The sequence below is a fragment of the Capra hircus genome, chromosome 13 (genome assembly GCF_001704415.2).
Source record: "Capra hircus breed San Clemente chromosome 13, ASM170441v1, whole genome shotgun sequence".
NCBI classification, from domain to species: domain Eukaryota; kingdom Metazoa; phylum Chordata; class Mammalia; order Artiodactyla; family Bovidae; genus Capra; species Capra hircus.
The window spans coordinates 54,251,654-54,321,486 of NC_030820.1; the positions used below are offsets into that span (position 1 = coordinate 54,251,654).

At 53.8% G+C, this 69,833-nt stretch overlaps 3 protein-coding genes across 3 annotated transcripts; 1 reads left to right on the top strand and 2 right to left on the bottom strand.

The window, feature by feature from the left end:
- On the top strand, positions 1,320-7,933 carry LOC108637403 (laminin subunit alpha-5-like; the record flags this gene model as incomplete). Its single annotated transcript, XM_018057586.1, is given in 23 exon segments — positions 1,320-1,389; positions 2,135-2,314; positions 2,409-2,557; positions 2,635-2,805; positions 2,903-3,039; positions 3,123-3,276; positions 3,395-3,528; positions 3,603-3,765; positions 3,904-4,029; positions 4,122-4,270; positions 4,358-4,490; positions 4,571-4,717; positions 4,816-4,946; positions 5,058-5,222; positions 5,326-5,464; positions 5,555-5,700; positions 5,790-5,982; positions 6,070-6,234; positions 6,336-6,498; positions 6,617-6,750; positions 6,826-6,919; positions 7,133-7,252; positions 7,400-7,933. Coding segments are annotated over 23 exon segments (3,240 nt in total). The 3' UTR covers positions 7,528-7,933.
- ADRM1 (adhesion regulating molecule 1) lies at positions 7,819-13,877 on the bottom strand. Its single transcript, XM_018057587.1, has 10 exons — positions 13,701-13,877; positions 12,760-12,973; positions 11,990-12,106; positions 10,600-10,723; positions 10,174-10,260; positions 9,533-9,614; positions 9,073-9,305; positions 8,770-8,927; positions 8,521-8,623; positions 7,819-8,325 (listed from the first exon to the last, which is right to left on the bottom strand). Exons 2-10 carry the CDS (start codon positions 12,970-12,972, stop codon positions 8,219-8,221), a joined length of 1,224 nt encoding a protein of 407 aa, XP_017913076.1. The 5' UTR covers position 12,973; positions 13,701-13,877; the 3' UTR covers positions 7,819-8,218.
- Positions 21,585-58,036, bottom strand: OSBPL2 (oxysterol binding protein like 2). The gene is made up of 14 exons (XM_018057588.1): positions 57,944-58,036; positions 39,330-39,500; positions 35,980-36,124; positions 33,926-34,001; positions 33,653-33,787; positions 33,007-33,104; positions 30,424-30,606; positions 28,780-28,887; positions 27,929-28,018; positions 26,439-26,562; positions 25,048-25,176; positions 23,701-23,824; positions 23,050-23,140; positions 21,585-22,810 (listed from the first exon to the last, which is right to left on the bottom strand). The coding sequence occupies exons 2-14, from the start codon at positions 39,364-39,366 to the stop codon at positions 22,708-22,710; spliced, it is 1,443 nt and encodes a 480-aa protein (XP_017913077.1). The 5' UTR covers positions 39,367-39,500; positions 57,944-58,036; the 3' UTR covers positions 21,585-22,707.

Here is a 69,833-nt window from a genome sequence, read left to right on the forward strand (position 1 = left end):
CGCATGGCAGCTGGACCAGCTGGCGCTCAACCTTTCCAGGTATGGGGACCCAAACAGGATGCCGTGGGTGGGGCAGAGCTGGTTTGCAAGGGCTCTTCAGCGGAGGCAGCCGTTGTTCCTTTAGGGGCTGGGCAGAAGTTGGGGCCCAGGTTGGCAGATAGGAGCAGAAAAGGTACACTGGGTGGTGGAGGGTCATGACCTAGGCCGGGAGTCTGGGGCCAGCAGGCAGGCAGGCCTAGCAGCTGTGATGGGGAGGCCCGTGAGCTGGGCTGAGCTCCTACTCCAGCCTCAGACCTTCCCCCGCCTCCCCTCACAGCATCATCCAAGGAGTCAACCAGGACCGCTTTATCCAGAGGGCCATTGAGGCCGCCAACGCCTACAGCAGCATTCTGCAAGCTGTGCAGGCTGCCGAGGGCGCTGCTGACCAGGCCCGGCAGCAGGCGAGCCACACGTGGGCGGTGAGGCCCGGACCCTCCCACCCCCACCCCCACCCGCAGCCCTGGCTGCAGCCCCTGTTCCTGGCAGCCCCTCCAGGCAGGGCTAAACCATATCCTATCCCCGCGTCTGCAGATGGTGGTGCAGCGGGGCCTGGCGCCCCGGGCCCGGGAACTGCTGGCTAACAGCAGTGCCCTGGAGGAGGCCATCCTGGGGGAGCAGCGGAGACTGGACCTCGGTGAGAGTCATGTCCCGAGGGGCGTCCCAGCTCTGTGGGACTCTTGCCCTCCAGCTACGTTGTGTGGGGGTTCATGGATTGTCACTGTGAGAGTCAGGCTGGCAGCTGCCATGGGTGTGAATTTTCCCCACTGCCCGGGCGAGTCCGCTCCTGGAGCCCAGCAGAGGCCCACCCACCCTGACTTTGTGACCAGGCCCCAGGACGTGGAAGGGCCTGGGGAGAAGACACAAGGACCAGCTGATGGTTCTGCTGTCCTGGCTGAGGGCCGTGTTTGTGCCAGGCCAGTGGGGAGGGCCAGGCGGGGGTGAGCACCTCTGCTGTGAGCACCTCAGGGTGCTGGTTGCCATGCACAGTGGCTTAGCTTTTCTGAGTCTCCATTGTTTCACCTATAAAATGGGGACGGTTGCATTTACTGTGGGCCTAGGAGGCTGCTCTGAGACTTGGGGTGCAGTGCTTTCCCCCAAGCCGATGGCTCTTGTGTCCAAGTGTCTCCCTCTGACTGTGTGTGTGTGAGCCTTAGCGCTCCCTGGTCAGGAGAACTGAAGTGGCAGTGCCTGTACTGTGGGGGCGGGGGCTCCTCAGGATTGAAGCTGTCTCCCCCACAGCACGGGCCACCCTCCAGGACACTGGGACCCAGCTCCGCGATGCCCGGGCCAGAAAGGAACAGCTGGCGGCCCGTGTCCGGGAGGTGCAAGCCATGCTGGCTATGGACACAGGTAGGGTGGGGCTCCTCCCTGCACTTCCCCCACCTCTTGTCCCCAGAGCTGAAGGGGCACCTGCCCACACGGGCATCACCCCACCAGCCCTGCCTGTCCAGTGGGGTCACCATCCAGGAGGGAGGCCAGAGTGGTTCCAACCCTGGGGACTCTCCCCAATCCTAAGGACTTGCTTCTGGTCGGGAACCAGACACCAAACAAACGTCACCCCCAACGTCAGCCTGGGTAGCAAGCGAAACCAGGAGGAAGGGGGAGCATTTGGAGAGAGAGGACGCGGGGCGGGTGGGGAGGGTACAGGTGTTCAGTGGGCTCAGAGGTGGCGGCAGCAGCAGAGGTCAGTGTGGCTGGAGCTGGACGCCCAGGAGACACTTCAAGGGTCCGGGAGGGCTCAGGGCACAGGAAGGATCCCTGCTGACTCGAGAGGGACCCTGCCTACCTGGGGGCCATGGGGACTCTGGAAGGACCTCAGGAGAGATGGAGTGGTGGGGCGGGGGACCCACCAGGGGGAGATGAGGCGGAGCTGACTCAAGCAGGCCTCAGGGGACTCCACTCAGGCACGTGGCTGGCACAGGAGGGCTGTCTATCTGGGAGAGGGTGGCAGGTGAGTCTCCACCACCCTGAGGTTCTTACAAGGCAGGGGGGCGGGAGTTAATTCCCTGCTGCTGGTTCTGTCAGGGGGTCTTAGTGGTCTCCCCAGATGGGGATGAGGGCCCCCCTCACTGAGCCTGCACACGGTCCACTGCAGACGAGACAAGCAAGAAGATAGCCCATGCCAAGGCTGTGGCCGCTGAGGCCCAGGACACAGCTGCCCGCGTGCAGGCCCGGCTTCAGGACATGCACCGGAATGTGGAGCAGTGGCAGGGCCAGTACAAGGGCCTGCAGAGCCAGGACCTGGGCCGTGTGGTGCTTGATGCTGGCCGCTCAGGTGCGTCCTGGGGCACAGTGCCCCGATAGTGGGTGGGCCAGGGTGGGCAGGCCAGGCACGCAGGACCTCCTTCCCCTCTGTTCCCTGCCTGCAGTGTCCACCCTGGAAAAGACGCTGCCACAGCTGCTGGCCAAGCTGAACCTCCTGCAGGACCGCGGGGCACACAACGCCAGCCTGGCTCTGTCAGCCAGTATCGGCCGTGTGCGGGAACTCATTGCCCAGGCCCGTGGTGCAGCCAGCAAGGTGGGTGCGAGTGCCAGGGCCAGGTGAGCATCTGGGAGACCAGGAGGCGGACACTGACAGGCCGTGTGTCGCCACAGGTCAAGGTGCCCATGAAGTTCAATGGGAGCTCAGGGGTGCAGCTGCGTACCCCTCGGGACCTCACCAACCTCGCCTCCTACACTGCCCTCAAGTTCTACCTGCAGAGCCCAGAGCCCACAGCTGGCCAAGTCACGGGGGACCAGTTTGTGCTGTACATGGGCGGCCGCCAGGTAGCAGGCAGGCTCTGCGGGCTGGGTGGAGCTGGGCCCCAGGCTGGCGCAGGTGGGGTGCCTGAGGCCCTGCCCCACTGGGTCTCCTGTCGCCCAGGCCACTGGAGACTACATGGGTGTGGCTTTGCGGGGCCAGAGGATACACTGGGTGTACCGCCTTGGTGGGGCAGGGCCTGTGACCCTCAGCATTGACGAGGACATTGGGGAGCAGTTCGCGGCCATCAGCATTGACAGGTAGGACGCCCAGTCCCCACAGCACTCCGCCACCTCCGAGTGTGGCCACGTGTCCACACCTCACCTCCCACCTCTGCCCTCAGGATCCTCCAGTTCGGCCGCATGTCTGTCACGGTGGAGAATCGGATGGTCCAAGAGACCAAGGGCGACACGGTGGCCCCTGGGGCTGAGGGGCTGCTCAGTGTCCAGCCGGACGATTTCGTCTTCTACGTGGGGGGCTACCCCAGCAACTTCACGGTGAGCCTGGCCAGCCTGGGTGCGCAAGCCACCCTGCCCACCTGTCCCATGAAGTCCTACTTAATGTCTGGCCCGAGCTCCCCCTGGGGTCTGCCCTGACCACGCACTGTGCCCACAGCCCCCCGAACCCCTACGCTTCCCCGGCTACCGGGGCTGCATTGAACTGGACACACTCAATGAGGAGGTGGTCAGTCTCTACAACTTCGAGAAAACCTTCCAGCTGGACACAGCTGTGGACAAGCCTTGTGCCCGGTATGTGTGGTCTGAGCCGACCCTCACTTTGACTCTGCCCACCCTCAACTGACCCTCCCACTTCTGACCGGCAGCTCCAAGTCGACCGGGGACCCGTGGCTCACAGATGGCTCCTACCTGGACGGCTCTGGTTTTGCCCGCATCAGCATGGAGAGCCAGCTCAGCAACACCAAGCGCTTCGACCAGGAGCTGCGGCTCGTGTCCTACAGCGGCATCATCTTCTTCCTGCAGTATCAGGCATGTCTGCTGTCCATGCCCCTATCCTACCCCCACCATCCACGCCCCCTGCCTGCCAGCTGTCCATGCCCCTGCCTGCCTGCTGCCTGCGACACCTCCCCTGCCCACCTGGCTGTGCTGACCCTCCCCTTTCCCCAGGACCAGTTCCTGTGCCTGGCTGTGCAGGAAGGCAAACTTGCGCTCCTCTATGATTTTGGCACGGGCCTGAAGGAGGCCGACCCGCTGCAGCGACCTCCGCCACAGCTGACTGCAACCAGCAAGGCGGTAAGGCCAGGTCCAGAGGAGGCCCTGGGTGGGGAGGGACAGTGGGGGTCGCAGCTCCTCTGAAGGCGCCCACCTATGCCGGCGCCTCCCAGATCCAGCTGTTCCTGCTGGGGGGCAACCGGAAGCGCGTGCTGGTGCGCGTGGAGAGGACCACGGTGTTCAGCGTGGAGCAGGAGAACATGCTGGAGCTGGCCGACGCCTACTACCTAGGAGGCGTGCCGCCCAGCCAACTGCCTGCCAGGTGAGCACTGGCCTGGGGTGGGGGTGGGGCGGTAGGGCCTGGGGAGGCCACGACTGCGGCTCATCCCATGGACACTGGTGCCTGCAGCCTGCGGCAGCTCTTCCCCTCTGGAGGCTCCGTGCGAGGATGCATCAAGGGCATCAAGGCCCTGGGCAAGTACGTGGATCTCAAGAGGCTGAACACCACGGGCATCAGCGCTGGCTGCACCACTGACCTGCTGGTGAGCCCCCTCCCACCCCCGGCCATGTGCATGCCCTTTCCGGCTGCCACCGCAGGCCCTCACGGTCGCCCTGCCCACAGGTGGGACGGGCCATGACTTTCCATGGCCACGGCTTCCTGCGCCTGGCACTCCCCAGCGATGCCGTGCCCCTCACGGGTGACGTCTACTCTGGCTTTGGCTTCCGCAGCAGCCAGGACAGCGCTCTGCTCTTCCAACGAGAGTCCCCGGTGCGTCTGCCCCACCTCCAGGGCACCAGGGTGGGGGCGTGTGGCCAGAGGGAGTCTGGGCCCCCAGCCTGGCTCACTGACCCAGCCATGCTCCATAGGGTGGGCCATGCGAGGTGACCCTGCAGCAGGGTCACGTGACCCTTCGGCTGGCCAGGACTGAGCTGAAGACACAAGAACGTTTTGATGATGGGGCCCCCCACTACGTCACTTTCTACAGCAACAGCACGGGGTGAGCCTGGCTTACCTGGCCTCTTTAGGGAGGGGGTGCAGAGCTGAGGGTTTAGGGACAATACTCTGCGGGTTGGGCGGCAGGGTGGGGAAATACCACTCTCCCCACCAGGGTCTGGCTCTACGTGGACGACCAGCTTCAGGAGATGAAGCCCTACCGGGGGCCACGGCCCCAGCCTCAGCCCGAGGGGCCCCCTCAGCTCCTCCTGGGGGGCTCGCCCAAGTCCAGTGACATTCGTAACTTCAGTGGCTGCATCAGCAATGTTTTTGTGCTGCGGTGAGTGGAGTGGGCATGGGGCGGGGGAGGGGGGGCGGTGTTTGCTGGCAAGAACCTGCTGACTTGGCCCCAGCCACTGACCTGCACCCCTCACCCTCTGCAGGCTCCTGGGGCCTCAGCGCGTGTTTGACCTGCAAGAGAACCTGGGCAGCCTCAATGTGAGCTCAGGCTGCGCCCCAGCCCCTCACGCCCAGCTCCTGGAGCAGGTCCCGCAAGGGCTGCGGGCCACCGTGTCTCGGAAGGTAGGGTACAGGAGGGGTGTGGGCGGCGGGGCTGGGGTGGGCAGAAAGCCACCTCCTCATGTTCCTGCACCCCCATCCGACTCTCCCCAGGCTGCCCGCCGAAGCCGGCAGCCTGCCCAGGACTCTGCCTGCTTGCCACCTGGGTCCCTCAGGACCATCCGAGACGCCTACCAGTTTGGGGGTCCCCTGACCAGTTACTTAGAGTTTGCACATGTTCCAGCCTCCCCCAGTGACTGGTAAGCCTGGGTGGGGACCAGGGTGGGGGGTGCCACGGTGGGGTGGAAGTAGGTAGGGTACAAGGCTGATGCCCGTGCTTGGCTTCCAGGTCACAGCTCTCCATGCTCGTCCGCCCACATGCCCCCCGAGGGCTCCTGCTCCTTGCTGTCCCCCAGACAGCCAGCAGCCCCTCCCTAGTTCTCTTCCTGAACCACAGACGTTTTGTAGCTCAGACCGAAGGCCCTGGGCCCCAGCTCCGAGTTCAGAGCCGCCAGCGTTCACGCACTGGCCAGTGGCATACGGTGAGGGACTGGGAGAGGGGACACAGGGCGGGAGGTAGGGGGGACATCTGGGAACTCCCACCCTGATGTGCCTCTCTCCACCCCCAGGTGTCCGTGCGCTGGGAGAAAAGTCGGATCCAGCTGGTGACAGACAGGGTCTGGGCCCAGAGCCAGGAGGGGCCGGGCTGGCAGCACCAGGGACAGCAGGGCCCCCAGCCACACACGCTCTTTGTGGGGGGCCTTCCTGCCGGCAGCCACAGCCCCAGGCTCCCAGTGAGCACCACCTTGCCCAGCCTCCCACCCCTCCCCAGCCAGATGCTATCCATCTTCCTAGCACCCCAAGGGCCTGACCCCAGCTCACTCTCTTCCCACAGGTGGCCATCAGCAGCCCTGGGTTCAGGGGTTGTGTGAAGAGGCTGAGGCTGGATGGGCGGCTCCTGGGGTCCCCCACGCGGATGGTGGGGGTCACACCCTGCTTCTCAGGGCCCCTGGAGAAGGGCCTGTTCTTCACAGGCAGCGGGGGAGCCGTCACTCTAGGTCTGTCCCTGATTAGTGCCCTCTCAGTCCTCTTGGGGTGGCCAGGGGGCAGAATAGTGACACCAGAAAGGGTGGGGCCTGGGACCGAAGCTCTCCCCCTCACGGCCACTCCTTGCAGACACCCTGGGGGCCACACTGCCCGACGTGGCCCTGGAGCTGGAGGTACGGCCCCAGACAGCCACCGGCCTAGTTTTCCACTTGGGCCAGGGCCAGACGCCCCCATACCTAGAGCTGCAGGTGCTGGGGAAACAGGTAAGACAGGTGTGAGCTGCAGCCTCAGGGTGGGATCGGGGCTGGCAGGGCCCTCCTGACTTCTCCCACCCCTAGGTCCTGCTGTGGGCAAACGACGGCGCTGGTGAGTTCTCCACGCTGGTAACACGCCCTGCAGCACTGTGTGATGGGCGCTGGCACCGACTGGCAGGTGAGCCGGGGCCTCTCCCAGTGGGAGGTTGGAGACACTCCTGACCCCCACCTGCTGCAGAGTCAAGCCTGGAGGGACTCGGCAGGGGTCAGCCGCAGGCCCCCAGCAGGGAGGGTGGCAGGGATTTAAAGCCAAAGAAACAGGGTGAATAGCCCCTGGCTCTGTGGCTGGCGAGATCCTTCTGGCCTGGTCACAAGGAAGCTGTGCTTGCAGTGACCAAAGGCGGGAACGTGCTCCGGCTGGAGGTGGACCAGCAGAGCAACCACACCCTGGGCCCGGCGCTGGCCACCTGGGCCAACACCCTGGTGCCACTACATCTCGGGGGCCTGCCGGGTGAGTGCGGCCTCGGCCTGGGGGCAGGGAAGGGGGAAGGCTGCCCTGGGCACCAGGCGCTGAGGTTGAGAGCGGGGAGCCCAGGCCTGATGAGACACAAGCCTCTGCTCCAACCGGGCCCTATCCCCCCCCACCCCCCCCGCTCAGAACCCTGGAAACGGCCTCCCTACAACGGCTGCGTGCGGAATCTGGTGCTGAACCAGGTGTCGGTCACCTGGCCTCGAACTGCGGGCGTGCAGGGGGCAGTGGGGGCCAGCGGCTGCCCAGCCACGTAGCACAGCCACCCCCGGAACCCCAGCTGACAGCTCCAGCAGCCGCACGAGGGGGTCTCCTGGAGTCAACAGGTGGTCTGCCTCATCAGGCAGGGTCTTGCCCCCCAGAACCCTCAGCCCCTCCACCCAGGGTGCAGACACCACCACCCTCAGCTGGCTTCTTAGATGAAGTCTGTGTGTATTTATCTAGACTCCAGATTCTATGGGTAATAAAGTCTTATTTCTGGGAGTGGTTTTAAGTTATGTCTGACTTCCTAAAGGAAAGGGTAAATAACACTGTAAAATGGGTGTTTGTATTTTTTATCTTTCAATTTAATTATGAAATTTCCCTTCCACCAATATTCAATAGGAAAGCTATAAATCACTGGCCCCCCTGCTTCTTGAAACAAAAATTAAAAAGTAACTTGTGTAACTGAGTGTCGACTTTAAATGTAGAAAAAGAAAAGCAGCCCAGCGGGTCTGGAGGCCCGAGCCCAGCACGACTGTCCCTCTGAGTCGGAACGCAGGCGCAGAGGAGCTTCTTGCACCCAACTCCCGTCAGCCCACCCTGGCACGCAGACAATCCAGAGTTGGCAGATAAAAGAAAAGACTTTTACTGATTAGCACGTTGGGGCAGAGGTGAGAGGGTGTGATCACAAACGCCACTACTGAGGCCAGATGACCTAGGGGTTGAGCCCTCGTGGCTGCAGGCAACCTAATCCAGGCTCATGTCCTCTTCTTCGTCCTTCTTGTCCTTCCCATCGCCCTCCTGCTGCTCGGGGCTGGCGCTATTCTGCATGGCTTTGGCAAATGCTTCCACGTCTAAAACGCATTAAAAAGCCTGACGTGACCTTTCCAGCCCCGGGCCCAGCACTGCTGACCAGGGGACGGGAGGTGAAAGCTAGATGGAGGCCAGGGTCATCGGACTAGGCATCCTCTGCACATGGGGGAAGCCTTTCAACTACAAGACAATCTCTGCCTCACCTGTGGCCGAGGGGTGGGGGCGCAGGTACTTACCACCCTTGTTGGCGGCCTCCACAGCCTCCGCGGGCAGCCCAAACTGGCACATGAGGGGGCCCAGCTGCCCTGAGGCCAAGGCCGCACTGAACATGCCGAGGGCCTGTGGGAAGAGCCAGGCACCTGAGTCCATGAGAGCGCTGAAGGGGACCTCAGGAACCAAGATGCTTGATGCCAGGGGCTGTGCTGCAGGCAGGCCAGTGTCCCCTACACCAAGCTTCCCGCAGGACACCTGGGCCATGTGTCTACCTGCTGGAACTGGGGTGAGGTCAGCGTGTTCTGGATCTCCTCCGCAGTCTGCGGCAGGGACTCCCCTGATGGCAGGTAGGGCAGCAGGCGCTCCTGGACATCCGCGTTGGCAAGGATGGGGGCCATGATCTCAGGTGTCAGCACACTGGCCAGGTCAACTAGGGCACAAGCAGTGGCCGTCAGCGGCTGGAGGCCAGCCAGAATGCCCATGAGGGAGGACAGTGACACTCAGCTGTGAAACTTCCAGGCGTGGTGTGGTGAGGTGAGGTGAGGCGAGAAGCAGGGGCAGAGGCTCAGTGTTACCTTGTTGGCCGCCTCCTGGCCCAGCCGGCACACTCATGGTGGCCAGGATGCTCTGCAGGTCGCTGAGCTGGATGGGCTGGGCGGGGCTGGCTGCTGTGCTGGCTCCGTCACCTGAGCTGGGCGCAGGGCTCGGGCTGGTCGCTGAGGCAGCTGCTGGAGCGGAAGGGGCTGGGGTGGCGCGAGTGGAGGAGGTGGTGGAGGACGGGGTGACCGCTGCTGACTGGCTCCGGGAGCTGGGGAGAGCGAGGGAACACTGGAGGGCGACATGCCCACAAACGCACCACAACACATCCATCCTGCCCCAGACCTCCTTGCGCTGCCACGTCTCTGGGAGAAGTCTGAACCATGAAAAGGACAGAGCCTCCCCAGGTGCCTACTCTGTCCTTCAGCATCTCCTACGTCCAGCCTCTGTGAAGGAGGCAACACCTGGTGAAACCAGAGAGCCAGGGGTGAGGCTCACCTGGATGAAGAGCTGCTTGCCGGAGGCCCTCCGCTCCCCAGTAAGCTGGCCAGGCCCGGCCCGGTCAGGGCCCCCAGGCCACCTGCAAGGAGCAAGGACACGCAGTTCAACACTCACGCCTGGCTGGAGGCCCCATCCCCCACCACAGAGCAGACCCCCCAGCACTACAGCCCAGGGACAAGCAGGGGAAGGAGCAGAGAGAGCCTGTCCGCGGGGGCCCAGGGCCGGACTCCTCAGGCGTGTTCTGGCAGCTTAACCCACTAAATCTATCACTTCTCCATCCCATGACACTACCAACGCACACACCCTGGTTCAAGGACAGAGTCCAAATTCAGTACAAAGTAACAAGCATTTCCCCAACAGACAAGCCAACCTGGGAGACCAGGGGACCTAGGCAGGATCCCTGTAGCACGTTCGTAGGCCCTGCTCCTCAGCCAGCTGTGCTCCCCTGAAGTATGGAATTGTGTCCTCCCTGGGGGCCCTGGAAGGCCTTGCCTGCCTGGTGCCAGGTCAATCCCTAAGGCAAACCAGGTCCCTGCCCAGGGAAGCCAGCACACAGACATGGCTCAGACAGAGCTGACTAGAAGCTGCAAGCTGCCCGACTCTGTTACTAAGAGGCTCCCAAGCCCGCGGCGTGTTACCCAGTCCTCCGAGGCCGGCGGGTCCGATGAGCTGCATGAGCTGGCTGTGGCTCATGTTCCCCAGCAGGCTCTGCAGGCCACCCTCCCCTGCAGGACAGAAAGTGCTCAGATAGGGGCTGCGGTGGCCAGGGGCCTCCAGCTGGGTCTGCCCCTACCCCTCTGCCGCCACCAGGGTTCTGGAGGCGGCCCCCATCTCAGCTGCCCCTGAGCTGTGCGCTGAGTGTCTCCTGCCAGGAGCCAGCGCAACAGGGCTCACAGATGGGTCACCAACTGAAGACAGGAGCAAGGACCAACTCCGGAACCGCCCCAGGGGGCTCCTAACCTGGATCCTCCACCTCCACTTAGCCACCGGCCCGCACCACCCAGGGTCCACGTCAGCGGAAACCGACTCCAACCTCACAGCACATCCGGGAAGGTGACCATTACCGCCCAGCGCAGACAGCTCGTGGCCTCCACTCCCACTCGCCCCCAGGGCTCCGGGCATCGGCGGGTTGTTCAGATACTCGTTGACTTTCCGGCAGTGCTCCTCATCCTGGTCTGTCTTGGGCTCCTGTAGGGAGGACACAGCAACAGGCACAACTGAGCAGCCCACCCATCTTACAGGGAGGAGACTGACGCTCTAGGAGCACCTGGCACACAAGCAACCCTATCTTCCAGGATGAGGCTCTTCGTGTGACCATCTGAAACCACAAATCCCGGATGTCCCTGGTGGTCCAGTGGTTAGGACTTCACCTTCCACTGCAGGGAGTGAGGGTTCAAGCTCTAGTCAGGGACCTAAGATCCCACATGCCTCAGGGCCAAAAAAGCAAAATATAAAACAGGAAGCAATATTGTAACAAATTCAATAAAGACTTTAAAAATGGTTGTCAAACTTTTTTTTTAATTAATTAATTTTTTACTGAAGGATAATTGCTTTACAGAATTTTGCTGTTTTCTATCAAACCCCAAGTCCAAATTTGTTTTTTTTTTTTTTTTAATAAAACCTCAAATCCTTCAACGCATGTAATGCTGTAAAATAACCGTTATCACACCACTGTCACCAACCAGCCCTGGCCTGCAGCCCTCCAGAGTTAGCTGGGCGCTGACAATGAGCACTTGGGCATGCAGGGGGTCATCAGGCAGCATCCCCCTGAGGGCATCCCCAGAACTTCGAGACAGAGCACCCATGATGGGTGCACTGCCACCCAGAGAAGCTTCCGGCCTGGGCTTATGACCCTAGAGGGGGCACTGGGAGACCAGCAAACCACAGGCAGAGATGGGACCCAGCCCAGAAATCACTCCTGTAAGTGACCCAGGGACTTGCAGCCTCGAAAAGGTCCCCAAAGCCAAGCTACACACTCTGGACTCTGGCAGAGCCCGCTACAACAACCCCCACCCCACACACGGTGACACTCTTAAATCTTTTGGTTCCATGGCAAGCAGGGTCAGCACCAGCTGGTAAGTGAAAGCAAATTCTACCATTAGAACAGCTAATTCTGATAAGCTGGCACTTTTCAAAAATTGCGTTTGAAAATAAAGTAACATAGGTCAATCAAACAATATTTTCTGGGTACCTACTATATGCTAAGCATTGAGCCTGGGTCTCCTGCATTGCAGGCAGATTCTTTAGCACCTGTGCTACCAGGCAAATCCTTTATTTTATACACTGAATAGAATTAGAAAACAGACCTAATTACTGCCTTCGTGGAATACGACTTGTATATGAAGGGGTTTGGGGGGAAGAAAACCCCAGAGAAACCCAAAGGCCCCATGAGCAAATTTCTAACCTAAGTTTATGACAAGATTTTAAGAGAAAAAGTAAACAAAACCTGCATACCTGCATCCAGAAGAAGAGTCGTTTGGACCCTGCCTTAAACTTGAGCACGTAGACCCTCCCGCTGGGGCACTGTGGCACGCGCTTGAACTCACAGTCATCGGGGAAGATGATCAGATCCTAAAGAGAGGCACTGCTGGGCCCCAGGACCTCCAGAAACACAGGCCAGGCCAGGGCCTGGGGCTGTGTGGCGGGCTGGGCAGAGGCCCCGGGACACAGAGACCAAGCCTCTCACCAGCAGGGTCTGTGCAGGGCAGACAAACGAGGGTCACAGGCACCCCAGGAAGGTCGTGAGGGCCAGGAGAGGGGCCCGGTACTAAACAGGGAAGGGGGGTTTCCGGCTCCTGGAGGATTTTTGATAGAGATGTTTTGGGAGCAACATTCCAAGATGAGCTAAAAAGTCAGCCCTGACCTGCTCCTGAACTTAACAAAAGAAGATACTGTCTGAATAAAATGACCGCTAAAGAAAGCTTTCTAGAGGGCTGTGATCAAGGTCAGGATTTTTACACGATTTCTCCAATTTTAGGCACCTGATCTTCAGAGCTTTACATGTACACCCGGTGTAAAGACAGACGAGATGGACATAATCGTTAAGACCAGAAAGCCCACAAACAGATCCACATACCCCACCAACACACTCCAAGTTGTCAACCAGTGGTTTCAAGCCCAGAGTGCGGTGTCCTACTGTGAAGACCACGATGCCCTGACCGTTGGGGGGCGGCGGGGGGGCAGGGTAGATGTCCTCAAGACAAGGTTCACTCCCAGACACTTACATCTTCCACGTTCCCCGATGTCCTGTCTTTCCAGCAAAAGTGAATGAGGGAGTCATCCGTCTGCTGAATGTACACAAGCCCTTTCCGTTTATCTGGGGTGACGGTAGTTCCTTTTAATGACATTTTTCCGGCCCGAAACTCCACCAAATACTTGTTGGAGGACCCACGGGAGCCTGGCACCAGGCTTGGAAACAGAGCTCCTGAAGTCGTCATCCTAAAAGAAGCACCACCGCGCAGGCCCGGTCACGACCGCGGACACCCTAACGTCCTCCTCCAATGCTGCGCTCAAAGAGCAAAAGGAAAGCGCTTCTCGCAGCCAGGCCAGGCCAGGCCTCGCCTCAGACGCCCGACACCTGCAGCCAACTCATTCCGGGGTGGGCCGGCCCACGGGGCCAGGTTCTCAGCTTCTGCTCCCGTTTCTCAAACCCCGAAATTTACCTGTGTATCTAAAGCGCATGGCAGCTGGGGACCCTCGTCAACACCACGTTCCGTACATTTTAAATAATCTATTAACCTGCGGCTCCGAAAGATTTAAAACCTCGAGCTGGGCAGACAGGCCGCTAACACGCTGGATGGCAAGCCAGAATTAGGCCTAACCCTCGCTGCTACCGGACACACGGCCGGTAAACTGCAGCGCGGCAGGTTCGCTTCCCTCGGAGAGAAAACCCGAGCGAGCACCTGGGGAAACGCGAGCCCGGCGGCCGGCGAGGACTTTGCGCGGGTGAACACCCGCTCCCACCCGCAGGCCCCACCGCCCGGCACTCTCGGCTGCGGGGGCCGCGGGCCCGGGGCGGCGGCCGGGGTGCCCGAGAGCCCCAGTCCGCGCTTGCCCCCGGCCTCTGCAGCCCGAGCCGACCCGGCGCCAGCCCGGGGACCGCCGACGTCGCAGGCCCCGCCCCCGACCACCCCCATAACCGTCCCCGCCCCCGACGACCCCGCACCTGGCCCGCGCCGAGACTCCGCCGAGAGGCGCCGTCCGGGTTCGCTCTTCCTCCTCAGCGCCTGCCGGGCCCCGCCGGAAGACCCTGCTCACCCCGCCCCTCCCGCCGCTCTCGCCGTTGATTGGGCTCCGTCAGGAGCGGGGCGGGCGCTAGTCTGCGGGCGATTGGCGAGGGCCGCCGCCCGTCTCGCCACCAGGCCCGCCCCCGCGCCGGCGGCTCTCTTCCGGAGGAAGCGCGGGCCGGGGGCCCGCGGGCCAGAGCGGCCCCTATTGTTGCTGTGTCATAGGGGAGCGGCGGCGGCCCCTGGCGGCGACGCCGGGAACGGCGAAGCGGTCGTAGGCAGAGCGGCTGGCGTTGGATCTGGGACCGCGAAAGGGGCGGGGGCACCTGCGGGGCGCGGGGCAAGGTGTCTCAGGTGTGCTGACCGTGCGGGACGCCAGGTTCCTAGACCTGGGGAGGTAGTTGCCGGCTAAGGGGAGGGGATGTCATAGGACGGCGGGGCCGTGCGGTGTCTTCGCGTCCCTGGGGGAAGGTGACTGCAGCCCTGGACTCAGGTGCGTGGTCCCAGCGTCCTCCCGACGAGCGATGGTCTCCTGGGAGCCCGTGCGATGCACAACGCCGCTGCTCTGCGCCCCCAGACCCTCTTGAGAACTACCTTCCACCCTCCCTGTGCCCTGGGGGTCCCCCAGCCCCCGCAACAGTGACGGCGTGACTGTGTCACCATCCTCCCCGACCCCCTATAATCTGCCGACAAGGCTGCTCCTTCATTCCTTGTCTGGTGTGTAATGTGTGCAGTCTGAACCGAATGAAATCAGTTGTCCTGCACACACTGGAGGAGGGGAACGGAAGCGCTGCCCTCCCATTGCCTTTACTCCCCTTCACTTACACTTTGTAGTTTCTGCAGAGCAGCACACACCTGGAGCCCATGCTACAGATAATGTGTGACTCCCCAGGTTACAGTCAATGGGGTTGCAAGAGCAGGACACGACTTAGCTGGCCCCTACCACCAGCACCGCAGAGGAACCTGGTGGGCTACAGTGGTCCATGGGGTCTCACAAGAGCTCGCCACCACTTAGCAACTAAACCACCACCATCATCTATATGTAAAATCCATTTTAAAGCTTTTTTTTTTAAAGGTATAAAAGTGAAAACTATTCTTTTATTCAACACTGTTTTTAAGATGTATCTGTGTTGACACATGCAGCTCTAACCTAGTCTATCTTACCTCCTGTGTAACATTTTGATGGATAAAACACCACAAGTTCTGTACCCACTGCTTTGTGATCTAAAGAGTCTCTTTTTTTTTTTTTTTGGTTTGGAAAAATAGAGCTGGTTTTCATTTTAAAATATTTATGTTGATAAGAAATGTGTTTTTTAAATTAATATTTTAAAATTTCTAATATGGTAAATATCCATAGATAAAATCCATGTATGCAAAAGCTCTATGGGGATCCTTGATAGTTTTTGAGAGTCTAAAGAGTTCCAGAGACCAAAGTGATGGGAACAGAGACCCGTGAAGAAATTCAGTGGCCTGTGACTGGGGTCATGACATCTGCAGCAGTGCCATCCCACGCGCTCTGTGAAACCAGGAAGAAGACAGTAAGAAAACCACCTGGCTTCCCTGAGAAGGGACTGGCAGGCAGGGGTCAGTGTCCAAAGTCTTGGGAAGTGCGAAAACTGCCAGCAGAGGCCACAGGGAAAGCAACTTTCTAGAGCCTGAAGACACTTCTGGGCAGTGACTACAGTGAGGCCTCCTATGAGTACTTCCTTATACCAAACCAAGGGAGCTTGTGTCCTGGGAGGCTCAAAAGAGAAAGCTTTATACACTTTCACTGGTTTCTGTGAAAAACCAGTAAGGAGACAAGCTACCGGCAGATGGCCATCGTGGAGGCCAGTCCACGTGCCCCCACCGCCCACCCCTGCCCCAGTATGGACTCTGTGAACTGGGCCCCGCAGCAGAAAAGCAAACCAGTCCCTCTCCCTGAGCCTCGGCACCCTCCCCCAGGCGAAAGGCAAGGGGTGCAGTGACTGTGGGCACTCCAGGGAGGGTCGACAAGGAAGCTGGCAAAGAAGTGCCCGGACATCTCCTAAGGAGGGTGTACAGATGGCCTGATGTGCAGGAAAGGATGGTGGACAGCATTATTCATAAGGGAAATGCAAATTAAAACACATGAATTCGGTTCAGTTCAGTTCAGTCGCTCAGTTGTGTCCGACTCTTTGCGACCCCATGAATCACAGCATGTCAGGCCTCCCTGTCCATCACCAATTCCTGGAGTTCACTCAGACTTACGTCCATCGAGTCAGTGATGCCATCCAGCCATCTCATCCTCTGTCGTCCCCTTCTCCTCCTGCCCCCAATCCCTCCCAGCATCAGAGTCTTTTCCAGTGAGTCAACTCTTTGCATGAGGTGGCCAAAGTACTGGAGTTTCAGCTTCAGCATCATTCCCTCCAAAGAGATCCCAGGGCTGATCTCCTTGCAGTCCAAGGGACTCTCAAGAGTCTTCTCCAATGCCACAGTTCAAAAGCATCAATTCTTCAGCGCTCAGCTTTCTTCACAGTCCAACTCTCACATCCACACATGACCACAGGAAAAACCATAGCCTTGACTAGATGGACCTTTGTTGGCAAAGTAATGTCTCTGCTTTTCAATATGCTATCTGGGTTGGTCGTAACTTTTCTTCCAAGGAGTAAGCGTCTTTTAATTTCATGGCTGCAGTCACCATCTGCAGTGATTTTGGAGCCCCCCCAAAATAAAGTCTGACACTGTTTCCACTGTTTCCCCATCTATTTCCCATGAAGTGATGGGAGCAGATGCCATGATCTTAATTTTCTGAATGTTGAGCTTTAAGCCAACTTTTTCACTCTCCACTTTCACTTTCATCAAGAGACTTTTTGGTTCCTCTTCACTTTCTGCCATAAGGGTGGTGTCATCTGCATATCTGAGGTTATTGATATTTCTCCCGGCAATCTTGATTCCTTCTTGTGCTTCTTCCAGCCCAGCGTTTCTCATGATGTACTCTGCATATACGTTAAATAAGCAGGGTGACAATATACAGCCTTGACATACTCCTTTTCCTGTTTGGACCCAGTCTGTTGTTCCATGTCCAGTTCTAACTATTGCTTCCTGACTTGCATATAGGTTTCTCAAGAGGCAGGTCAGGTGGTCTGGTATTCCCATCTCTTTCAGAATTTGTACAGTACTTGTCTTTTTTGTGACTGACTTTTGTCACTCAGCATAATGTCCTCGAGTTTCATCCATGTTACAGCACGTGTCAGAATCCCCTTCCTAAGGCTGAGTAATCTTCCACTGTAAGTATGTCTGCATCACGTTTTGCTTATGCGTTCATCAGGGCAGGAATGCTTGGGTTGTTTCCACGCCTCAGCTACTGTGAATAATGCTGTTGCGAACATGACTTCCCAGGTGGAGCCTGTGGTAAAGATCCTGCCTCCCAATGCAGGAGACATAAGAGACCCTGGTTTCATCCCTGGGTAAGGACAATCCCCTGGAGAAGGGGATGGCAACCCATTCCCGTATTCTTGCCTGGGAAATCCCATGGACAGGCTGCAGGCTGCGGTCCATGGGGTCGCAAAGTGCTGGACACGACTGAAGTGATTAAGCGCACATGAACATGATTGAACAAACATCCCTTCAAGGCCCTGCTTTCAGTTCTTTGGGGGTAAATACTCAGAATGGAATTGCTGGATCATATGGTAATTCTATCTTTAATTTTTTGAGGAACTGCCATACTGTTTGCCACAGTGGCTGTACCATTGCATTCCTACTAACAGTGCACAAATCTTCCTGTTTCTCCACATCCTTGCCCAAACCTGTTCTCTGGTTTTTTTTTTTTTAAATACTGGCCATCCTAATGGGTGTGGTATCTCATTGTAGCTTTGTTTCTCATTTCTCCAATGATTAGTGATGTTGAGCATGTTTTCATGTGCTTATTGGCCATCTGTTTATCTTCTTTGGAAAAATGTTTATTCAAGTCCTTGCCTATTTTTAAATCAGCTTTTTTTGTTGTTATTGAGTTTTAGGAGGTCTCTGTATATTCTAGATATTAATCTGTTATCAGATGTTTGATTTGCAAATATTTTCGCCCACTCTTTGGGTTGCCTTTTTACTCTGATGTTAGTGTCTGAGGCACAAAATATGTTTAAATTTTCATGAAGCACAACTTGCTTATTTTTCTTCTCTTGTTGCCCGTGCCTTTGGTTTTATAGCCAAGAAATAATTGCCACATCCAAAGTTGTGAGCTTAGTGTTCTATCTTTTCTTCTAAGAATTTATTGTTTAGGTCTCACATTTAGACCTTTGATACATTCTAACTTTTGTAAATGGTGTGAGGTCAGGGTTAACTCCATTCTTTTGCATATGACTATCCAGTTTTTCCAGCACCATGTGTTGAAAAGACAGTCCCTCCTCTCTTGAACCTTGCTATTAAACTGTGTTTGTTGATAGTGTTGATGGTTACAAGATGGAATGTCAACTGTACACAAGGATGAGTATCATTGTGTGTCAAGGTTTGAATTCCACTTCCTCCACTCACCTGCTGTGAAGGCTCAGGCAAGCCCATCTCCCTGCACCCCCTCTTCCTCCTCAGTGGGTGGGACTGGATGGTAATTTGGGGGCTAGGCACCCAGGACAGGAGGCTCAGGCTCTGGCAGGCCTGGGTGCTCTGTGGTCCCCATCGTCAGACATGGTGGCCATGGTGGAGGCCCCACCTCTATGTACGTGGGCATTCCCAGGGCAGGCCCGGAACTCTTGTGGATACTGGATAGCTCACCCTTCTGGAAAGCACACAGCCACTGGGCACCTAGAGCAGCGGTCGGGCACAGGGACCACCAAGTCAAGCTGGCTGACACTGTATTCTGGGTATTTCATTGCTTCTGGCAATGGGCTACAGCCCCCGGAGAACCCAGACCCCTTCTTCCATCTTACGTGCCCCTTAGCCCCCTCTTCACTGTAACAAGAGTTTTCTGAAACAGTGTTTGCTGGGTCAGTCCTACAGGACTACAGTCCAAACGTCTGTCGCCTGGTCTCCAGGACACGTCCACAGCCAATTTGCAGTCCTTTCCAGAGAGGCCAGAGCAGCAGACAGTGAAGAAGTGTTCAATCCAAAACAAATGTCAGCTGCCGCCCTTTGCAATGAATCTCTATTCAAAACCAGGGTTTAACATCTATCTCCACTGACCTGTCCAGTCCTCCCCCCAAATCTGCGAATGACTGATTCCATTTTCATGGATGAACACTGACAGTTACTACATATTATAAAATTATGACAATAAAGCTACTTCATTACGTGTTTCTTGCCTGACCTTTTCCTGCTGCATGGATAGGATGAACTGTGCCTCCAGCGATGGAGGGAGGACCCTGTGTGTTGTCGCCCTCTGCAGAGACCAGGGAGCCCTTTGCCAAGCCTCTGGTCCAGGACAGCCAGTTCAGAGAGGGAGAGGAACAGGGCCTCCAGGCAAAGGCTGACTGTCCAGGAAGCTTGTACCAGGAGATTTTGAAATGGTGTCTTCACTTTGTGAAACCCTTATGCTGAGAACACACAGGATAGTGAAGCCCAAAGATGACGAAGATTGAGGGAAAGGCCCCCTAATGTCCTGTAGCAGGTTACAGGCCCTGCTGTCAAGGGACCCGATCTTCATGCCCACTTTGGACACAGGAAGGTCGTTCAGAACATGAAACCAGGTTCAGCAGGAACTTTCTGTTGACTGGACTCTCCTGTGGGGCCAACAGCTCCCCTCGGGCCACAAGGCTTCACTGAGCCAGCCCTCCCCTCCTGGCACAAGGGTTGGCAGGATGCGGGAGCTATCCTCGCTTCTGATTTTTGAAAGCTTGTTAGCATTGTAAATGGCAACCCACTCCAGAATTCTTGTCTGAAGAACCCCATGGACAGAGGAGCCTCGCAGACTCCTGCGTCCATAGGGTCGCAAAGTGTCAGACAGGACTGAAGTGACTTCACATTAGGATTGTAAATGATGTCTTCCTGGTGGATGCTCGAGGCGCTTGTTTTCCTCCTGAAAGCCACCTGCTGCGGCAACCTGAGGGGCTGGGTGGCTGGAAGATTCTGGGCCTTTCTCTCATTCTGTTCTGATTTCCTGGCCTTGGGGCCTGAGAAGGATGGCAACACCTCTGACTGGACACCTCCACACTCACTGCAACAGGTGGTGAGCAGCATCAGCAAGGGCTGTCCAGGCACCCAGAGGCCGTCAGCGCTGGGCTAGGTGCTTCTCCCCGAGTGTCGAGCAGGAGGATCCTTTCAGAAGCCCCAGCATCATCTCTGGGAACAAGGTCTGAAAGGGAGATGCTTCTGAGAACACAGCCAGAGCTGATCCTCGGGGCCCTGCTGGTGCCATTGCCAGCTCCGTTTGCCTGGGGAGGCTGTGATGACACCTGGTTATGTGTGGCCAATGCCCTGTACAGACCTGTGAGCCTATGAAGGAGCAGAGGTCAGCCTGGCACCTTCGTTTTCCCCTCACAGAGCCACCACACCGTGGAGTGGAGGGGCCTCGCCTTCATGGAAGCCTGCAGTGGCCAAACACAAGCACTGCCTATGAGGGCTGGGCCCGCTTCTCTGATGCCTTCTTGTGACTGGGGGCCACGCCCAGTGAGAAGCCTGCCAGTGCTGGGGCGGCCCTGACCCTTGACCCCAGGGAGTGTAGCACCCCACCTGGAAGGGACCAGCCTGTGTGGCTAAGGGACCCAGACACTGCATTGGTCCCAGCCCTGGATGGCCTGTGAAGTCTGGTCAGCTCCAGTGTGCATGCCACAGGTCCATCAGCCACCATGTCATCTGAGTGGCCAGCTCCCCAGTGGCTCTCAGAACCGTTCAGTGAATCAACAGACACAGAACTGAACCTTCAGAGGGAGCAGAATCAAAGCCTGAAGGTCTTTGGATGAAGTGGGCCCTACTTTTCATCCCACAAGGACATTCCAAGTTATAAGGTTGCTCTGAAAACCACCCAGGCCCTCCATCCAAGCCACGATCACACACTGGGGGCCCACTACAAGGCCATGCCTTCCACACACTGGTCATGGGGGGTCGTCTCTAAAAAGCAAATCTCATGGAAACACTCTTTTATTAGAGAGACCCCTGACGTCCCAGTGCATCACGGTGGCCAAGCTGAGAGGCAGCTCTGGTGCGTGTCGAAAACTCGTGCTGCCCGCGCTTTAGGGTCCCAGGCCATCCTGCCCTTCCTCCTTCCACTTGAATCGAGCTTGAAGGAAGTGGTGGTGGGGACTACGTTGTGGGATCTGACCTCGGGGAGGACCCAGGGATGAAGATGAAAGTGTTGGTCGCTTAGTCATGTCCAAATCTGTGCGACCCCACAGACTGTGTAGCCTGCCAGGCTCCTCTGTCCATGGGATTCTCCAGGCAAAAATACAGAAGTGGGTCGCCATTCTCTTCTCCAGAGGATCCTCCTGACCCAGAGATTGAACCTGGGTCTCCTACATTGCAGGCAGATTCTTCACCATCTGGGCCTGCAGGGAAGTCCTCAGAGATGCAAACCTTGCAGCAAATTACCGGAGTGGTGAGAAACAGGACAATCCGTGAAAGCTGTCAAACTGCCCTCAACACCACCACTCTAAACGTGCCCCGGGTCCCCCAACCTTACATTCCCCAGAGGAGCGGTCTGTTTCAGTTGCTGGCCCCCACCAGGGGCACAGGGCTCCTGATGCTAATGACCAGGTGTGTCAGCACCTCCTCTCTGCGGAACCTGACACCACACGTGCCTGGGGCCTCCGTGTGGTCTGGGGGCCTCTGCACGTTCCAGGGACCCAGCTTGGGTCCCGCCAGGCAGATGCCCTGGAACTCGACCGTGGCATCATGCCTCCAGAGTCCAAAGCTACAGAATCAAGCCTTCAGAACAAGGGTTCACTTTTAAAAGTGTTTTAATTACAAATGTGGTTTTGAAGCCAGGACACACAATGCCGACACCCTCTTGCTGAGAACCCACACTGTGTACAGCTGCGTGTGTGTGCACGCATGCGCTCGTGCACGCGTGCACACGGCAGATTGTCTTCGATTCAAAGAGCTCTGCCACGGCCAGTGGTGTTGGCATCTCTACAGAAAGTAAACAGTCACAGGGTGTAGATGTGTGCAGAGGCGGACACGCACAGCGGCGAGGACACCCCCGAGGCGGGCCACACATGCAGGACAGGAACACGAGTGCTGCAGGGACAGGTCGACTGCCGTGCGTGCGGGACTCACTCTGTGTGAGGTCGTGGCCTGCAGCGAGGGGGGCCCCAGGGACCAGAGGGTTAGGAGCCATCTGGGAACTACTGGTCAGAGTTTCTTGCCACCCTCGTTGTCATGGCAATGCTTCATTTTGGACAGTGTCAAGTGGTGATTAATGCCTATCTTGCTCTTCAGCAAAGTATTATTCAAGTAGTTTGAACTTAAATATTTTCAAAGTAATCTTTACATTATTGAAAATTGATAAAAAATACAAACTCTGACAACTTTTCATTTCATTCAATCGACTGCTTTGAAAACCTCCACTTCTGTGTAACTGTGATCTAGAAAGCAATTCCTGGCCTGTATAAGGCTCCTGGTGGCACTTTTCTCAAGATCCATCTTTTCCTGTTACTGGTTCAGATTTAAAATACTTTCAGAAACCCTTTGCCACTGCATCACGAAGAGGAATATGGACCCTTCCCATTACTTCCTTTATTTATAACTTTTTGTAATGAAGAGGGTGCTGTACTCTACACCAGCCCAGCTCGTCCTGTCACATAAAGGGAACTGTAAAGACTGTTCCTTCCCAAACCTTAATGGAAACATGATGATCCCAAGGGAAGTTTTATGAAGAGGCTGCAACAGTAGTAAAATGTTTGGCAATCAAAAGTTAATTAGAATTAAATCCTCAACCAGGGACGGTACGATCTCCATGAACAGTCATGAGAAAAGCTGGTTTCTGCCGTGGCGGAAGCTCAGAGCAGCCGCTTGACGGAGTCCAGCCTCCAGGTCTCCGGGTCTGGGGGCCGGTCCGGCCTCTCAGTAGATGTCGGGGCAGCCTGAGAAATCCCGCTCGAAGTAGCCCCCCGCGTACAGCCAGTCGGGGGTCCCAGTGTAGGGGTTACTGCCTCGGTGAAACCACCTGTGACACAGAGCAGGCGGTCAGGAGGCCGGTTCTCCACTTGGGATCATGGCCCCTCCAGTCAGCATCGCCACCGTGCATGTCATCTCACGTGCAGCCCAGGCTGCAAGCCGCCATCTCGTGGGACACGGGGTAGCTTCCGCTCAGCCCCAGGAGGGCCTGCAGACCCTCCTTACTGCCCCCAGGTGGGTGGGTCTGTGTCTCCCCCGCCCCATCCCCGTGGCCGCTGGGTGCCTCACCGCGTCTGCCACTCAGCCTCCTCCCGGGCCCGCTCCCTCCGGGCCTCCCTCTGCTTCTCCTCCAGCCGCTCCTTCTCCTGGCTTGCCAGATCTAGGTGCAAGCACGGGGCAGGTCAGGGACCAGGGCGACAGGCAGAGGTGAGGCTGAGAAAGTGGGTGAAGGACCCCCCACACATCCCCCACCCAACCCCAGGGGGGAAGTCACACACAGGGAACCACAGGCAGTAAGTGTGTGGGAAGCCAGACCCAAGCCCATGGCCAGGCCCAGACCCCAGGGCAGCCAGCAGCCCACAGAGGGGCTGTGGGGTAGGACAGGCACTGGGGGGGACCCTCCACACCAGAGACTTCCAAATAACAACTTCTGAAATGTAACCTTACTGTCTATTCAACCTAGTAAGAAAAGTGGGGACTTGTATAATATTTTGTATATATTCTCTTTCATTTCATTTTTCTAGTAACTTAATCTTATTTTATTTATAAAAGAAGTGGCCTGCAGCAAACTAGAGGCTTTACAACTCTTCCCTACAGACGGTTTGAGAAGCACGCCGAGAAGATGTGACGTGTGTTCAGTTAACAAGGATATGTTCCTTCCCCGCACCACCTGTGTGGCCAGGGCTGGGCGCCCAGTCAGCCCCCGATGCGAACACGCACCCATGTTGCCGTTCTCCATGCCACGGATGTCGGGGCGTAGCCGGCAGTCGGTGGGGGCCAGGATCTTCTCCATGCCCGTCTCCAGTTCATTGAGACTCACTGTGAAGCTAGTGAAGTTGTACATCTGCGGGGCAGGCACAGAGGCGTTACTATAAATACTTTTTTCCACACTTGCCTGGGTCTCCTCGGGGGCTCATCCTCTCCACCCCTACAGGAGGCACCCAGATTCTCACTGTGACATCTGACCTGTACGTCTGTCTCCTCATGCCCCAGGGGTCCTAGAGGAATCTCTACCTCAACCCCTCTGTGGTGGGGTCTGCTGCCTCCTGATACCCAGACCTGGGGACTTGCCTCCCTCCAGCCGCTTCTGCTCTGGCCCTGAAGCCTATGTCCACAAGTGGCTGGAGGGGCCCCTGGTCCTTCAAATGACCCCACAGGTCCCCATGTCATGCACAGTAAGAGAGGAGATTGGACCCTGGCTGCTCCCCGGCCCAAATGCGGCCTTACGGCCAATGGCCCTAGCTCCCTAGTCCTTGCTCCATGTACCCGTGTCCCCAGGAGGCCCACATCCAGCCCATCAGACCAGTCACTCTGCTGTGTGGGGCTGGGGTCCTTGCCCATCTGTCCTCAGGCTCTACTCCCGGGGACCTGGACCCACCTACTCCAACCCAGTAAATGTTCACTGAACCAAAGAAATGAGTGTGATTTCTAGTTTTTACTGTGTGTGTGTGTGTATATGATTTTTAAACAGAAGCTTTTTCTCTATTATCTTATAATTTGTATTCCACTGAAACTGCAGTAGTGGCTGTGCTGAGATAATCTATTTATCGCTGAATGTTTGTTTATTTTGCACAGGCTGTGGCTTTGCTTAAAGGAGGTGACAAAAAATTTTTAAAAATCTATGGTATACTGTATATATATTTTACATATAAATAATATAAATTTTATAATATATTAAAATGAAATTTACTATGTATTTATAATTATTTTATATAAACATTACTGTACATAATATAATAATTTTACCACAGGTAACAAAATTATAAGCACAATTTTCAATTTTATCATAGGTAACAAAATTATAAGTGCAGTTTTCCAAAACAAATATCAAAATGCATTTAAGGATTGAAATTGACAAGTCAGATAAATTCTCTCAAAACCGGTTTGGAAATCCTTTCGGTCAGACACAGCTGGTGTAGACACAGGGTTCTCAGTGTAACCAGGTCCTGGGGTGTGTGTGGATGCCTGAGCTGAGTGCTGATGGGTGGGGGTCATAGGGGTCAGAGGGCAGGGAGCCCTGAGGGTGACAGGATGACTGGGAGCCTGGCTAGGGCCGGAGGCACAGACCTGAGCGGAGTTGGGGGGCCGGGTATTGACTCTCCAGAGTAGCTTGCTGCCTGGAATGACCTGCACCGTTTCCTGAGACTCGGGCACAGTGTCCACCACATCGCCATCAGCCTTCTCGGGGCCGTCGTCCTGAAAGACACAGCACCCACTGCCCCCGGAGCCCTGGCAGACCCTCCCAAGCCCCCGAGAGGGCAGCAGGCACCACGCTCCTGGTAGGAGGGCCTGTGTGGCCTCCTGAGCATGACTGGATGGGACAGCACCTTCTCAGGCAGCCAAGGGCGCCCCCAAGTGGTCCTCTCCCCCCACGCTGCCCTTCTGCGCGAGTGGTGACTTCAGGGTGTCTCAGCGTCTCTAAACTAAGCCCTCGCTTGGGGTCACATCTCAATAGAAAAGTACAACTGCTACTTCCTTTTCAAAAGCAGTGGGACCTGGAGAAGAAGAGTGGCTTTCAGTTAGCTGTCAGGGAGATACTTAATTACAACAAGCACAGCCTGGCAGTCTTCCCTGCCTGCAGGTTATGCGGTGTGGCGCCAGAAGCTAAGTGAAGACACATGGCAGCGGTCTGCACCCCCATGAAATGCTCCCTCCTTGGGATGCCACCCCGAGGGGCAACACAGGCAAGCAAACGTACGAAACATGTCAGCAAACAGATTTAACATCTGCTCTATGGTCTTCAAATGGAACTTTACTTTTTTTTTTTTTTTTTAGTTTAAAGGAGTAATTTTAGAAAAGATGTCTAATAGCACCTGTGAAATATTACAATATAAAAACCAACAGGGACGTCCCAGGCAGTCCAGTGGCTAAGACTCTGAGCTTCCCCTATAGGGGGCACAGGTGTGACCCCTGGTCAGGGAACTGAGTTCCCAGATGCCACATGCCTCGTGGCTTGGTCAAAAACAAAACAAGAAATAATAACAATCTCAGCAGAAGTTGAATATTCTGTGAAACAGATATTGAACACCTCAGGTTTGGTACATTCTAATTTATCATCTAGAAAAACATGACGCTTCTTTTGAACTATTGCCGCTAGTTTTAGACTCAAGAAGAACTAGTCTTAAGATGATCATTCTTGGGTTTTATCACCTGGAACTCAGAACCAGAAATGTAGAAAGGACATCCACTTGCTCGTCTACTGGGTCTCAGCTAACAAGGTGCAGGGACAGGAGAGGTATCAAGAAATATCCAGAAGGAAATGGAGGCACCCTCTGATTCTGCCAGGTAGGGGGGTGGGTAGAGGTACCCCAGCGCCCGGCCATCCAGAATCAGGCGGATGAGCACCCTCGCTCTGAGAGACAGATTCTGTAATCCATCCCCTCCAGCTGGACCATAAAGGCACTGCCCAGCCAGGCCCCCTCACCCTCGCTGGGGACTTCCCCACGGCAGCCCCGTACCGGTTTCGTCTTCCGCAGGGAGTCCCCTCTTCTCTCCTGCTTCCTGAAGGACTCGTACGCGACAGGGTCTATGCCCCACAAGCACTCCGTCCACTTGCCATAGATCATGAAGAGCTTCTTTTTGCTGGAGGGAAAAGGAATTTTTAAAAGCAAGTAACAGTGATCATTAACCATTCATCTAAACATGCAGCACCCTAACTTGACCCAGAATCAATCCTCATCATCAGTCTTCTTGTAAACCCTAGGATACTGCTGGTACAAACATGCAGACAGAAAGTTCCATTTCAGTATCGCCACTCACAGCTTTCAGACTAACTCTTCACACTCCTTTGCCAAAGCAGGAAAGAGAAAACAAGGGTACAGGAACCTGAAGGGCTGCGGGAGGCAGATGGGGTGAGAACAAGTGTGTAACGTAATACCCTGTGAGCCTGATTGTCATTTTTAAAATACACTACATCTTTAAGTACCGCGTGTCCTGCAGCCCCTTCTCTATATGTCCTATAAACAACCCTCCGCACATACAGCTGCCGCTGCCTCTTCAGCTCCATAACCTGGAGTCAGACCCCCATCGCTGTCCGCCCACAGCCTCCAGGGAGGGCGCTCTGCCTGATTCCCAAGGAACAACGCATGCTGTGCCTTGTTCTCCTTTCCTGCATCTTCCTGGGTGAGCAGGGAGTTGCCCATGTGCTCCTGGAAGGCTGTGCTGGCAGCCGAGGGCCATGCTGGGAGGGCACCTGTGCCTCAGAGGTTGGGCCTGGAGGGTGGCAGGTGGGGACACATGGCCGGTCCTGTGTGTCCAATTTGGGATGGAAAACCAGAAACTAGGAGCTGGGCTGGTGCAGGTGGGTGTCCACTGCTGCAGCCCATGTCTGTGAGCCAGCTGACTGCGGTCTCTCTCTGGGCTGACTCCGCAGGGCTGGTCAATGCCAATCCCCCTAACAGGACTGCTGTCCTGTGAAGCCACATGCCAAGTCCCAAAAGATTTCAAGGGGCGAAGTGGTCAGAGTCCTAAGTCTAAGGGATTTGAACAGGTGAACATCTGCCACCCAACAGAGTGGGACAGAGCAAAAGCACCCGCTGCTTTACACTAGGACTATTTCTACATGAAAATGTACATATTTTAGGAGCTGAAAGGAATCTTATGGCTGTTATGTGGTCCAAGTTACTTGATGGAAAAAAAGAGAGAGAGAAACTGAGACCCAACACATAGCGTAACTAACCCAAAGCGGAGAAGAATCCCCCAAACTTGTTAAAATACTACTGGTCATTTCTCTGCTCACAGAAACTTGAACAAGTCCCACATTTCCCGACAGGAACAAAACAATCATGTGGAAAAGGATGCCCGTAAATGAGTGTTTGGGTTTTGCCTGACAACCATACTGAGCCCAGCAGAGAGAGTGAAACATGAGGTCAGATTCTAAAACCATGACTTCTGCAGAAGACGCATGCATGAACTGGGGACCTGTGACCTGACCTGCGCGGGGATCTACCTTTTGTCTTGAATGTACCCCTCCACTTTGTGAAGTTCTTTCCCAAACAGTCCACACGGTTTAAAGTGAAGCACACACTTATCTCCAGTCCTGCAGGGAAGACAAACACAGGCTTCTGTTGTGGATGGGAAATGTCCAGAAAAGGCGAATCAAGGGGGTAGGGAAAGAGAGAAGGAGAGAGAGATGGAGGGGGAGATAGAGAGGGAGAGACAGAGTGAGGGGAAGATGGGGAGATAGCAGGGGAGAGAAGGGAGCAAGCAAGAGCTCGTACAAGGGGCTCCCCAGGGCGAGGCAGCATCAGGACCGCATGGATGGCCCAGGGACCTTTTCAGGGGACAGAAAGCTTCGAGTACTGCCTGGTGCTGATGGTTACACAATTCGGTAGATTTACTAAAAGTCATTTACATGTCTACTTTAAATGGGTGGATTTTATGACATGTAAATTATATCTTAACAAAGCTGTTAAAAAACAAAGCAAACCAGCCATGAACTTCTAGGAATAAGGCCTGACAGACTGGACAGTGGCCACTGCTTTCACCAGAAAATCACACCATTCTTGAGTGTAGTTTAGAACTCCAAACCAAATCAACCATTGCGACTAAAAACACAGAAATAACAACACGGAGCACTGACGATGACTTTGGCCAGTGCTGGCCAGAATCAGACCCAACTGCACCACGGGTGGTGTCTCACAGTCAGCATGGCCCGTCCGGAAGCCGAGCGCACTGGGGACCAGGGAGGGCATTAGGGAGCTGAGGGCGGCATGAATACACAGCTGAACGCCAGTGGCCAGTGCCCTGGGTGCCCCATCGCCACTCTGACTCGCAGCATCTCAGCATTGGGCCTGTTACCTGTGGTTTAAAATCTCCACTGTCCCATACTGCTCTATCCAGAGCTTGCCGATAATCACGTTGTGGACACAGCACGTAGGGTTGGTCCAGGTGTATGCCTCCTTATGTCTGAAATACGCCAGAGAACAGAGATACCGCGTGACCCTAGAAGCCAAGCCCCAGACAGAATCACACCATAATGGACTGAAAGCTGCAGAAGTGCACAGCACAGCTTTGAACTCCCGAGCGGTGGCTACGTCTTTAGCATTCATTTGAAATGTCCTTTGTAGTATCAACAAAGCTTTCTATTTAAACGTGGAGACAAGTTAATCAGCAATAAAAGGCTCCAACAAAGCCAAGAGGTTTCCTGTGAAGTTGTCAACAGAACAGCCCCCCTACCCATCCCCGCCCTGCCCTGTGGGAACCACGAGGTCCCTAGCGAGCCTGGGCCCTGGCCTTCTGGGGCCAATATGAGGCGGGGTGGGTCCTGGGGTGCAAATGCCTTTCCCATCAGTCAGGCCTCTTGCTCCCTAGGTGGCCTTCCTCAAGGAGAAAAGAAACCTCACAAACGGGCGGGGAGCGGAGGGCCAGACCCATGTCTCAAGGGAGGCTGTGTCAGAGCCACAGTTGAGGGCAAAAACCAGCCTAGGGCACAAGCATTTCACGAGGAACACTGGGAACTTCTTGAATGTCCTGGGAACCCAAAGCGTTCACGGACAAGGCTTGCGACTCTGCAGGTCCCGGTGCCCTGCCCCTAAAAGCCAAGAGCGGGTGACCAGGAGGCACTGCCCTGGTCTGCCCCGAGATGCAGGGGTCTGGGATGGAGATTGGGGAGCCCATAGTCCTCTGGCCAAGTGGGGCTCACAGGAAACACAAATGCCATACAAAGCTCCCACAGAGCTGCAGGCAGCGAGGCTCGTGCTTCAGGGAGCCGGCTGTGTCCCTTGGCCTGGACCATCCACAACGGGTTTGCAGTGCCAGGAGGCTGCTAGAGACTCGGTTTCTGCCTGGAGGGTCTTTGATCAACGTCAGATTGGGCATGTCTGGATTTAAATAGATTTAAAGGTATGCACACATCCTTGAAGATGGACCCTCCATTCTCCTCCCCTCCTGGAGTTCAGACCCTCGACCAGCACATAGGCTGTGGTCACTTCTGAGGTCAGGTGATGAAGGACACGTCTGTCCTGGGGCACCCCTCCTTGGTCCCTAGCTCTGGGGGGTGCCCGTGTCCGGCTGTACAGCTGTGCAGAGCAGGGGGCTGGCAAGCAACCCAGGCCTCCGCCAGTGGCCAGGGAAGGGAGTGCGGGAGCAGAGGCTCTGCCTGGTTGTCTTCAGGGGTTCGTCCAGCCCGCACCCCAGCTGCACCAGCACAGAACCCCAACAGAGCCCCCACATCACCCCCAACACCAGGCGAAGACAGGACTATTTCAGGCTCTGAGCTGGGCTGTCTCACAGCAGGGGATGACGACCACGACCAGGGATTGAACCGCAGAGACCAGGGGAGAAAAAACAGGACCCAACCCAACCCTGTAAGGAGCACACCCTCTGCCCCAGGAACCACCGCCCCAGCGAGGCCTCCAGGCTCCCTGGAGGAGGGTCCTGAGCTGCAAGGCTGCCTGCCTGGCAGAACACCACGAACCCTGCACCACACAGCTCCCCACTCACTTGAGCAGCTCCAGTGTGATGGTGCCACGGGGCTCTGCTTCCACGCTCTTCCCCCAGAACTTAAGCTTCGGATAGATGGAGCCATGAAATAGGAAGTCCTGGTGGAGGCCCTCCGAGTAGAAAGCACTGATCGGGGGGTGATGGCTGACCTGCTCGGATATGAATCTGAACCCTAAGTCTTCCCTGGAAGCAAAAATGAGGAAAAGAAAGGAAGGGGAGGGAGAGACAGCCAAAGGACCTTGTGAGTGACAGCAAAGCCGATAAAGTCGGTCCCGCACCCCCGTCCCCAGGGAAACCCACAGCTCAGCACCTGCAGGTGGGGTGGAGGACCCACAGAGCCCCTGACCCCCACATCTGGGAGGGGTGCTGGGGTAAGGGGACCACACGTGCTGTCACACATGGCAGAAACATTCAACACGGCTCTCCAATGTCACACTTGGCCTAATGCTGACCACACACACACACACACACACACACACACACACACACACACACACACACACACACACACACACACACACACACACACACACACATAGTGCCCCCGGGGCCATCATCTACACACAAAACAAGCAACTGTGCGGAGAGGCCTCCTGCCCTGACGCCCTGCCCACCCCTGTGCTCTTAGGACCAGCGACTCAGAGGCCTGACAGTAAACTGTCACCTGAATTCTCGAGGGACACCCACTGCCCAGTAAACCCAGAGGAGGACTGTCCAGCCTCCTTTCAAGGCTCCCAGGATGTTTGTGATGAAATGTCTTATGCCCCAAGATATTCCTGGCCAGGAAATAGGATTTTTAGTACACTCTCTTTTTCAATAAAAATGTCAGTTTTTAATTGTTCCAGAACTCTGAATACACCTACAGCTATAGTCATTAAAAATTATAAAAGCTCAACCACATAATTACTAACTTAACTGGAATCAGAATTTCCAATCATTACAGAGGAAGGAAAGTTGAAAAATTAGATTTTAAAAGGTTGCCTACCAAGGTATGTAATTTACAAAATGAATACTTGTCTAAGAACAGAAAGTGTTATTTTTAGTTATCCATGAGCAAGCTCTAGGGACAAAACGATACTGGTGAGTGGCCAGTTTAGTTACATTGCCCAAACAGGAAGATGGCTGTCTCACACGCGTGGCATGCAGCAGACACTGGAAGCGTGACTGAGAAGTTGCAGCCTGACACGAGTGTAGAGAGTGTGTTAGTGTTCCCTACGAGTCTGTGAGGCTAGTTCAGCCCTGAACTATGCTCTGAAAGAGACGGACACTGGGCTGTTGCTACATTCAGCACCTTGGAGGGCTTGCATGCTTTTAATCCCCCTGCTTACTTTCTGTTGTCTGGACTCTTAATGTACTATCCTTTGATTTCTCTTTTCTGATATTTCAATGATGCTCTTAATATGCACAAATGCCGAAAACTCTCTAACAGCTACATAAGGGCAGAATCTCGAATACTGGACCAGAGTATGCTGACCAGAGGGAGGAAGCTCTTGCTCGAAAGGAATATCTAAGGAACATCTACACCAATTCCAGATACAAGTGCCCCCCTGAGACTGACCCTCAGGCCAGCCTTCCCCTGCCTGGGCTTCAGCTTCCCTGTTTCTCAAAGGAGAGGGCTGTGCCTTACGGTCCCTCTTGCTGTGACTTGCCACAGCCCCAGACCACCTGCTGCACTCCTGTCGTTTACAAGGTCCCTGGCAGCACACAACATGCTTTCTCCCAACTCATCTGGCTTTCTCGAAGAAAATGAGATGTGGAGAAGGGGTCCTCCAGCACCCAGTGCCAGCCAGCCTCTAAAGCACACTAAAACCCAGGAGGACCCCCACACAGGCCCTGTGCGCGGAGGGGCCGCTGCTGAGCCATCCAGGACGAGCCAGAAAAGGTGGAATCTGAAACTGGCATGAATGCTGCCTCCCCACCTGGGAAGAGATGTACGTGCAGGCTGCCTGCATCACTAAGATGACAACTCCTCCCCGGATGGTCTGAAAGCAGTGCTGACAGGCACACCTCCGCACACACTGTAAACTCTGACACGTCTGAAGGGCCCGTTCTCAGCCGCCTAGCACCCCCACACCCCAGCATCATCTACTCACCACTGGAAAGACTCAACCATTAACAACACATGCACAGAAGGACCCAAGAACTACAGCCAGAAGTCTGTGGTTCTTTGAATCCAAGATTAGTCACACAATACACCACTGTTTTATAAAGATGCTGCAAATTACAGTAGGCCATGCAGACATGCCCACACACACAAGCACCCAGCAGCTCTCCACCCCTCCATCCCCTCTCTGTCCCTGAACCTAAGCTAAACGACATGTAGGTTAGATCCTGAGCCTAAGCCACACGTTCTGGCCATCGCCTCTCCATTCCTGAGCCTAACGCAGTCTTCGGTTTTCAACTCGGTTTCTCACGAGAGTTCTGTTATGCCATTAACACAACACCTCTCTAAAGTGAACAATTTTTCCACCCACAGGAGCCCCTCAATTCAGCCAACTGGAGACATCCATGCTGCACAAGGACCCTCCTCATCCGTCACCAGAGTCCTGTGCCCAAGACACCACAAAGGTCCCATCTGCTTACCTGATGAGCTCATACGTCTCCCCCAGAAGCGGGTTGAAGGGCTTGCCGGTCCTCTCCCACTGGGAAGCCACAGCCGAAACCGCAAAGGCCGCCACAGACTGGAAGCAACCACAAGCCAGTGAGGGGGTGGCACCCAGACACGCGCTTGGGGTGACTTCTCAGTCTCCCGCTGGTAACGCATGTGAAACCACAGAACTTCCGGGGAAATGCTGTTTATCAGCCACCACTTCCTCAAAGCCACAGAAAGCAGGAACTCTGCCATCTCCCATCCCAGTTGGGGCCTGCCCTGCAGGCCGTCTATCACACATGTGTGCACACACTCACATGGGACAGTGGTGCTAAAAGGACCCAAGAGGGGCCAACTGCCAGCCCCACACCCCCCTGCAGCCCTACAGGCCCATCCGACAGGAGGCCAAGACGACACCCATGGAGAATGTGCCTGTGGCAAACGCCTAGGCCACTGGGCAGGACAGCTCCCCAAAGTCAATATGAGCTGCTCTGGCCCTGCTCCCAGATGCCCCACTGCTGAGGGCCCAGGTCCCTGTCCCCATGTGGCCAGTCAGAGTAAGTCACATTCTTAACTGTTATGGTCTGCATGCAACCAAGCACAGTGCCAGGTGCCCCCCGACGTGAGCTTGCCACCCACCTGCATCCTTTCCAGGGACTGGGGCTGGCGGGAGGCTCTGTGAATTAGGTACACATGTTCCATGTACTCTGTGATCCGCTGCAGGAAACTCAGGGGCTCATTGAAGGCTATGGGCATCGTGATCTTGGACAGCTCCTAGGAGGGGCCGGAGAGGACCCGCTCCATTAGCAGCAGGCTCTCCCCACACCCGCCCCTCCTCCAAGCACCGCTTCTTGGAGTCACAGCCATCTGCGCCGGACAAGATGGTGGAGGCCTCTGGCTCTCTGAACTTACCAAGCCGATGCACTTCTTCAATATGCTCCACACGCTGAAGTCGCTTCTGGTAAACATTGGGGCAGGCAGAGATGTCCTGCGGAGGAGCAACCAGGGCAACACATGTGTTTCAACAATGTGAGAGTCACTTACAATGGATAGCTCTGCTCAGTGGCCCCTGTCCTTCACCTTCCCGACTCTTTGCGACCCCATGGACTGTAGCCCACCAAGCTTCTCTGTCCATGGGATTTTCCAGGCAAGAATATTGGAGTGGGTTGCCATTTCCTTCTCCAGGCGATCTTCCCGACCCAGGGATTGAACCCGGGTCTCCCACATTGTAGGCAGACACTTTACTGTCTGAGCCACCAGGGAAGTCCTCACTTTTTCCAAGCATTAGTGTTTCTCTATGCTGGCTCACTAGTGGAGGAAAAAAGGACCAGACTGCTGTGGAAGGCCCAGAGAAAGCTTTCTGTGCCGAATATTGGAGGGCCTCCTGGGAAATGATCACAGCCACACAGATGACCTTCCCCCATGGAGCTCGGGAGTCAGGTCACCGCACCCCCACCCCAGGGCAGCCGGGCGCCAGCAGCCAGGAGCAGCTGCAGGACCATGGACAGAGGTCAGACAGGAAGGAGTCCTACTCAGAAAACATCTCAGAAGGGGGGTTCATGTTTGGGAAGGCATGTACACCTGTGGTGGATTCATGTCAATGTATGGCAAAACCAATACAGCATTGTAAAGTAAAATAAAGTAAAAATAAATAAATAAATAAATAAAAAGAAAAAAGAAACCAGCTCTTAAACCGCTCTGAAGCCTGTGCTTGTCCTTCCTGAGGTCCTGCGTGGCCATGACATGACAGGCCCCGGCTGTGAGGGGCCACGAGGAGGGTGGGCAAAGCCCAAGGATGGCCCTGCATACAGACAGGAGTGACGGCAGGAGCCAACGAGATGGGGGAGAAGAAGGCCCGGGCCTCGGGCACGGAGCAGACGGAGCCCTAACGAGGGAGAAGCCAGGGCGCCAAGGGCCCCACGAGGCTGGGACCTCTGACCATGGGCGGGGCCGCCCCCAGAGGGAGGCACAGGGGTCACCCTTAGAGGAGACCCTTAAGGTTCATGGCCCAAACTAACACACTGGAGAGAGGAAGGGCTGTTGCACCCTCACTCAGGGCCGTGTGACCACCGCCTGGGAGCTCTAAGAAGGGGGAGGCACAGGATGGGACCTGTCCAGAAACAGTGAAATCTGGGCAGGGAGCAGGCAGAGGAGGTGCCCACAGGAGGCCCAGTGTAGAAGGGACAGGCCAGAACACAGGAACTGGCAAAGCTGAAGGCATCCAAGACAAGTCTCCAGAGGCCAGCAAGTCAGGCTGCGGGACGGATACGGGAGGAAGGGGGGGTGCGGCACCAGGGCCAGATTCAGGGGATGGGAGATGGGGGGAGCTGATGGCTGAGCTCAGGCCGTGAGAGCAGGCAGGAGGTGCTCTGGCAGCTCAGGGTCCCGCTGGGTCCAGTACAGGGCAGAGGCTGGGGTGAAGGTGGGCTCCCTGGGTGGACAGAGGCCACTGCCACCATCCCAGGGGCTCACCTGCTTCCTGTCTGTCCCACCTGAGTCCTCCCTTCTGTTGGTGAACTCAGGTCAGTGTCACTGGAGTCTGCTCCCATGAGAACCCAGTGGTGGTGGAGAGAGAACAGAATGTGGTTTCACTGCACCAAACAACCCTCAGAAACTCTCAGGGTCAGAGGTCAGTGTGTGGAAAGAGAATGCAGGCAGATCTGCATGAAGCCAGAAGGACGTTCTGGTAACAGTGAGGGCAGGCTGTGTGCAAACACCAGGGCCCCCTGGAGCTCAGTCCCGCAACCCGGAGCAGGCACAGCTGCCCCGTCAGCTTATGGACGGGAGTCAAGTTGATCACCATCACTGATCTGTAGGGCCCACCCAGAGGCTGGCTGAACAGGCCCTCGATCTGCCCAGTGACGCTGGACAGGTTCTCAGCTCACAACTTGCACCCACAGCATTTCTGGGGCAAGTGAGTACAGGTGTGCTGGGAGACACTAAGATGTACCCACGGGACAACCTACCTGTGCTTCTGAATCCCATTCTCCTGAGGAGGCCCGTCCCCAACTTTTCCGATCCCATTACTTTTGCTGGTGTCCACATGAATCACGCCAGTGAGTCTCTGATTCGCCTCTGTAAATTCCCCGGAAGAGTTATCAGAGTCAAAGCCTGTGTGAGACAAGCAGAGGATGATGTGGCAGGACTTCACCTCTAAGGATTCTCATTGAAAGCAGAAAACCTGAAGCTCTAAAGTGTTTCTAATGGACACAGAGTAATTAATTCCACTTGCCAAGAGCTGCAGACGGAGGTGGAGAAAGAGGACTGCTCCCGGGGGCTCCCCAAGGAGGACCCCACCCTGCCACCAACACTGTACGCTCCATGGTCCTTTCCATGTGGGGCGGCCACAGGGCATGAGAAGTTTTCTCCCGTGGTCATCAATGACCCATGTCCTCCAGGGTGGTCACACCTAACTCAGGCCACAACATCCTCCTCCTCTGTCCAAGTTTGAGGTCAAACTCTGCATCGTGTTCTGAAACATATCTGCTGTAGTATTTCTAAGACCAAGCATCAGGCCACCGCATCAGCAGAACCTAGCCAACCTATGAACAATAACCCAAACTGTGGATGATGGATGTGAACCCAGAGAATACACAGTACACGGAAAACTTGGGGAAAATGACCCATGAGGACTAATGCAAACACAGGCAGCTGTCTCCTGGCCCGTCCAGTCCCTGAGGAAGGTCACAACCCTGGGCAGACTCCTGGGTCTTCTCCACCGGGAAGACTTTCTCCGAGTGGCCAGTGACCAGGGACAAGGGAAGTGTGTTTCCTTTTGCTCCAGGGCAAGCCTGGAGGGAGCTGTGGCTGCCAGGTGAGTCATTCCAGCTGGAGCAGGGGCTCCTGACTGCTGACCCCCAGCAATGAGCCCACGAGGAGCACAGGGTGGGCTCCCGTAACAGCCCCTCATTTCTGAGTGGAAAGTGGGGCCCAGCGTGAAAGACCTGGGTGGCTGCTGCTACACACAAAACATAAACCACCTTGCCACTGATAAGCTTCCTTGAGAAAATGCAAAAATACCTTCTTTCACATTCTTCTCTATTGACAGATCCCCAACATGTAGTAGCACTGAAACCGATGACACAATGAATTTGAAAGGATGTAATTTAAAATAATCAATACCTTCTGAAATAGCCTGTCACCTCTAGTTTTTGCTAACCATCCCCAAAGTGACACCTGTTGATCCCCAGCATAAACGTGGGTCTAAACAGAGCCTGAAACAGTCCCAGCTTAGGGTTGCTGAGTGCACAGGTATCCCTGTATCCCTTAGGGCCAAGAATCTAGGCCACCATTAAGCAGAAAGTTCGTTTAGATCACAGCCCTGGGGTGGGCCCCAAAAAACAAGGCAGCTTCTCCCTCACAAGTGCCTGAAGTCTCGTCTCTAGTGAAGCCGATGCTCCGTAACAGCTTAATCATCTTAATACTTAATACACAACGTTTCTTGTTATTACACAAAGAGAAAATACAGCCAAGGTGCAAGCTTAAAGCATCTATAATCTGATCACTTAGAGATACCCATCTTCGACAGGTCGGTCTGACTTTTTACAGCCCTTCATCTGTACATATTCTCAAGTGCTTTATTTAAAAGCCTTTCAAATTGAAAGGTACTGATTCTTAGAGGGAATAACTGCCCACTGAAGTCACCCATTCAGCAACTTCTGGGTTTAAATATGTTTTAATAGAGTCACAAAGTAAGACAGACTCTAAGACAGGGAAGTACTTGCTGGGCATTTCCTTGCATTGGGAGACCTCAGACTTTTCATCTTCATGTTGCTTGTTTGGGAATCAAAGGACAGTTTGGTTCAGTGAACCAAAGTGCCTCCATCTCAGGGACTTGTGGAAGGTCCCACCGTGCAGAGGCGGCGATGGAGTCATACACACATGGCACCCCCAGAGCTCAGGGCCTCTCCAGGGAAAGCCCTTCAGGAGAGCCAGTTACACTGGTCCCAGTAAGAGGGCACCTCCAGGAGGCTCCTGGGTGAGAAGGCCTCACTGAGGTCGGGCTCTTTTGGTTGCAGACATGGTCCCTCTGCCAGGGCCAGGCGGACTAAGGGCGTGATTCCCCGACAACCAGCCGCTAGGTGGAATTCAGCTGCTAACAATCACTGATGAGCGGGTGGTTGAGTAGACAACACACTTCCCAGGAAAACATGTCTACTGGGAACATAGCAGCTATGAAATCTCGGGAGATGACTCAGTGGTTCAGCCTTTGAGAACAGCGAAGGGGAGCACAATGCCAGTTCCTCCTGGGGCTTCGGACGAGAGTAAGTCGATCACCTGAGGCTGCTGGCCCTCAACTGCTCCAGCCCTTCCCTCGGAGAAGTATGCAATGAACGCAGGCAGCGTGCGGCAGGGCTCCAGGGCTCCAGGTGTCCCAGCAGGGGCAGCACAGGTGTCTGGGGACAGCGACCACCACCAGGCAAGAGCCTCCTGTCGCGCTGGGCACCACACTCTCTTGGCACCAACCATGGCAGGGCCCCTCTGACAGCACTGGGGAGATTATCACTGAAGAACCTGGTGGCAGTAACATTTCAGAGCCGCTGTTTCTATGTCCCCACATCCAAGAGCAGGCCGTGGACTGGAAGAGTCCCCTGAAGTCCGTCTCCACCAATAAGAACCCTCAGCAAGAAAAGCAAAGTGATGCTCCCAGTGCTGACAAGTGGGTGGAGGGCAGGGGGGACATCTTGAACTTGAGTTTGGGGGCCCCTCAGGAGGTGACAGGAGGAGGAGGGGGTGCTCTAAGCAAATGTGGCCTGACCCAGCTTGGCCTCTCCTGCCCCCCACCCCCTGGCACCCCAGTCACTCACACATACACAGAACACCCACCCCACTAGCCTGGGTACCAGTGTTCACAATGGTGTTTGAAAAGCGAAACAGAACTGAACTTTTTTTTTTTTTAAGAACTGAACTTTTAACACAGCAAGAGTTGCTGTGGAAGCAAATAATCTACTATTCCCTGGTAGACTTTAAGTGGTGCAAAACAAGATATAAGACAGGACAGTAAGGTTTTGATCATTATAAGCAATATAAGGATGCTGACCATCTCATTCAGGAGCCAAATAAAAATATTTACACCTGAGGGCAACCCTTTCAAAGACTGAAACACACAGTTGCCCTTTCTTGTTATCTCCTGCGTCCGAAGTGGATGTTTTCCTCCAAATCTGGGCCAGGACAAGTGTTTTCCTGGGAACACATCACCCTTCCCTCTACATGGCTCTCCCAGGCCATCCTCATGTCCCCAGGCTATGTCTGAGGCTGGGGTCTGAGGGCTTCGTGCTCACCATCTGGCCTCTGCGCTGGCACCCTCTCCGCTCACCTGTGACGGCATCGAAGAACTCCTCCTCTCCGTTCATCCTTCAGCAGCCAGGCGCTCACCGCCTGATCCAGAGGGTCCTCTACTCAATCATTGTACTGAATCTACATCGACAGTGTAAGAAATTTCAAGCTGCGAACTTTTTAAGGTAAAAATCCAACAGGCACTGGAGACCTACAGGGGAAAAAAATTTTTTTTAGTGTATTTAGCTTTCGGAAGTTGTATAGTTTAGAAACATTTAAAAATACCCATTCACTACCCTTGAGTTCATCTTGATTACATCTGAGCAAAGAAGTAAAAGGAATGACCTCACACAAGAGGAAACAGTCACATCTCTGTCCATCAATGGGCACCACTATCTGAAGTTACTTTAAAAGCCACTGTCCACTGAAATGACTAATCTGGGGTCACGTGAACAGTTCAAAAGGCCAATTAGTGAAAGTGAGGCGTCCACACATCAAGGCCCCAACACAAGATGTCCTTTTCATTATAGGGGACTCGAATGCAAAAGTAAGGAGTCAGGAACACCTGGAGTAACAGGCAAATTTGGCCTTGGAGTACAGAATGAAGCAGGCAAAGGCTAATAGAGTTTTGCCAAGAGAACGCACTGGTCATAGCAAACACCCTCTTCCAACAACACAAGAGAAGACTCTACACATGGACATCACCAGATGGCAACACCAAAATCAGATTGATTATATTCTTTGCAGCCAAAGATGGAGAAGCTCTATACAGTCAGCAAAAACAAGACTAGGAGCTGACTGTGGCTCAGATCATGAAACTCTTATTGCCAAATTCAGACTTAAATTGAAGAAAGTGGGGAAAACCACTAGACCATTCACGTATGACCTAACCAAGTCCCTTATGATTACAGTGGAAGTGAGAAATAGATTTAAGGACTAGATCTGATAGACAGAGTGCCTGATGAACTATGGACAGAGATTCGTGACATTGTACAGGAGACAGGAGCAAGACCATCCCAAGAAAAAGAAAAGCAAAAAGCAAAATGGCTGTCTGAGAAGCCTTACAAATAGCTGTGAAAAGAAGAGAAGCATAAAGCAAAGGAGAAAAGGAAAGATATACCCATTTGAATGCAGCGTTCCAAAGAATAGCAAGGAGAGATAAGAAAGCCTTCCTTGGCAATCAGTGCAAAGAAATAGAGGAAAATAATAGAATGGAAAGACTAGAGATCTCTTCAAGAAAATTAGAGATACTAAGGGAACATTTCATGCAAAATGGGCTCAATAAAGGACAGAAATGGTATGGACCTAACAAGCAGAAGATATTAAGAAGAGGTGGCAAGAATACACAGAAGAACTGTACAAAAAAGATCTTCACAACCCAGATAATCACGATGGTGTGATCACTCACCTAGAAGCCAGACATCCTGGAATGTGAAGTCAAGTGGGCCTTATGAAGCATCACTACAAACAAAGCTGGTGGAGGTGATGGGATTCCAGTTGACTATTTCAAATCCCTAAAGAGATGCTGTGAAAGTGCTGCACTCGATATACCAGCAAATTTGGAAAACTCAACAGTGGCCACAGGACTGGAAAAGGTCAGTTTTCATTCCAATCCAAAGAAAGGCAATGCCAAAGAATGCTCAAACTACCGCACAGATTGCACTCATCTCACATGCTAGCAAAGTAATGCTCAAAATTCTCCAAGCCAGGCTTCAGCAATATGTGAACCGTGAACTTCCAGATGTTCAGAGCTGGTTTCAGAAAAGGCAGAGGAACCTAGAGATCAAATTGCCAACATCGCTGGATCATGGAAAAAGCAAGAGAGTTCCAGAAAAACATCTATTTCTGCTTTATTGACTATGCCAAAGCCTTTGACTGTGTGGATCACAATAGACTGTGGAAAATTCTGAAGAGATGGGAATACCAGACCACCTGACCTGCCTCTGAGAAATCTGTATGCAGGTCAGGAAGCAACAGTTAGAACTGGACATGGAACAACAGACTGGTTCCAAACTAGGAAAAGGAGTATGTCAAGGCTGTATATTGTCACCCTGCTTATTTAACTGTATATGCAGAGTACATCATGAGAAACGCTGGGCTGGAAGAAGCACAAGCTGGAATCAAGATTGCAGGGAGAAATATCAATAACCTCAGATATGCAGATGACACCTACCCTTATGGCAGAAAGTGAAGAGGAACTAAAAAGCCTCTTGATGAAAGTGAAAGAGGAGAGTGAAAAAGTTGGCTTAAAGCTCAACATTCAGAAAACAAAGATCATGGCATCCGGTCCCATCACTTCATGGCAAATAGATGGGAACAGTGGAAACAGTGTCAGACTTTATTTTTTGGGCTCCAAAATCACTGCAGATGGTGACTGCAGCCATGAAATTAAAAGACGCTTACTCCTTGGAAGAAAAGTTATGACCAACCTAGATAGCATATTGAAAAGCAGAGACATTACTTTGCCAACAAAGGTCCGTCTAGTCAAGGCTATTGTTTTTCCAGTAGTCATGTATGGATGTGAGAGTTCGGACTGTAAAGAAAGTGGAGCGTCGAAGAATTGATGCTTTTGAACTGTGGTGTTGGAGAAGACTCTTGAGAGTCCCTTGGACTGCAAGGAGATCTAACCAGTCCATCCTCAAGGAGATTAGTCCTGGGTGTTCATTGGAAGGACTGATGCTTGAAGCTGAAACTCCAGTACTTTGGCCACCTGCCCTCAATCTTTCCCAGAATCTGGGTCTTTTCCAATGAGTCAGCTTTTCACATCAGGTGGCCAAAGTACTGGAGTTTCAGCTTCAACATCAGTCCTTCCAATGAACACCCAAGACTAATCTCCTTGAGGATGGACTGGTTAGATCTCCTTGCAGTCCAAGGGACTCTCAAGAGTCTTCTCCAACACCACAGTTCAAAAGCATCAATTCTTCGACGCTCCACTTTCTTTACAGTCCGACTCTCACATCCATACATGACTACTGGAAAAACAATAGCCTTGACTAGACGGACCTTTGTTGGCAAAGTAATGTCTCTCCTTTTCAATATGCTATCTAGGTTGGTCATAACTTTTCTTCCAAGGAGTAAGCGTCTTTTAATTTCATGGCTGCAGTCACCATCTGCAGTGATTTTGGAGCCCAAAAAAATAAAGTCTGACACTGTTTCCACTATTTCCCTATCTATTTGCCATAAAGTGATGGGACCGGATGCCATGATCTTTGTTTTCTGAATGTTGAGCTTTAAGCCAACTTTTTCACTCTCCTCTTTCACTTTCATCAAGAGGTTCTTTAGTTCTTCTTCACTTTCTGCCATAAGGGTAGTGTCATCTGTATATCTGAGGTTATTGATATTTCTCCCAGCAATCTTGATTCCAGCTTGTGCTTCTTCCAGCCCAGCGTTTTTCATGATGTACTCTGCATATACGTTAAATAAGCAGGGTGACAATATACAGCCTTGACATACTCCTTTTCCTGTTTGGAACCAGTCTGTTGTTACATGTCCAGTTCTAACTGTTGCTTCTTGACCTGCATACAGATTTCTCAAGAGGCAGGTCAGGTGGTCTGGTATTCCCATTTCTTGAAGAATTTTCCACAGTCTATTGTGATCCACACAGTCAAAGGCTTTGGCATAGTCAATAAAGCAGAAATAGATGTTTTTCTGGAACTCTTTTGCTTTTTCCATGATCAAGCGGATGTTGGTAATTTGATCTCTAGTTCCTCTGCCTTTTCTGAAACCAGTCTGAACATCTGGAAGTTCACGGTTCACATATTGCTGAAGCCTGGCTTGGAGAATTTTGAGCATTACTTTGCTAGCATGTGAGATGAGTGCAACTGTGCGGTAGTTTGAGCATTCTTTGGCATTGCCTTTCTTTGGGATTGGAATGAAAACTGACCTTTTCCAGTCCTGTGGCCACTGTTGAGTTTTCCAAATTTGCTGGTATATCGAGTGCAGCACTTTCACAGCATCTTTTAGGGTTTGAAATAGTTCAACTGGAATCCCATCACCTCCACCAGCTTTGTTTGTAGTGATGCTTCATAAGGCCCACTTGACTTCACATTCCAGGATGTCTGGTTCTAGGTGAGTGATCACACCATCGTGATTATCTGGGTTGTGAAGATCTTTTTTGTACAGTTCTTCTGTGTATTCTTGCCACCTCTTCTTAATATCTTCTGCTTGTTAGGTCCATACCATTTCTGTCCTTTATTGAGCCCATTTTTGCATGAAATGTTCCCTTAGTATCTCTAATTTTCTTGAAGAGATCTCTAGTCTTTCCCATTCTATTATTTTCCTCTATTTCTTTGCACTGATTGCCAAGGAAGGCTTTCTTATCTCTCCTTGCTATTCTTTGGAACGCTGCATTCAAATGGGTATATCTTTCCTTTTCTCCTTTGCTTTATGCTTCTCTTCTTTTCACAGCTATTTGTAAGGCCTTCTCAGACAGCCATTTTGCTTTTTGCTTTTCTTTTTCTTGGGGATGGTCTTGCTCCCTGTCTCCTGTACAATGTCACGAATCTCTGTCCATAGTTCATCAGGCACTCTGTCTATCAGATCTAGTCCCTTAAATCTATTTCTCACTTCCACTGTAATCATAAGGGACTTGGTTTAGGTCATACGTGAATGGTCTAGTGGTTTTCCCCACTTTCTTCAATTTAAGTCTGAATTTGGCAATAAAGAGTTCATGATCTGAGCCACAGTCAGCTCCTAGTCTTGTTTTTGCTGACTGTATAGAGCTTCTCCATCTTTGGCTGCAAAGAATATAATCAATCTGATTTTGGTGTTGGCCATCTGGTGATGTCCATGTGTAGAGTCTTCTCTTGTGTTGTTGGAAGAGGGTGTTTGCTATGACCAGTGCGTTCTCTTGGCAAAACTCTATTAGCCTTTGCCCTGCTTCATTCTGTACTCCAAGGCCAAATTTGCCTGTTACTCCAGGTGTTTCCTGACTCCTTACTTTTGCATTCGAGTCCCCTATAATGAAAAGGACATCTTTTTTGGGTGTCAGTTCTAAAAGATCTTGTAGGTCTTCACAGAACCGTTCAACTTCAGCTTCTTCACACCCCCAAAAGATACTTAAAGGCACAGATATCATAACTGCATCTTTTAAGCTGCTCTTATTTTTTAGAGCTATGAGCTGAAACACATCGGATAGAACGACAGCATGTCTGGGAGTTTCTTCAAAATGAACTGGGGAGAGGGTGGGGTGGTTAAGGGGATGAGATGTGCCAGGAGCTGGTGAACTGCTGGGTGTGGAGACAGGCTCACAGGGGACCATGGCGCTGTGCTGCCTGCTTCTCTGTACCTTTAATATCTCCCATAATAGAAGGCATGTTCAAAGCCGTGGTATTTTCTTTTTATATGCTCCCTTGCCCATAACAAAAGTCCCAATGTTAAAAGTAAATCAATCAAAACGCATGGAAAGTCTTTAAAATGAAGGTCAGGCTTAAAGTAAGATGTCAGGCTGGACAAACACTGAAGACAGGAGCTGAGCAAATAGCTGGGACCGTGACGTGGCTGCAGCCCTGTGACCCTGCCATGCAGATCTGTGGTCCAACTACCACCAGGTACCCGAGCCCCATATACGAGGCGCCACGCGTCAAGGCCAGAAGCCTCGCAGCCACCTCAGACCTGCACATACCCGCAGGTGCACAGTTAATCCCGCACAGCATCCAGGCCGTGCCTGGGGGTGTCGTCCTAAAAGCCACACACCTTATACGGTCTTCACTGTGCCAGGAGAAACCAGCCACCACTATGGGATCAACACAAGACAGCAGTGATCTACCTCCTTCAGGACAGAGGACATGCCTGGGAGGGACAGCCCCCGAGGAAGGCCTCTCCTGAGTTTGGGGGGGGACCAGGGGCAGGGAGAGTGGGGCCCCAGGGGCATGGGGGCAGGGCATCCTTGGTCCCACCTCAGTCTGGCTGCCCACCTGACCTCTTCTCAGAAGTCTTACAGCTGTGGGACCCTCCATACTCAGTCCCCTGCTGAGTGGCCTCTGACCCCAAGGTGGTCCTTGCCCCCAACCCAGCCCACACTCATGGAGGGATCCTAAGGTGGGCAGGGAGCAGAAAGCCTCCTCTCCAGTGTATCTGTTGGGCCTCAGAGAAGACAGGGTTTCAGGAAAGGAGTTTCTTTTTCCAAATCAGCTGCTTCCTTTTCTAAGTCCAGGGAAAAACGCAGAAAGTAAGCTTCTGCTGGATGTCTCTGTGGGCCTCCAGGGACTCTCCCTCCGCAGCCCCTCCTCAAGCCCCGCAGTGAGCATTCCCTCCAGGTCCCGCCAAGGGACAGCCAGGGCATCCTACTGCTTTTAGGTCCCCACAAGGCGCCTGCCCCTCCACAGAGCCCCTCACCTCTCTTCAAGGTGCCCGCCCCCAGAGTGCTGCCCCGTGCCCCCAGGACCCGGCTCCAAATGCGGACTGTCCACCACCACATATACGAATACCCGCACTCAAGCCTTACAAACCCATCTTTACATTTTCTTAGAAAAACAGACCTAGTCACTGAGGAATAAGTGGCTGGCTTAGGGACCTGGTGGTTAATCTCCAAGGTCAACTCACTAAAGAGTCAAACTGTGTGTTACTTCTCTGCTCAAAAATGAGCAAGGCAACCTAGATGCAATCTTCACAAAGAAAGAAAAGCTCACCAATAATTTGAAAATTTTAAAGCTACTTTTGCAGTTAAATGTCAATTCTGAATTTAAATTGTCCAAAATAATATAAATTTTATTTAGTAATTTAAAAATACATTAGCAAGCATCAACCAGATGGAAGATAAGAAACAGACGACTTGAACAACACCATCAACCAATTAGATCTAACAGATGTATCCAGAACACTCCACCCAACAACAGGACACACCTTCTCAAGTGCATGTGGGACGTTCTCCAGGACAGACCATATGTTAGGCTACAGACTATGTCTCAGTAGATTTTAAATGATCTGTATCACACAAAGCATCTTCTCTGACTATAAAATAATGAATTAGAAATCACTAACAGAAGGAAAACTAGAAAATTCACAACGTTCGGAAATTAAGTAACATTCCTCTTAGGAATTCTCTGGTGGTCCAGTGGTTAGGACTCAGCTTTCACTCTCAGTGGCCTGAGTTCAATCTGCCTGAGTTCAATCTCTGGTCAGGGAACTAAGATCCCACAAGCTGCCTGGCACTGCCAAAACAAAATGAAGAACTATCTTAAACAACCAACAGATCAGAGAAAAAACTACAGGGGAAAAGTAGGAAATCCTTATAAACAAATGAAAATGAAAACACAACACACCAAAGTTTATGGAACGCAGAGACAGTAGAGCTAAGTGGAAACTGTATAGCTACCAACACTTACACTAAAAAAATAAGATACCAGATCAATAACCTAAGCTCACAACTTAAGGAAGGAGAAGAACAACAAACAAATGCCAAAGCTAGCCGAAGGAAGGAAATAATAAGAATAGGAAAACAGAGGAAATCAGTGAAACCAGAAGTCAGTTCTTTGAAAAGATCAACAAAATCGATTAATCTTCAGTTAGATGGACCAATAAAAAAGAACAGTTAAAAAACTAAAATCATAAATTGAAATGGGGACATTACTCATTCTACAGAAACAAAAGGATTATAAGAAAGGGCTATGAACCCTGCAAAACTGGATAACCTAGATGAAATGACAAATTCCTAGAAACACAAAAAGTACTAAGCCTAAATCAAACAGAAAATCTGAGCAGGCCAATCAGTAATCAAAAATCTCCCAACAAAGAAAAACCCTGGATCTGACAACTTCAAAATTCTACAAAACATTTAAAAAAGAACTAACATGAATTCTTCTCAAACTTTCTCCCAAATTAAGAAGAATAGACACTTCCTAACCCCATCTATGTGATAAGGTAAAGACCCTACCAAAAAAAAAAACTACAAACCAATATCCCTTACAAACACAGATGCAAAAGTCCTCAACATAATACTAATAGATAGAACACATTGACACACATTTAGCAACATATTAAAGAGGATTACGTGTCATGACCAAATGGGATTTACTCGTGGAACAAAAGGATGATTCAATACGTGAAACTCAATTGATGTAATATATCACATTAATAGAATGAAGGGGGAAAAACCACATGATCATCCCAACTGATGCAAAATTCAACACCTTTTCATGATAGAAATACTTGACAAACTGCAATGGAAGGAGAACATAATAAGGGCCAGATAGGAAAAAACAACAGTAAATATCATACTCAGTGCTGAAAGCTCTTCCTCTAAGATCAGGAAACCACTGATGCCCACTTTCACCAGTTCTAGTCACCACAGTACTGAAAGTTCTAGGCCGAATAATTAGGCAAGAAAAAGAAAGAAAAGTCATCCAAATTGGAAAAGAAGAAGTGAAATTATGTTTGCAGATGATGTGATCTTATATAGAGAAAACACTAAAGATTCCACAAACACATACAAAAAAACTATTAGGATAAATTAATTCAGCAAGGTAGCAGGATACAAACTCGACGTGGAAGAATCAGTTGTATTTCTACACGCTTACAGTGAACAGTCTGAAAAGGGAATCCCCAAAACAATCCTTTTTACAATGTCATCTAAAAGGATAAAGTTCTTAGGAATTAACCAAGGAGGTTAAAGACCATACAATGAAAACTATAAAACACTGCCAAAAGAAATGAAAAACATAAGCAAATGGAAACACATCCCACGTTCATGGATTGGACGACTGAATATTAAGATGTTGATACAATTCAAATCAATCTATAGATTCAATACAATGCCTATCAAGCAACATGATGTTTTCTACAGAGATAGAAGAATCCATTCTAAAACTGATATGGAATGTCAAGTGACCTTTAATAGCCAAAACAAACTGAAGAAAGGAGAACAAAGCCAGAAGACCACACTTCCTGATTTCACAACTTACTATAAAACTACAGTAATCAAAACAGTGTGGTACTAGCCCAGAGACCAATGGAAAAGAAGAGAGTCCAGGAATAAACCCTCACATATACAGTCAATTGACTTCTGACAAGCAAGTGTGCCAAGACCATTCAAGAAGGAAAAGACTATCTTTCCAACAAACGGTGCTGGGAAACTGGATATCCACAGGCAAAGAAATGAAGTTGGACCCTATCTTATATCATACACAAAAATTAACTCAAAATGGATCAAGGACCTAAATGTAAGATCTAAAACTAAAAAACTCTTAAGAGGAAGATATAGGGCAAAACCTCCATAACTTTGGATTTGGCAATGGTTTATTGGATAAGACACCAAGGTGAAAGTGAAAGTGGCTCAGTCATGTCCGACTCTGCGATCCCATGTACAATACAGTTCATGGAATTCTCCAGGCCAGAACATACTGGAGTGGGTAGCCTTTCCCTTCTCCAGGGGATCTTCCCAACACAGGGACTGAACCCAGGTGTCCTGCAACTGCACCAAAGGCAGAGACAAAGAGAAATTAGACAAACTGACTTCATGAAAAAATTTTTAAATTTGTGCATTAGATACTATCAGAGTATAGAGGCAACCCCCAGGATGGGAGAAAATATTTGCAAATCATACATCTGATAACAGATTAATATCATGACTATATAGAGAACTCCTAAAACATAATAACAAAAAACAAACAACCTGATTCAAAAATGGGCAAAAGAGTTGACCAGACATCTCACCAGAGAACACATCAGTTCAGTTCAGTTGCTCAGTCGTGTCTGACTCTTTGCGACCCCATGAACCACAGCACGCCAGGCCTCCCTGTTCATCACCAACTCCCAGAGTCCACCCAAACCCATGTCCGTCGAGTTGGTGATGCTATCCAACCATCTCATCCTCTGTTGTCCCCTTCTCGTCCTGCCCTCAATCTTTCCCAGCATCAGGGTCTTTTCAAATGAGTCAGTTCTTTGCATCAGGTGGCCATACCAATGGCCAATAAGCATATGAAAAGATGCTCAGCTCACTAATCATCAGGGCAATGCAATCAAAGCTATAGTGAGACACAACCTCACACCCTTTAGGATGGCTACTATCAGAAACAACAGAAACTGACAAGTCTCGGTGAGGGTGTGGAGAAAGGGGAACCCTTGCGCATGTTGCCAAGAATGTAAAATGGTACCGCCGCTGTGGCAAATAGTAGAGCAGTTCCTCAAAAAATTAAAAATAGAATTACCACATGATCCAGCAATTCCACTTCTAGGTATGTACCCAAAAGCACTGAAAGCAATTCTTTCAATTTTTTGCACACTTATGTTCACAGCAGCTAAAATGTGGAAGCAACCCAAGTGTCCATCCACAGACAAAAGGAAAAGCAAAATGGGGTCCAGTCACATGACAGAATATTCTTCAGCCCTAGAAAGGAAGGAAGCCCTGCCACATGCTACAGCACTGAGGAACCTTGAGGACATTATGACCAGTGAAATACGCCAGACACGAAAAGACAATTACTGTGTGATCCCACTTACACGGGGATCGTAGAGGAGTCAAATTCATAGAGACGGGAAGAAGGTGGTTGTCAGAGGCTGGCAGAGGGGAAATGGGGAGCTGGTGCTTAATGGGTCTTTACCATTTCACAGGATGAAAAGAGCTTTGGGGTGGTTGGTGGTGATGGCTGTATATATGACCACTGAACTGCACACTTAAAAATGGTCAGGAGGGTAATTTTTATGCTATGTGTATTTTACTGCAACTTTCTAAACTGGAAAAAAAAATACATTCGTAAGTAGGACAAACAAGAAACGAACAATTGTGCACGGAGCTCCAGGCGCTGGGTGCCAGGCTCTGAAGCACTGCCCTGGAAAGGGAGAATTCCCCTGGGAACTAAGAGATTCTCATGCGAGACTCCCTCTGAGAAGGGTCCCAAACCCCATCCACACTCCAGCCTCAGGGGGTGCTGCTCCTTGTAACGGCTCACACGAACGCAGCCAAAGCCTTCCATCCCCGTTCCCGCTGGGAGAGGCAAGGAGCCAAGGAGGCCAGGGGGCTAGAGCACCGGGGCCGGGGTGGGGAGCGGATTTGGGGATTGAAGAAGGGTACACAAGAACTGCCCAGAAGGCCTGGTCCCACCCCCCACTCCCACCTCCTGCTCCCCAGAGCTCACACCCCGAGGGTGGTCACGAAGCAGATGACCCCAAAGGAATTGCCGGTGAGACCCAGCCAGGGCCTCAGCCGGGGGCACGCTTCCCTGATAGGACATGTGCTCAACCCATCAGATGCGAAAAACAGGATTTCCGTCAAGAATGAGTCAGAGACAGAAGCAAGGGAGCGGTAGCCGGCAAGAGCCCAGTCTGTCCGTAAGTCTCTCACCATCCCACAGCTATCAAGGTCAAGGTCAAACTTTTCCCGTGCACAGTGCAGAGGGCCACAGTCAGTCTCAGGCCAGTGATGGAACAGACCAGAGAGAGGTCCCAGTACTGCCGCAGGGCCTCCCCTTCCCGAGGGCCATCTGGCTGTGACCAAACTGGCCACACCCCCGAGGCTGTCCTGTCAGACCCCAGAGAGATGCTACAGAGACACTTCCACGTTACCAGAGCGCACAGGCTGGGATGACCACCAAGAGCGTGGAAGCCCCATCTCTCCTGAGTGTGAAAACCAGAGTTTAGCACATAATGGACTCCATCAGTATCTGGAGGAATTGAAGAGCCGAAGGATGGGGATGGGAAAATTAAATCTGGAAAAGGGGAACTGAGACTGCTGGGTGATGTCAACTCATTCTGGGGTGGCGCAAGCGTGCCCACAGGCTCTCCTGATCCGGCCACCCTCTGAGGAAGGAACAAGGCCCAGGAACACCACCAGTCCCAGGGCCTCCCGAGGTGTCATCCCCTCCATGTGGCAGTGTTACTGTGGGTGAACAGTGACCTTTGTGGTCACTGACTGTTTCAGTTTTGAGATGTCCACTTTGTCAAGGAAGCCCACCTGTCTCCTGGATGCCTAACGGCTCCTACCTATCCTCCTCCTGCCACCACGCCACAGTGCCCAGTTTCTTTCTTCTGTAAAAGAACAAGACTTGATGGAAACAAGCACTCAGTTTGCACCAGTGCCGTGCTAGAAGTACTCTCTCTAACCTGATCTGTCCGGAGCAGCGGCCACGGGGCCACAGGTGACTCTGAGCTCATGCAGAGAGGAAGCCAATGCTTACTTCTCTGTGACGCTACCCAGCTGAATCCCTTCCACTCCAGTGGCCAATGTGGCGGGTGGTGTCCATCCCAGAAAGAGTGCTGCAGGGCCTCACTAGGTTGGGACAACATGGGGACCCAGGAAGCTCCGGTGGCCCCACTTGGCCTTTGCACACAAGTCAGGTGGTAGCAGCAGAGCTGGCCTGGTCCATGCAGGCTTCCCAACCAGCCACAGATGGAGCGCAGAGAAGAGCATCAGGCCAAGCCTGCCCTTTATTCTTATTTCCAAAGCTGTCCTGGTTTTCACCTCTTGAACTCACTGAAATGCGCACTTCGCTACCTGCTGAAGAATGATCAGGTTGTCACGCTCCTGAGGCTGGAAACGCTTGGTGGTGGAATAAGGTAAACACCCCCACTCTGCTCCCAGCAAGGCCTCTCAAAAGGCTGGCTGTCATCTGCAGAGCACCTGTCCACATGCACCTCGGGGACCACAGGGAAGAACCGAGAGTGGCCTTTTGGACACTGGTTCCTTACACTCGATGGAATCTGATTGAGTCTAGTTGTGCCTGAGGCTCTATCAAGGTGCTCTTTTAGGGCAAAATGAGTACATGTGTATTTTCTGTCTGTGGACTTTCCACAACCCCGGCCTTCTGCAGGGTGGCGCGATCTTCAGCAAAAGATGAAGATGCTGCAGGGACCTCAAAATGTCTTCGTTGAGGGGTGGGAGTTAGGGCAAGGGGCCAGAGCAGCCTAGCCCCAGAGGCTCCCATCTTGTCCATGCCAGCGAGCAGTTTACAGTCAGCACACAACTAGCCGAGGTTGTTAGGGGTTCAGGCAAGAAACTGAAAGTTTCCAGACTCAGGAAGGTAAGCAAACCTCTCTGCTGTGTAAACAGCTGCATTAATCACCCACTGTTTACCATTCTCCACCCCACGGGGCAAACCAGTCCAGTCCCAGGAGCCACACTTCCTGCTGGGCCTCAGCAGCAGCTGAGACCCCCATCCAGGTACTTGTCCACGACAGACTCAGTCTAGTCCCATGCGCCCCCCCACCCCCACCCCTGGGATTCAACTGCTCCCTGTGCAGTGGCGAGCACCAGGACAATACGTCTTGGTAGGCACTTGGAGGACACACTGATGACCCAGCGCACAGCACTGCAGACAAGGACTGCACGGGATGAATGGATGCTCTTCTGTGCAAATGCGTTTGTTTGAATCAACACAGAGTAAAACAGAGTGGTGTGAACGCAGCCTGGGGGTGTGGGTGAGAGAGCTCTGGACAGGGAGCCCGTTCACAGCCTCCGGGGCTGTGTTCACACAAAACCACAAGAGCAGCAGCCACCGTGGAGGCAGCACACTGAGGGCCGGAAGAAATCAGGCCATGGCAGTGCCCCTCCTGCAGCGGGTCCATCTCTCATGAGCAGGACCACAGCCTGGACACGTTGTGGGGGAATGCTCCAGATGCCACATCCATCATGGGGCAGGGACCAGTCTGACAGCCTCGCCCTTTCGCCTCCTCCCTCTCCCACTCCAGGTCCTTCCCCATTAGCTCCCGCCCAAGTAGGACACACTTGCTCGCTCCCCTGACCGGTTTCACCTGCTAAGAAATTCACCATCCAAGTCACGCCTACCCCAGGCACTTCCTGAGCACTAACCAAGGTCAGGGAACTCCACAAATTTCTAACCACCCCACCCCTAGGAAAAAAAAGAGAGAAATGAAAAGGGAAAAAGTGCAAAGTTCTGTTTGAGTTCATTCTTTTCCCCAGGAACCTGATTCAGACTCTTCATTCAGTTCTCAAAGCAGGGGCAGCAGGGGTGGGGGGTGGAGGTGGTCCCTGATCCTGATCCAAAATGGGTTAGGACCCTGTAGTTAGACCCTAACCCCTGGCAAGTACACCAGCCCCGCTGGAGTCACAGAAGTAGGGCACACACACGACCCGGGCCTCCCGCCTAGGAGCCCGCTCCGAGGAGGTGAGGTCTGGGCCTGGAACCTCCACTTTTTACACAGTTGCACAAGTTCTTCTGGTAAGAAGCCCTGCCATTGAACCCACAGCACCCTACCTCCAAGATGGACTTCAGGGCAGCCCCGGGCCCTCCAGCCCCTCCCTCACGCGCTGGAACATGCCCCGTGGTTAACAGAACACAGGCACTGGTGCCCAACTGGTACCATGCTGGGCACAAGATGCACTGGCCCTCCCTGGTCACGGCCCCAGTTCACACCTGTCACTGCTGGAGCTCTCTCTGAGGTGCTCCTTTTCACCCACAAAGCTTCCCGCTTTGGCCGTCAGAGCACACACTTCCCTGGTTTAAGGCGACAGTGGAACTCACCTTTCAGCCAAGCATGGTGGCACAGGCGCCAGGTCACAGCTGATCTTTTCCCACAACCAGCATTTCATTTGTTCAGTAAAACACACACCCACCCCTGCCCCCCATGGCTGCCGTCATCTTTTCTAGAACCTGGGTTCAGGAAGACTTCGCACAAGACCATTTCTCATGCCAGGCTCTCCCCCAAGAACCTGTGTACCAGCGTGGAACAGTGCTTCCCAGGCACCTGTCAAGGCCGGTGGGCCCACCGCTCAGATAAAGGTATGAGCTCAAGGTCAGACAGGTCTGCCTCACCCAGAGCCACACAGACCATTCCTCCTGCCATGACCCCAGAGCCCAGTGGTGAGCAGACTTCCTCCCCGCTAGGCCCCCAAGCTACAGGTCGGGCTGGTGCAGGGCTAACCGGGCCAGCATTGACTCAGGGTTTGCATATCAAAAGAAATCCTGCAAGAACTCCACTGATGAAATGAGAAAGCAAAGAAAGAGACACACAAACATCAGGCAGAGAGGTCTCCACACCTCCACGTCTCTAAACACAGTCCTTTCTGAAGGCTGACCTCCACTGTCCAGCTCTTCAGACAGGTTACCAGTTGAAAGATGGTGATGCTTTGAAACGCTGCCCAATGACCCCAAGTGCTTTCCTGAATTTGGAAAAAAGAGGAAATAAGAGCCACAAAGCTCCTGGATGGGTTACAGTGACCATTTCATTACATGTTTGTTAAGGGGAGCTACCGGTCTGAGTATTCCACACACGCTTCCAGCCAGAGGGCAATATGGCTGCAATGCCAATGCCTGGGATTTATCAGCAAAAATGCTTTGACAAGTACACACTGCAGCAGAGACACAAATTAATCACTGTGCACAGAAACTGCATTGAAAGTCCCAAACTAAGACCTAAAATACTAATGATTCTTAGAATTTAAGTATTTGTAAATAATCAATTATGTTCAAATGCTAACTTCCTCCCAGTATCCATATCAATTCAATCTTAAAGTGCACTAAGTTTCTGTCTGTGGGTCTGAGCCCCAGGAGAGATACTGCTTGGGTCAGGGGTTTTCCAGACAACTCCACCTGAATAGTCATATCTTAGAAGTGTTACTGTAGCTCATTTCAATAGAACTGCAGATCTACCTACCAACGATTTCCCTGGTTTCCCTTCACTGATAAGTTGCATTTGTCTGTCTGTGTCAGTGTCGGGAGAGGTCAATTTCAGTGCTCTCAGGTCTACGACGGAAAGTCTACTGAGAATCTACTACAGTGCCAGGTCCGCTCAGTTACACTTTCACATATAACCTACGCAATAGCCCACTTCACAGGCCAGCACCCCTGAGGCAAGAGCAGATGAGTAACTTTCCTCCCATCAAAGAGAGCCAGGGGGCCAAAACCCGAGAGCCTCAGGCCATGTCAGGGAAGATTCCTAACCTCTCAGACAGAACACTTTAGCCACCTGAGGACCAGCATCACAGCCCTTGCTCAAAGATGCAAGCCTTGCATGCCTTATACCCCACACAGCCAAACTCCTAGGAAAAGATGGGTGTTGGCTTTTCACAGGAATATTAAAGAAATCATTTGAAGACAGTATAGGAATAAATAAAATGTTTCCAACATTTCATAATTAGCTGAAGATTTTACCAAGATTTGTACCAAGATCTTTAAAATCAGGCTGGTTTTAAGTATTTATCCAAAACTCGTTTGCCAGCATTTCCTGGGGGGCCTAGATAAGATGCAGTGGGACAAAGGTCAAGTGGCACTTTTTAAACACTGAAATGACACTGCTTCTGAAAATGGTAAGCCAGAGCCTGACCCCTCTGAATACACCTGGGATGAAAAAGGAAAGCCCTCAGTGCACGGTTTACAGTCTTAAATTCACCGCATCAAGCTCGCACAGAAATGAATTCAAAACCAAGGCTTGGGCCCAACAACATATCCATCCTTGCCACCCCTGTCCCCTCAACTGGCCCTCTCACACAGTGAACGTTAGCGGCTTCCCCACTGACTGCAGAACTGGGCAGCAGGCAAGGTACTTGAGCAAAATCCTGGATAGCCAGTGGAGAATTTCTACTTTATTTCAGAAGAAATTAAATGGCTTCATAAACATTCATGCTCACCCCAAATGAAAATCTATCAGTTATGTGTGCTGCAAGAAACAAAGTTCTGACACACAGTAATGAGGCAATTAAACATTCCAAAGAAAAACGCTGAAGGGACCTTGAAAAAGAAAATGTTTGTTTTTAAAAGGCACTACAGAGAGGTATTTAAGGATGTGGACCCTGGAGCCAGACTGCCTCGGTTCAAATCCCTGCTCTATAACTTACTCCTATGTGATTCAGAGTAACTTACTTAGCCTCTCTGCTTCCCTGGTGGCTCAGACGGTAAAGAATCCACCTGCAACGCGAGAGACGTGGGTTCGATCTTTGGGTTGGGAAGATTCCCTGGAGGAGGGCCTGGCAACTCACTCCAGTATTCCTGCCTGGAAAATCCCCACGGACAGAGGAGCCAGTCCATGGGGTTTCAAAGAGTCAGACACGACTGAGCCGACTAAGTACACACACTTCACCTCTCTGTTCTTCAGTTTTCTCATGACTAGACACAGGAAAATGGAACTAAGGAAGAGTCTTGGAGGCTACTGTGAAAACCACATGAATCAAGTGAATATAATGTGCTTACAGCAGTCCTGGACAACGCTTGTCAGGTATTACTGTCATCTTAGGTAAGAGCTTATTAACAGAAGGACAGGTGAAGCAAACAGACAAAGGAAGCTCTAAGGAGATTTCGGTTGTCCACGGACTGAACGACAGCACCCTGCCAGGCGCTGCGCAGGACAAGGAGCAAGTGCAGTCCATAAGGTTCCTGTCTCCAACCAAGGGGCAGAGAGTTAACAACTGTGCACCTGCCACATGTCAGAACTGCTGCAGACAAGCGTTTCATCTGCTGTCTTATCAGCCCTGCCAGGAACATGGTTATGTGTCACAGAGGAAGGAACTGAGGCCAGGAGTGATGGGCAAACACTGCTCAGGGCACAGTTAGCAAGGGCCTTCGCTCTGCCACCAGGACAAGGAGCCACAATGCCAGGGTCCCAGGACACTGCTGCTCCCCAGCCCCACTGGATGGACAGCACCTGCAGCTCACAGCCAGGTATGCAGCGGGCACCCCAGAGACGTCTGCTGAACTGCACTGAGTGAGACCACGTCTCCAAATGTGTGAAGGCCACCCCAGCAAAGGGACTAAGGCACAGGCTGCTGCTGCTGGGAGGTCCAAAACTTGTCCTAGACTGACCCCAAGGACAGGAACCCAGCTTCCTGGGAGGTGATCCTCACACTCAAGAGTGCCAGGAACATCCTAACACCACCCGCTGCTTCTCCCAGAAAAACCTGGGAAGATTGATTGCTGATTACCCAATAGTCTTGCTCTGGGCTTATTAAGTCTCAAGATTTATTCTGCTGATTACTGAAATGTAACTGCAGAGAGAAGGAAGCTTTTAAAATCAGATTACATATCTAACTTATCTAACATATGTGTTAGGTGGAGAGCTCTCTGCAGTAAGTACAGTCTGCTAAGTTGACAAATTAAAAACAAAAGGAAGAGCAGGGGAGGGGGTGGACATGGGCACAAAACCTCGCAGGGCCCAGACAAACCCACAGGTGGTCGTGAGGCAGGGGCGAGGAGGGCAGGAGAGGGAGGGCAGGAAAGGGAGGGCTGCACCACGAGCGGGGACACTGGCTCTTCATCCCGTGCCCTTCCAGACTGGTTGACCACAGACGCCCGCTACCTTAGACACAAGGGAAAGTCGGGGGTCCCGCCACGCCTGCCCAACGCGCCCCCCGACTCATCTCTGCCGCTGAGAGGGGCTGGAGGGCGCCCGAGCCCGCTCTCCAGTCCACTTCCGGGTGCGGCGGCCGGCTGTCCAGCACCGAGGCCGCAGTTGCCCGGAGACGCGGGGTCTGGGCGGCCGCCCGGGATCCGGGCCCGCCGCCCTCGCCCGCGGACCGTCCCAGCCGCCGGCCGCCAACTTTCCTCCCAAGTTTCCTCGGACCCAGGACGCGGCCGGCGGGCTGGCTGGCGGTGGGAAGCCGGGCGGGCCGGGGCTGGGGTCGAGGCCTGGCCAAGAGGCGGGGGGCGCGAGGCTCTGGCTCCCCCCTAGCCGGGCCCGGCCTCCCTGTCGCCCGAGGCCCAGGCCCGCCCGCCCGACGCCGGGCGCGGTTCCCGGGAGACACAGGGTCGGGGTCCCGACCAGGTCACTCACCTAGACTGCTGTCCCTCCGGCGCCCGCGGAGTCCCGCTGCCCGCCCCGCCCCCGCCCCGCAGGCCCGCGACCCACTGACACCGAGGCGGAAGTGCGGCCGGCCACCCCGCCGATTGACAGCCGGCGTTCGCCACTCGCTGCGCCCGGCGCCGTCGCGTCGGCCCCCGCCGGCCCAATCAACGCTCGACCCGAGGCGGCTCTGGGAGGCGGGAACATGCTAATTAAGTCGCCAGGGAGGCCCCGCCTTCCGCCCCTCAGGAGTCCGGCCCTTGCGGAGGAGTGACGATGCGGAAGACCAATCAAAGAAGGGAAAGGCGGGATTATGCAGATATAGACGCGAAAAGGGTGGGCGAGAGGAAGGAAGGGGCGTGGCTGGGTGAGCTGAGTTTACAAACAGCGAGTCAGGTGGCCGGGTTGCTGCTGCTGCGCGCGCTCGGGCCTCTGCACCTGCCCCTCCCAACCCCCCCGAGGACTGGCGGAACCGGGAGTCACCCTTCAAAAAACTGCCTTCCTCAGCAGCCATGCAGGGCTTCTCACCGTCCACCCTCCGTGCCATACCTTTCACCATTCACCAAAACCCGGCGCCAGTTTACCCTCCTGACTGTTCCCTCCTTTGTTTAAAACCTTTGGGGGCTCTTACTGACTGCCGTGGCTCCACGGTTAAGCCCAGAAGCTCTGGAGTCAGATCCGAGCTTGCATCCTTACCAGCTGTGTGGCTGTGGGCAAGTAAACTAACGTCTCTGAGCCTATGAGTACCAAGATTTCCCTTTGCAAACCAGGTTTCTCCTACCGAATCCCATCTAAGTCTTAGGTCTGATTTGGGGTGAGTGGAATAACATGAATCAGGCTGACTGCTGAGAGTTACAGCAAGTGGTTCAGGGGTGAGCAGGTTACCCTGTCCTGGCCAGTGAGGGTCAGTACTGGGACTTTCACTGAGGGTCAGATAGCTCAGGCCAGAGGGAAAGCTGAGGTCAAATGACTCTCCCATCTACCCACAGACCTCCACAGAACTAGGCTAGGTGAGAGAAAGATGTAAGTCTGGGGCTACTGATGGGCATCTTGTCACCGTGTGGGGAGGGGCCACCTGGGGATGAGACTAACCCAGAGGAAAGCAAGAGCAAACACCCCTGGCTCGCCTGGAACCAGCTGCCACCTTGGCAAGCTCTGTCTAGACTTTTCAGGCATGTGCGTGCTAAGTTGCTTCAGTTGTGTCTGACTTTTTGCCACTCTATGGACAGTAGCCCACCAGGCTCCTCTGTCCATGGGAATCTCTAGGCAAGAATTCAGACATGTGAGTTACCACGTTTTCCTTTCTGCTTAAGCCAGTTTGAGGTGGGACCCTGGAGCCACAAGAGTGCTGACAGACCTCCCCAGTCGTGTGCTGGGCTCCTGCTCCTCACCGACTCCTCCACAGCACCAGCCCCCCTGGGCCTTTGCACTCCCTCCTCAAAACACTTCCCCACTTCCAGCTGGGGTGCCATGAGGACAAGCCTTGGCTGCCTCTGCAGCCCCATGCATATGAAGGTGCCGCCTGTAAATAGTGGGGCGCAAGCAAGTGCAGCACGACCAGGGCCTGAACTGCATTTCTGGGCCCAGAAAGCCAATTGTCCCCATGCCAGGGTCTGGCCCTGGCTCACCGGTGGGCCCACTGTCAGTGGGTGCTGGAGACGTGCGGGGACTGAAAAGGAGCTCTCCCAGCCTCTGCTGAAGAGAAAAGCTGGGAGGGAGGCGGGGCTCAGCCTGGGAAACAAAGGCATTGCCATGGTTACCTCTGAAGACACCGACTCCAGCCGAAGAGGGAAGGGTGCAGTGTGCAGGCTCCCAAGCCAGGACAAGGACAAGGCCGGTTGCCACGGAGATGCTCCACAGTTTCCCTCGTGGGCCTGGCCTGAGTCCAGCGCGAGGTCTGTTACTCTGACAAGCCTCTAAGACTCTGACCCCCAGGCGAAGGACATGCTCTTGAGGGGTTCGACCAACCAGCCCACTCCTCAGCCATGAACTCCAGGGGTGAGTGCACAAGGGAGTGCTCAGGCCAGGAGACAGGCTGGGGTTAAATGAGCCTCCTGTCTGCCCGTGGACCACACTAAGCACGGCCATCTCCGCCCTGGCCTTAGGAGTATGGGTGGGCTCCAATCCCAGGTGGGTCCCGTGGCTGGGGTGTAGGTTCATCCCCTTCAAACAAATGCAGCAAACTGGGTTCTGAGTGTCAGCTGTTGCTTCCTCTTTCCTGTGCCTGTGGGTTGGACAGGAATCCTCCCCCAGCTAGAAGCTGCAAGGAGAGTGTCTTGGGACCAGTCAGGAACATTTTTCATGACCATCACCAGGTCAAGAGGCCAGTTGCAGAGGCAAAATTCTCCAGGAATGGGCTGAAAACTAGGAGCAGGAAAGCAGACAAAGAGGGTGTGGGGCCAGACAGTGATGATGAAAGCTGACACTAGTTTCAGTTTGCAACAGCCAGTCCAATAGATACTGTGGGTCATCATTCCCACTTCACAGATGAGCAAACTGAGCCTCAAGCAGGGAAGTGACTCACCCAGAGCTGCAATGAGGAAGTGGCCCAACCCGGGGTGTTCCTGCTTGGCCCAGCCCCAGAGCTTGCCAGACAGACAGAGCCCTGCCCAGACCTCCTGGACTAGGATCTACATCTGAAATAGGTGCCCAGGTGTTCCTGGAGCTTGAGGGGCATGGCTCATGGCCAGGACATCAGCTGATTCCTCTCCCATGGTTGCAGGGGTTATCGTAGTGTCCCCCTTCATCCTGAGCACTCAGGCCTAGCTTGGCCCCAGTCTCTTCAGGACCCCAGGGTCCATCCTGTGTGTGCTCTCAGAGTTTGAGAAGTGCTGGGTGTCTGGTCCCACTGCAATTGCTCTCAGATTAGACCAAAATCAGACCAGCCCTGCAGTCATGTCTGCCTGTGACCTTCCTCTGACCCCAAGTTAACATGGCTGGAGCCTCCCTGTCCCAGCTCCTTCTGAATCAGGATTAGATGATATTGTGGCCCACAACTCCTCTCCCCTCAGTCGCCAACTGAACTTGTGGGCGCAAAGCCCTGCATCCTGGGCCCCAGAGGCCCCAGTGTGGGGGAGCACATGCCCTCACTTTGCCCTCAGGAGGCACATTCAAGTGCATCATCCTCCTTCCTTCCATCACTTCAGGAGGCAGAACAGAGATCATCGCTCCCCCTTCAGAGGTGAAACTGAGGCTCAGAGGCCACGAGCCATGCCCCCCAGGCTCCAGGAACACCTGGGCACCTATTTCAGATGCAGATCTGAAGGTCCAGGAGATCTGGGTCAGTGGTCACGCTGCCGAGCGGGCCAATGGAGCCAGCCCTGCCTGCAGCCCACTGCTCTGTCCCCAGCTTCATACTTTCCTTTCCAGCAGGTTTCTGAGCCTGGGTGAATCTTTTTATCTCTATCTGTGGCCAGAGCAGCAACAGAGCTAGGCATCCAAGCATGCCAGGTGCCTGGGGTTGCCAACCTGGCCTTTGCCCTTGGGAAGGCCCCCTTGAGGTCACTCCTCTCCCTGCCCACTCTCCTGCTCCACGGAGTGGAAGTTTCCTCTCCCCTTCTGTGGAATGCTAGGAAATCTGTCTGGATGCATCCTGGGTGAGCAGAGGGCGACTGGCCACTGCAGCGGGGCCCCAGCGCTCACGTGGCCCACGCAGAACCTTCCGCACACAGCTTTCAACTCTCCTTTGCAACGTGACAGCGCTCGGCTTCCCCACCGTCGGAGAAGAGTATTTTTAGTTTTGAACCCACCACGTGGAGAGAGACAAGTTATCAATAGCAGCGGCAAAGGGCTTTTTCTTTTTTTTCCCCATGGCTTTGGGACCTGAGCAATCTGCACCCATTAAATTCTGCCAAAACAGGAAAAAAATGTATTCCTCTTATAAACTTTTTACCCCGTGCCTTCCTTGCTGCTGCAGCTTTGCAAACCAACTCTTCCCTAGGTGGATCCCACCCAATTCCACAGTGCTCTGCCCCCATCCCCTGGGGCTCTGCAGCCCCATGTTGCCCCACAGAAACAGGAGAAAGGGCAGAGCAGGGGAGCTGGCCTGGAGCAGGCAGGAATGAGGGGCCGGGTGGGGTTGGGGTGAATTCCGTGCTGAGAGTTGACATGGGCCCCACTTCCAGCTTCAGTAGGAGCCCTAGCACTTACTGAGCGTATACTGTGTGCCCAACTGGGGGCCAAGTACCTTTGAGTGCGCTCTCAGTTAAATGCGCTATTCCCCTTCTGAAGGGTTTCCCAAATGAGGTGCCATGGAATCCCAATTCTGGCTGCTGTTAGGTGATTCAAGAGGAAAGTGTTCCTCCATCAGGCAGGTTTGGGAATGGTATTTAAACAAAGCCAACAAGTGTCCCTCTTCTCAGGGCCCTTCCCACTCTGTTGGGTGTGGATCCCCCAGGACTCAGGAAAGCCTACAACAGACCCAGGATTTACTTGAACTGAACTTTTTTTCCCTATGGAATGCTTTGTATGACTCTGAAGTGGCCTTCTACCTTGTTGGGGGGACATTTGGGCCCACTTGGCACCTGCTTTTTAAGATTAGTTAGAGCTGCATATATGAGAAAACCCAGAATAATGGAGGTGCTAACAAAACAGAAATGTACTTCTTTTTCGCATGACGCAAGCCTGGGCTGTCCAGGTTTGGCAGGTACTCAGTTCCTACCTTACTGTGTGCTGTGTGCTATGCTAAGATGCTTCAGTCGTGTTTGACTCTTCTGCAACGCCACGGACTCCTCCAGGGACTCCATGCAACTCCCACCAGGCTCCTCTGTCAATGGGATTTCCCAGGCAAGAACACTGGAGTGGGTTGCCATGCAGGATCAAACCTGCATCTCTTACATCTCCTGCATTGGCAGGTGTGTTCTTTACCACTAGCACCACCTGGGAAAGCGCTTATTGTATCACTCTTCTAATACCAGCTTCCAGCCTCAGTGTCACCTTACAACACAAAATGGCTGCTGGTGCTCCAGCCATCACATGCATATTTGACCAGGAGGAAGAAGTGAGAAAAAGAACTAGGGCCCCACCAGGTGCATCAGCTCCCTTTGAGAACCTGTTCCTGAAGATAACACTAGGTACTTCTGTTCACATCTCACTGGCCAGAAATTTATCCCATGCCACTTGGTGGAACAGTAACATTCTAGCTAAGTGCATTTCCAGTCTGAATAAAACAAAGGGGCTGGGGAAGAATATTATATGTGGTCACTTGTCAGAGGACCTGTCTACTGGCCTTTCCTGACAGAGACCCCTGAGAACACCCAGAGGATCATGTGTGGCCAGGCCTGACTGTGGCCTGTAGGTCTCCTCCAACATCCTCTGCAGGCTCAGAAATGCAGGCAGATACCTGGCATGGTGTGGGCTCACAATAGCTGCCCGGAAAGAAGGGGAAGTGCCAGCTGCAAAGAGGCACTCTCAGCTCACACCCTGTGTGCCTGCTGCATGCCCAGCCTGGTGCCAGGCAGGAGCCTCAGTGTTGTCCCTGGGCTGAGCCCTGGTTTCTCTCTTCCTGGCTGTGCCCTGACTGCTGAGCACTGCCTGCCCTGCTGGCCCTGCGCTGGGTGCTGGGTGCCATCATGAGCAGGCATGGGCCCAGGGACTATGGGGGACCTGCAGGCATGCAGGGTTGCTCGGGTCCTACGCTCCCCACCCTTCCTAGGGGCTCATGTGGAGTGGGAGAGGTGGAGGCGCATCTGTGTGCAGGGGACCAGTGGGGCAGGTGAAAGCGGGAGGAAGACAGCTTGGGCTGGGTTAAATTTAACTTGTCGGAGTGGCTGGCCCGGCCAGGGGAGCGCCAGGCATTGAGGTGGGAGGGGGCAAAGTGTAAACCTGCCCAGGAACAGGAATGGGGGTGAATCATTCTTCTGCCTGGGAGCAGCCAAGGCCAGTGGGGAGGGGGCAGGTGGCAGCTGCCCTGGCTCTCTTCCTGGCAGCCAGCGGTCGGTGGGGATGGAGGCCTTGCATAAGGGCATTTGGGGACTTTTGGAGGTTTAGCGGTGCTGCCCCCATTCTATCCCTGGAGAGGAAGGCAGGGAAGGGGAGAGGAAGAGGCAGCTAGCAGTCTGTGCCAGGCAGTCACAGCGAGGGGGGAGCCTGCCCCTGAGGGTTGCAGCTGGAGGCGGGGGGGAGAGGTGGCCACTGTGGTGGGGGCTCCGTCTCAGTTCCCTGCTAGCTTCTAAGGAGGGGACCACATTTTAGTCTTGCACTGGGACCCACACCTTCCGTAGCCATTCTGGGGAGGATTCAGGGCAGGATTTGGGGCCCATGGGGTGCTAGCTTTTCACTTCCGGGGCCACAGGACTTACAGGCAGCCGGCCTGGTGGCTCCATGCCCTCCAGGCAAGGGGGCTAGCTGGGCAAGCAGGCCAGGTTTGTTCTGGGAAAGGAGCTGATAATAGGCCTCATGCTCGGCAATTGTCCAGCCCTGCCCCAGCCACTGGAAGGAGGTCTAGCCAAGAGTCCCACGGTCGGGGGCGGGAGGGGGGCGGAGCTTGGGCTTTCAGGACTGGGGCCCCCCTGAGGCCCCCCTGAAGACCGAGTTACCCTGGCACCTTCCGCCATTCACGGGCCTCGGGAACCCACGCTGCCTCCTGGGCTCCTAGCTGAGCTGCATATAGCAGGTTCTCCACAGATAATCTGGAGGCCAGCAGGCAGTTGTGGGAGTGAGTTGGGCAACAGCAGTGGGCTGGGGTTGGGGAGGAACCTGCAGCCCCCAAGTCCAAGCTCAGCCACTGACTCACACAAGACCTCTCCAAGCAGCCTGTTTCCCCAGGGGTGAGGCCCTTGTAGGACCTGAGGGCATGGGCGTGGACCCCTGTGATGAGCATCCAATGCTCCCAACCCTGTATTCTAGCAAAGGCCCCAGAACCTCCCACAGGTTGATCCCACCTCTGGCCCTATCAATGGCAGGAGACTGGAACTGGAGACCTCACTACCTCATTTTGAGATGAGTAGTCAGGCCATGGCCTTGGGCAAGGGGCCCCCGCATCTGCTGCCAGGGTTGTGAGTGATGGGATGTCAGCCTGGAGGGGCCACACCAAGGGGAGAGCTGGGCTGGGAGACACAGGCTCACGAGAGTCGTTGTGCTCCTGGATCCAGCCAGGCCTGAAGGAGGACCACCACCAGAGAACCATCAGATGCATGCCCTACTGAGCCAAGATTTCCCCGCCCACTTCTCCATGCGTGTCAGGGAGACCTCTGTCCATCTGGGTCTGTCCATTTGGGCTTCCCAGTGAAGAGCCTTCCAGTGGACTTAGCTACTTGTTACATGAGCATTTCCAGCTCTGCATGAATCAGCTGGTCAAATTTAGAAAATGTGAGAGGATTATGCAATGCCAGGAAAAGGTGGACCCAAACTGAGGTCTGCCAGGGGCGTGCGAGAGGGGGCAGGGGTGTGAGGGAGTGGGGAGGAGTGTGAAGGAGTGGGCAGAGGTGGGAAGGTGGGCAGGAACTGGGACAATGGGCAGGGGTCCCACTGGGGTAACCAGCACCCAGGACTGTGGGGAGGGCGCAGGTGGTCCCACTGTGCCCCTACAGACAGCAAGGCTCTGGTCGGGGGCTAGGACTTTGCGGTTCTGAGTCACAGCCCAACGTGGCCACTTTCCATTCGTGGCCCAAGTCAGGCCAGCCTCCCAGTGCAGCCACCGGCCAGCCGGGCCTAAGAAAAGCCAATGGCTTCTGAGCAAAGGCCCCCAGCTCCCAGGGCAAGACCCACAAGGTGCTGCTCCCGGGACCCCAGCCTGTGACCCCCCGGCCCCTCTGTCTGCTGAGCTCACTCCCCACCCCCACCCCCACCCTGGTAGAGGCTATCCACTTGTTTCTATGTTGCAATCTCTAGCTGTGGGTGAGTGTGTGCAGAATCGTGTGTGTGTGTGTGTGTGTGTGTGTGTGTGTGTGTGTGTAGCCAATGAGTGACTGAGACTTGTGCCCAGGCTAGGGGAGGGGGCTGATTCTGGAGCAATCTCTTGACCCCATGACCCCTACCCTGATCGAGGACCTGGTCCCACAGTCAGGACCACTGTGGAGGGAAGAGGACATTTCTCTGGCCTGTCCCTACAGGGTGGGATGGAGGAACCCCACCCCCGCTGGAGTCAGAAACACACCCACAGACACACACCTATGCACGTGTGCGCTCAGACACATACACTGACTCATAGACACACAGCCAGGTCCCTATGCACACACATACACTGAAAAGCACCCAGACACATGTGTACAGAGACACATACACATATATAGTCACAGACACACATAGGCGTACACAAATGTACTTACACACACATACAGACACATGTGTACACACCTCCTTGAGGACTCAGGGGACATCTTCATTAACTGCACCCCCCAAGCACTGAGCCACTTGGTCAGTTATTTTCCTGACAGGCACAGGCTCCCCAAAGGGCTGCTGGAGCATCTGGGACTCGGAGTAAACAGAAGTGCTGCTCTGGGACTGGGCTTGTCTCCTGCAGGAAGCAGCTCCCTAAGTGGGTCTCGTCTTCTGAATCCACTGAAGGCTGCCTCGTGAGGAAGAGAGACCCAGGGCTTCCTGTCCCCCCGTCCCCTGTAGGGTCAGGGCACTGTGCATGTGCCTGGGGCTCACACCACTCTTGCATGACATACCCACACACGCATGCACACACATACACTCATGCTCTCTGGACCCCAGTACACAGCAGTCGGGCCAGATGGGGAGACCTAGAGTAACCCTGGGGGTTTCTGAGAAGGGAAAGCGGCGTGGTGGGCAGGGATGCCTGTGCTGGGAAGAGAAAGAGGTGGCCTGTGGTTCCAGGGCAGGACCCTGGGGCCCCTGATGGGTTCTGGGGAGGGGGCTGTCGGCCTCTCAGCCTCAGCCCCAGAGCAGAGTAGGGCAGTAGCCAGGCAGGTGGTGCCTGCATGGGAGTCAGACCCCCACGATCCCAGAATGCCCAGCCCAGCAGTCACCCAGCCCCCTGCCCCAGATCAACTACCCTACCCACACTGTGACCATCCCTGGGGAGGGCTTCACTGGCCCATGAACGGGCGTGCTGCCCCAGCCCAGCACGCCCAGCCTCAACCCCAGGCATGGGGCTGCAGAACGGACTGGGGTCACCTGGCCCAGGTCATCTCATCAGCATTGTCACCAGGGCCACCCCATCTGGTCACCCCAGGAGAGGCCCAGACTGGGGCAGGAACCCAGCAGGGCAGGCAAGCCAGAGTAAAGTCAGTCAGGATGATGCCTTTGGGCTCTGGGCTGCTGTGACAGTGGCGCTGCTGGGCACAGGGTGTGGGGCGGGGACATGCTCTGTGGGGGCAGGGCCTCCGGGGGCAGGCAGATGGCAGCCAGCCAAACGTCCAGACAAAGCTGTGGCTCAGAACCCACCCCCAGCCCTTGCCTCACACTCAGACTGCAGGGCTGAGACCACAGCAGGAAACTTTGGGGTTGGGGTGCAGCTGTAGTGTGGGAGAGGATCTGAGGGTCAGGCTGGGCGGAGCTGGGCATCCCCTACTGCTTACACATGTGGGCCCACACTCACCCACTGCCACAGCCCCTCAGCAGAGCAGCCTGTCCCCCCTGGCCTGGCTCAGTGATCCCAGGGGTTTTGACGCTTACTGTCCAAGTCTGATCAGGATCTGGTCTGCAGGCCCTGGAGAGTCTTGGCGGGACGCACGGCCTATGCTTGGCTCAGGCCCCCAGTCCCAGTGACACATGATGCTGCTGATTGGGGGCATGGGCAGCCCCATCAAACACTCCTGGGGCTGCAGGGGAAGATCCCAGGCTGGGACCAGCCCCCACAGCTGGATCTGGGGGCCTCCTGAAGCCACACGCCAGCCCACACCCAGCCCCACCCGGGGCTCTGGAGAAGGCACCCCAGAGAAAGGTCCCCCTTTGCCCTTCTTTCCTGTTTTCTCCTTGGTTTATGCATTTTTAGTGCATTGAGAGAACCTGCAGAGATGCAGCTGGTTTCATCCACTCCCTCAGCAAAGACTGGACGGCCAACCCTGGGCAGAGGGCACGTCCAGAGCCACAGGCCGGCTCCCAGAGGGACTTCCAGAGGCACAGCACCTTGTCCTTGGAGAAGAGCGTCACTACCTCTTTGCCTTCCCCTGCACCTCCCCTGGGATCTGTTCACATGCCCATAGATCACACCTCCTCCAGGGAGCCTTCCTGAGGTCCCTGCTCTTGTGCTAACATCTCCACGGGCGGGCACTGTCTATAGGAGGAAAGGGCAGTGGGTGAGAAAATTCAGACTCAGGATCCGGTCCCCGCTCTGATCAGCTCCCCGGGCTTTCTGTGCTCCCTCCAGCCTGAGCCATCTCCCCTCCCACCACGTGGAAATCAAGGCCCCAAAGCTCTGTTTTCTGGAGCCGTTGATGGTAGACCTTGCCTGTGAGCTGGCAGCGCTGGCTACAGGAGGGCTGGGCACAGACTGGGTGTGGAGAGCTGTCAGCCTCCTTCCTGCAACCACCGTTGGGGAGGAGCCCAGCCCCTTTCTGCCCAGGCCCTGCAGTCCTGTGCAGAGAGCTGCCCCTCCTCCCTCAGTCCCTTGCCTCACTCCCCTCACCCTCTCACCTCACTCTTGCCCAGGACTCTGCACTCACAGCAACCAGGCACAAGAAGACACAGATGCCCAGGGAGAGCCATCGCTGCATTCCCTGGCCCAGCTACCCCATTCATGAACTTCATCTCAGCGGTCTCCCACTGGGCTCTCAGTGTCCAGGTCCACTGTTCCCCCAGGACCAGGCATGGGCTCCCTGGGCACTGCCAACAAAGGCGCTGTCTGGGGAAGAGGCGGAGGCACATGGGACCCCCAGGGGATGACCCCCGGGGGTGTGGTTCTAGTGACATTGACTATGTTGCTGTAAACGCAAACAATGCTGCCGCAGCTGGCCACCAACACTATCCATGCCAAGCCAATGGGGCTAATTCTGGGGCTCTGTTGTCACCCCAGAGTAGATGAGAGCACAGGAGAGCAGCCTGGAGTTGCAGGGAAGAGTTCTCAGGGGAATGCTCACTCCTGGGAATGAGCTGAACACAGGGGAAAGACAGAAGTCGGTATTTGAGCTCCTAGATGCAACTCTGTTTGAAGCCCAGTCCCTGGACTTTTCAGCCTTGGCCAACAATAAATACTCCTTTTCCTTAGGCTTTTTTGAGTTGATTTGTGTCATTTGCAGCCAAACCACAACTATATCCTCGTTCTCCTGTCCTCTCCTCCTTCCTGCCACCAGGGCCCTGGGCCCAGTTCAGTCTTGTCCCCAAAGACAGAACACTCAGCTTTTCTTTCAAAGTGGTGGCCTCAGGAGCCATCCTGATCACACCCGGGCCCTGAGCTCATCAGGACGCAGCCGGAGCTGGCTCAGAATGTCACCAGGAGAGAGAGAGAAAAAAAAAAGGAAGACAAGGAGCAAAAAAAGAAAAATCTGCATTCCCATATTCAGATGAGCTTCTGCAGAATGAGTGAAAGCGAAGAGGAGTCACAGCACTCGGCCCCAGAGTGCTGACAAGCACCCTGGCAAATGTGCCCTGGCTGGAGAGCAGGACAGTTGCCTGCAGCAGGTCGCTGGCGGCTCCACTGTCCTCATTATTTCTCATTAGCGGTCTGTGTCACCACACAGCAGGGAAGGGCTCTGATGGCACTAGCCCAGGGCAGGCGGTCCCCTGGAGAAAGGTCTTCCAGTGGGGCAGTTGGAAGCAGAGCCGCTGTCCGGGGACAGCGTGGGGCGGCCAGTGCAGTGAGACCCAGAGCAGAGACCGCACACACAGAAGTCTGCACCACGGCCACTGGGGAGATGCCTGAGAAGAGACTGGTCTCGGTGGGGGGCGTCACCTGCCCTCTTCTCAGCAACATCCCTGTAGAGGGGCCTCTGAGCAGCTCACCTCTGTGCGGAGGTGGGGAGGCAGACAGCCCTGT

Bases quoted from the DNA above. Each gene is read 5' to 3' on its own strand.
- ADRM1 (XM_018057587.1), bottom strand. From the start codon at position 12,972: ATGACGACTTCAGGAGCTCTGTTTCCAAGCCTGGTGCCAGGCTCCCGT. The intron at 10,724-11,989 runs GTATGCAGGTTT...TCCTCCCTACAG, and splicing joins GACTCTTCTTCTGGATGCAG to GAGCCCAAGACAGACCAGGA. The intron at 8,326-8,520 runs GTAAGTACCTGC...AATGCGTTTTAG, and splicing joins GGAGGCCGCCAACAAGGGTG to ACGTGGAAGCATTTGCCAAA.
- OSBPL2 (XM_018057588.1), bottom strand. From the start codon at position 39,366: ATGAACGGAGAGGAGGAGTTCTTCGATGCCGTCACAG. The intron at 30,607-33,006 runs GTAAGCAGATGG...TTTTGCTTCCAG, and splicing joins GAGACGTATGAGCTCATCAG to GGAAGACTTAGGGTTCAGAT. The intron at 28,888-30,423 runs GTGAGTGGGGAG...GGCGTATTTCAG, and splicing joins ATCACACTGGAGCTGCTCAA to ACATAAGGAGGCATACACCT.